Raw genomic sequence first — 71,348 nt, forward strand, 5'->3', positions numbered from 1 at the left:
AAGACCATATGTCATAATAGAAGGGGAATTATATAAACATGGAGTTTGTTCCCCACTTCTCAAATGCTTATCCAGAACGGAAGGTATAGAACTGATGAAGGAGATACATGCAGGATTGTGTGGATCCCACATTGGGTCCAGGCCTCTTCTGGGAAAGGTTTTCCGACAAGGATTCTATTGGCCAAAGGCAGCTTCGGACGCAGCAAATTTGGTTCAAAAGTGCGAAAATTGCCAAAAATGTGCAAGAGATCAGAAGCAACCATCGTCATTGACTCAGCTAATACAACCAACTTGTTCGTTGCAAAGATGAGGTCTGGATCTGCTAGGTCCACTTCCACCAGCGCAGGGCAACTTGAGATATGTCGTGGTGGTGGTAGAATATTTTTCTAAGTGGATCGAAGCGAAGCCTTTGCCTACAATAACTTCGGCTACAGTCCAAAAATTCTTCTGGCAGAATATAGTTTGTCGCTTCGGTGTGCCGAAGGCTATAACTGTGGACAATGGAACACAGTTTGATGCTGAAACTTTCAAAGATTTCTGCGATCAGATCGGCACGAAAATTCATTTTGCATCAGTCAGGCACCCGGAATCAAACGGACTAGTTGAAAGGGCAAATGGTATTATAATGACGGGAATAATGAAGTTAATCTTCAATCAGCCCAGAGGAAAGTGGCCAGATGAGTTGGTTAAAGTGGTGTGGAGCCACAATACAACTATATCAAGGTCAACAGGTTTTACACCATTCAAGTTATTGTTCGGTGACGAAGCTATAACCCCCGAAGAGGCTAAAGCGGGGTCAATAAGAACAGTAGCTTCGGTAGAAGATGAAGCTAATTATTCTGTGGAAAAAGATACTATAGAAGGGACCATACTTCAGGCTGTGGAAAATATCAACAAATATCAAGCCAAAACAATAAAATGGTGTGATAGAAAAGTTTGGTTGAAAAACATTAAGCCAGGACATCTGGTGCTTCGGAGAGTAGCCAACCCTGACACAGTAGGCAAGCTTTAGCTCAAGTGGGAAGAACCCTTTCTGGTAGTATCTTCGTCAAGACCCGGTTCTTACAGATTAAAGGATATGGACGACAACGACATTCCTAGATCTTGGAATGCGGATGAGCTTCGACGATACTATGTGTAACTTGATGTAAACTTTTTGTTTTTTTCCTATGGCACCCTTTTCCTTTTTAAAGGGGGAGAAAGGTTTTTAATGGGGCCATAGCATGTAACTTTCCTTTTCTTATTCAGCTCTACGAGAGCAAAATCCCCCAAAATATATAAAATGTAAAATATGAGCATGCACCATCGAGTGCAGAGAGAAAAAAAAGAGAACAGGGAGAAGCTCGAAAGTCGTCCCTAAGGGGATGCAGAGCACGACGAAGCTACAAAAAGCCGCTCCTAAGGGAGCGCAGCGTAAGTTTTCTGCTCAAAAGTCGTTCCTAAGGGAATGCAGAGCCAAATACCACCGAAATATAAGGCAAAGCGCGAAAAGTCAACGCGAAAAATACCGCCGAAATATAAGGCGAAGCGCGAAAAGTCAACACGAAAAATACCGCCGAAATAGAAGGCGAAGAAGTTCAAAAGACGTTCCTAGGGGGATGCAGAACTTACACCGAAAAATAAGCGGTGAAGCCGAAAAATAAGCGGCAAAGAGACTTCAGTCATTCCTAAGGGAATGAAGGTTATGGATGTGGCTTCGTATGTGTGTGTTTGGGCATTCATTTGCACGTTACATTACATCATACATTGCATAAATATACATTCATTTCGACATCCGTAGGATCATCATCATCATATCATAGAGTACAGACAATTGCTTCAGCTCCAATGATAAGGCTTCGGCAAATATGAAAAAAACAGATTTATGCTTTGTTCTGTACGAAAAGAAGGGAAGGTGTTTTTCGCCTTCGGCTCAAAAGGGACAAGTTTCGTCCACATCAAAGCAGTTCATACATGGATGGAAAGGTAAAATATATTACAAGGTATTGACAAATTTACAAAGCATTGTTTGATTTCTAAATTACAATATTTTTTACAAGGATAATCCAAAAATTTCTCTAGGGCTCTTTTGCAGCAGATTCATCACTTCATCATTACTCATTAAGCTTCGGCTTACTGATTTTCGGCTTCGTCATCCTGTACATAACAAAGCGGTATAAGGAAAGTGCAAATTTCAAGGAGAAGGTAAAGCAGCAGGCACAAGTTTATTACCGGTTTGAGGTGGCTTCGAGCTTCGTCACTAGCCAAGTTTCGTCCACCCTTTGCCCAGATTTGAGTAACGAATCTGTTTCCGATGCTTCGGGCCAGGATAGGGATGTCATCCAAGTCTGCTGGCGACAGGCTGAAGTTTGGTCTGTTTATAATGTTTCCATGTGTACAGCCAGCCTTCATGAAAGCAACAGCTGTGCCTCGAGAAGCTAGCAGAGCACAAAAGTCACCATGTCCAGCTATAACTTCGTCGAGAGCATCAACTTCACCTTTAATATGATCAAATGTGCCCGACAGATCTTCAACCGAAGGTTTAAACTTTTCGGAACTGACTCCAACTAAGTTGAAGACCTTCTTCAGCCGTTGAATGCACCGGGTGCCGAAGCCTAAACATCTTTCTTGAAGATCTTTCAGTGATTTCTGCAAATTTGAACTTTTTTCAACTTCAGCTTCGAGTTTTGTTTTGAAATCTATCTTCTCTTGCTCAAAGCTTTTTGACTTCATGGAAAGTTCACTATTCAATCTGGTGATCTCGGCTTGAGCTTCTGCCAGTGAACCTTCCATTGTTTGAATCACGAAGTCTTTCTTTTCTAGGGCAGCTTCATGATCTTTAATCTTGTTCTCTAAGCCCTCAATTATAACTTCGTTTTTCTTGTCCTTGAGGTCTTGTTGCATCCTCAAGGTTTTGCTTAGTAGTAGGCTCTGACAAAATAACCTTCATCAGAAAACATCTTCATATCAAAACAATAAAAAAAAGTTAAGGGAAGAATTTTACCTTAAAGTTAGAATAAAACAAGTTATCGGCGATATGCTGTCGTCGGTATCTGCTGAGATCGGCTTCGAGCTTTGGGAAACCAACACTTTTTGATAAAGTGCTGACAACTTTCGCCCCAGTCCGGTCTCGAAGGCAACCTAAGCTCTCTTCGTCTATACCACCGAAGAGCAGCGCCCCTGGCTGGTACCCGCAAGATATAGCATAGTCCCTCAGCTCTTCTTTTTCAGCCTTAGACAACTCTTGCCCAATTATGTTTTGAAAGTTGAAATTTCTCTCTTCCGAAGCATCTTCGGCAAGCTCCTTCTCTTTTCCAGGCATCTTCTCCCTTTTTTCAGGCACTGCAGCCAGGGTTTCCTCAGCAGCTGCAGCAGTTTCTTCCCCAGCCATATTCAAAATCATTTCATCAATGTCAGAAAGTGTGTTTTCCAAATTTGTGGCTTCGGCTGCTGCAGCTTCAGAAGTAGAAGTTTCGGCAGGAGCAGCTTCGGCTGCTGCTGTTTTCGGCGCTGAGGCCGACGGTGGTGTTTCTTCAATAGCCTCAATGACAGTAATAATCCTTCGCTTTTTTGGTTCAGCGGGCTTCTCGACAACCGAAGGCTCCTTATTCTTCTGTAAAAGCTTCATCAGTTTCGATCCCAGCGAACTTAGCTTATTAGGTAGAGATTCGGTCATTACCTTTAAAATTTCTTCTGCGTCAGTGGCAGAAGGTGTTGAGGGAATTTCTTCTTCTAAGTCAGCTTTTGGCTTCGGAGCTGTAGCTTTTCTTTTCTTTGAAACGGCCACCTTCGGCTCAGGGCTGGATTTTTTCTTTTTTGCTAAATTTTCATCTTCTTTTATCATTCTGGCAGCTTGTCTTTGCATAACACTGACAACTCTTTTTCGTTTTGGCCCTTCGGCACCTTTGCTTAACCGTTCATAGTTTGGGTATTCAAATTTCAGAGCGTCCATTACTCGGTTCAGCCTTCGTTTTGGTCGGTTGCCGAAGGCTGCCGTCATCAATTGATCTTCTTTCTTCGTATAATTGCCCAAGATTTCATTGCACATAGCTTCAATCATATCCAACCATTCTTGGCAGGGTTCTTTGAAGTGTTTCTTGAACTTAAAATGATAGGGCAGTCGAACAAGTTCATTCTTTTTCTTCTCTCCTTTAAGCTTCGGCATACTCCATTCCTTTAACGTCGAAAATACTCTATTGGCTAAGTATTCCTGAACCAAATCCCTAGTACCAATATGCTCAGACACAACTCTAAATTCGCCCACAGCATCTAGGCATGATGACCCCGGCGTCATGCAGCACTGGGGCCTAGTTAACCCGAAGGTTAGGTCCAGTGGGCTCTGAACTAGCTTCTCCTTTTTCTCATCAACCTTAACATAAAAACATTCAGTTTTCCAACCGGTTGGCCATTTGGTGCGGTAGCTAACCACCGGTGTCTTCATGTCTTTGCGGTAGGCAAAATTATAGCAGCCGAAATTCTCGTGCAGTCCATCTTCTCTAGCCTTCGTCTGATAGTGAAGTTCGTGCACCTGGCAGAAGGCTTCGGCAAGCGGCTCCACTCCTTGGCTTCGAAGAGCCTAGATAAAGACGCTGAGCCTAACGATAGCGTTAGGAGTCAGCTAATGAAGATAAATTTCGAAATTTTCCAAAACATCCGCAATCATTCCATGCAGAGGAAACCTCAATCCTGCTTTAAAGAAACTTCTGAAAACTATCACCTCATCATTTTCTGGCTTCGGAGTGATTTCTTCTCCGCCAAAACGAATCAGCTTCTTCTCAGCTTCCCCGAAGTAGCCTAGCTTTTTCATCATGGGCATATCGGCCTTGGAGACAGTAGACTTTCCAAATTCCAGGTGGCTGGGTTTAGATGGCATGACGGAATAATCTATCTCTTCTTCATCAGCCTCACCTTCTTCAATGTTAGCCTGCTCGGCTTTGGCAGCAGGTGCACCTTCGTTAGAAGCACCCTCTGGCACAACCAGGCCTGATTGTCTCATTACTTCGGAGATTGGGGCAGTCTCGGCAGCTTCAGCCTCTTCCCCGTCGCGTGTGACTCTAGCAGTTGAACGCACCCTGGCCATTTGATGCTGAATTTCTTGCGGTTTTGACAAAGTTGATTACTTTTTGATTTTGTCGAAGCTCCCTCTTATGACGAAGCTAAAAAACAAGACGATGCTCTAATTGAGAATACGAAGAATAAGCTTCGGCTATGGTCAAATTTTTCAGCAGCACAATAGTATGATAGTAATGAATGATGTGGTAACTTCACACCTACCCGTTTGTTTATATAGTGCTGCAGGTGGGAGGGTGAATCGTCAAGCCACCTGCACCCGCCGAACAGTCGCTCACATTCACTGAACGGTGGACAGTAGGGCGCGAGAAGGAGAATCACCAGATCGTGTGTACCCGTCCTATGGTGGGACCACCTCTCACTCGGAATATTTAAATCGTTTCTCGACAACGAGCTCAGGGAAGGTGTTTTTCGGACCTTCGACATTCCGAAGCCTAAAAGAATGTTTCACGGGTCGAGCTCGTTACGAAAAACGATCTGGCACCGTGAAGGGGCTATTGTTGGGGGTCTGCTTCATCGCTGAAGGTCCTGTGAGAAGAAACACCTTCGGAAGGCTAGAATAGGAACAATGCCGAAGCTACCAAACAAGGAGCTTCGTATCGTATTTCCAGATGCACCGACTTAAAGATGAAATGACCAATCGGCCCATGATAACCTGTGTTATGATTGTAATCATTTGTAGAGGACATGAATGTAAATTCACACAGGTTGCGCCCTATGCCTATAAATAGGTGAACAGTACCCTCGTACTGTTCACGCTTTCGCATCTTACTTTTACCTTTGCCTTCTGTCAAGCTCAAGGTACAAATGTAATTTGATATTACTCTCATGTATTCATGATTATTTAATAATAGATATTTATATTATGATGTCATATAATTGTTTATGTTGTTTTCCTATGTTTCATAAGCTTCATCCTCTGTTTATACATGTCATACTTATGAAGGTATGTCCTTCATAACCTTCGTCCGAAGATCGTTATATCCTAAGGGAAATAATGCTTCGAAGGACGAAGGACGTTAACATTTAACATTTTGTGTTATCTTGTTCTTAATTCATAGCATTTGAGAATAAGTCCCCAACAAGGTGCTGCTGGGAGCAAGAGCAAGATCTTAAGCGCGTTGTTACTCTGCCGGAGTGTTGTCAAGAAGACGGTAAGCAGACACGGTGTTGTTGTAACCATCATCAACATAGTGGAAGGTTCTGGGCCTGTTTGGTTTCCTACCTAAGGCGCCACAATCTGCCTAACCTTAGTCGCTCGAATTGAAGAGCTAAGGTTAGGCAGAAAAGTTTGGCACGTTGTGGCGTCTTAGGTAGCAAACCAAACAGCCCCTCTATCTATCACATTGACAGATCTGAGCAAATAAAGGAAGGAGTTGAAATAGACTCTAATCCAAGGTGTGGCTAACTCCAACGAGGAATAAGCAAGCATTTCAGGCTTGGCCGAACCTCGAGACAAATCCCTGTGAATGTGTGCTCTGCTCTGTGATGTGTTCTATCTCTTTTTCTGTATTGATTTTATACTTGCACTTCAATACTTATCTATGGTATAAGTTGTCTTTGAAGTGCAGGGTATTTTGAGATAGGAACTTTATTTCCGTTGCGGTCTACTCGAAGTGTCTTTCATTCCTCTATGATTCAGTCTTCGAGTAAAGTAAGAAACTCTAGTTTTTAAGTGTTATTTTTTATTCGCTTATTCACCCCCCATCCTCTCTATGCAACATCTAGATCATGTTCCCGAGCAAAGGGAACTTTCACTTCCTCGATCTCTTGTTCTTAGTATAAGAGGGTTTTTTTAATATATAAAGGGTGACTTACAGAGATCTAAGGCTGGAACAACCTTTGCAACTCGTGGAAGATGCAACACGCCGGCTAGGAGCAAGCTCCAAGAATTAAATGAGGAATGCTGGCATTGAGAGACTCTAATCCTCAAAGATGAACTGAAGAAGAGTCCGGGTTCTTGATGTTCTAGGTGTTCTTCTCAGAGCCAAGAATGGAGCGAGTGAGAGCACTATTCAAAAGGACAAGGGAGGTATAAGTAACCTTTCTGCCATATCCCTATGTCAGGATACGCAGCAGGTGACTGTTGGAGACACAAGGAATAAACAATTCAAAGCTTCTCCAAGCCTAACGGATATTTTAAAGTCTATCTGTGTCGGGGAAAGTCCGGCAGTGCCACATAGGCCAGAGTGATCAAACATATATGAAATTTAAGCACTGGCTTTTTAGACATAAGTAGAGGTGTTATGTGGAGTTTGAGCATTAGAGGACAAAGTTTGACTAACGAACACACTGATTCTTAATAGTATAGCATCTCTACACTATGAAATCTATACTACCTATTAAGACTCTAAGGGGTAGGCTGCCCCATTCCTGGTTCTGTCATTCCCATTCCGAACTCTTGTGTGTTTTCATTCCCATTCCCATGCGCCCTGTGTGTTTTCATTCCCATTCCCAACTGTGTCCTGACCCGTTCTCATTCCCACGTGCATCCCACGCCTAGCTAAAATTAAATTAAAAAAACACAAATGTGGCCCTAATGGAATTCGAACCCACGACCTCTCAAGTAAATATGCTCGTAGCTACCACTACACCACATGTGTGTTTATGTTAATATTTGTTACAGTAAAAATATCTACTACATCTCTCCCAAAGCCCACCTGCTACCCTTACACAATGTGTATTAGTAGATAATTATCAACGAGATTCCCGAATTATATTTTTGGATGGAGAGAGTAGTATTTAAAGAAGAGCCTTGCATGCAACTTCTTTTGTTTGAATAAGTTTTCAACTTAAATTCCTTTTTTATATGTGTGACATTTATTCTCCGTAATATTTTGTCCATGGATCTGACTTGTGAGTCATTTTTATAAACTAACGCCAAAGATGAATCCATGTTTCTTACTTGGAAACCCCGAACAAACACCACTGACAGGAGGCGCTCGCGTTGGCGTCGCTCATCGACGATGAGAAGAAGCTTGGCAACTGCCAGTTCGACCTCTGGAAGCTGTCCTACTTGGCCGCATGCGTCGCTATGTTCGGCAAGCTCCGGCGCAGCCGTCGCTTGGACGCGGTCCAGAGCGGCTACACCGCTGTCCATATTCAAACGAGGGACCTCATAGTCGTTGCCAACGCCGGCGACTCTCGGGTTGTTCTGGGCACCGCATCCGACGACGGCGCCGTCACGCCATCTAGCTCATCATCCATCTGAAGCTCAACCGGCCACGTAAGTCGCTACTGACCGACCATAAATTCTTGTGCGCTGGGACGTCGGTTGTTGTTGATGTTGTGTGAGTGTCCTCGAACAAGATGTATGTAGAGGAGTAGCACATCTGGAGGTGCAACGGCTAGGTGTACTACCTCGCTGATGAGCCCGGGGTGCACTTCGTTTAGCAGCCCAGCCAAAAGTCATCGGTACTCGCCATGTCACGCACGTTCGACGACTACTATATCAAAAACTGTGGCGTCATCTTAGCGACAGAGGTGACGCAGAGGAGGACCGACAACAATGACCACTTGCCATCGCCGAGGTAGCTTTTGTGCTGGCCTGCCTTTAATTCTCTTCGCAAACGCACACACTTGCCTTTTTATTTAAGCAAACATGTATGGTTGTGCGTGCCTGATGACTGACGATGTACGAGAGAACTTCTACCGATAGGTGTGGCACGTGCTCTCCAATGATGAGACCATGCAAATCATGGTATATATCGAAGTCTGTATGATACTGATGGTTGTAATGTAGTAGTGAAACAGTTAAATTAAAATAACAAAATTTATATATGGCTAGGATCACAAATGAATTATGAAACATTTTCTTATAACAATATAAGACACATTATATATATAAGTTATCATGGTATTGTGTGTTTCCGTTGCAACGCACGGGGCACTCATCTAGTAAGATAAAAGCATACAATAGATTATATTGGGTTTTGGGATGCTTCCTTTGTCATGAGCATTCTCCTTTTTTGCTTTTCGTGTCACAATGCTTGGTAAACAAGATTAATCCTCTAATTGTATAGTTATTATCACCAAAACCCACAATTTGGGCTTGCTTGCAGTTACACATTGCCTTCTGGTTATCGTCTTGTAGGCCTTGTTGAAGATGCCATGTAAATTATACATCGTTTAACTTCTTTAAATATATATAGTTTCTAATTGTGTATCTATACATAATACATATCTAATAGTACCTCTCAAAACTAAATCTCCAAAGAAAACAAAGCTCCAAGTTACAGAGACAGTGCACTCCCTTTAGGCTGGGTGCAACGCGAGTCGGTAGCGACTCCTACCTTATGGTCGACCACAGTGTTTGACTGTCCGAACCGGTTGATACCGTCTACGTTGGAGTCGAACCGGTTGGTATCGATTGGTCAGTATCAACCATTGCATTGGACTAATCGATCGGTGACGACCGACTTTAGTGATCGGTGGCATGTTTTGATTGGTCCACGCGTGCGCCACGACAGTTAACTATTTTTTTACTTTATCAAGTCCAAAAACTCGGAAAAAACTCAATAAAAATTGTGAATCTAATATATAAACTATATTATTTATGAATTATAATATTTATGTTTATGTTTTGTAACTTTATTTTTAAATTATATATTTTATTATTATGCTTGAGTTATATAATTTTTAATTGTTGTTGTGAATTATGCAATTTTCGCTTGATTACATAATTAGATGTATTTGAATTTTATTAAAATTTAGTGTTTAATGTCAACTAAAAGTCTGTAAAATAAAGCTAATCCAGCGATTGAGTAACTATAGACTGATGATAAAAATTATGCACTAGAGCGTTATAGATAAAAAAACTGATAATATGAACTATATAGACCGCCTTTAGCTGATATGGCGATAGGCCTGCCAGCCATATGCCTCACATACCTTTTTTATTCTCTTCTGGTTTCCTTGATCTCCGTCGTTCTTATTTCTCATGCGTCCGTGCGCATGTCTGCTCGGCCATTTCGAGGAGCCTGCTCTCGGCCGCTCCTCGGAGCAGCGGGCGCGGCAACCCTGCCAACCCGCGCGTTCGCAGCAGCTCCGCCTGTGGCCCGCGATGTCAGCGACCGGGGGAGGAATTTGAAAAAACTGGGGCAGTTTGTTTTCATCTTATTCCTCTGTACAACCGTTTTAAAGCGGGTTTTGTTTACCTTATTTTATCTGTTGTACAGGTGTTTGGAACGGATGAAGTACAAAATTAGGCGATTGTCGTGTGTATTCTACGAAAACGAAACAGCTCGATTACATGCCAAAACACAAGATCAGCAACAATCTTAGAGCAGTCTGGTTGCTGTGTCGTTCGGATTATCAGGTCAGGTCTCTATCAACACCTGCGGAGGACCGTGGCTCGTAGCCTCCGCACTGCTCAGACAATATGTAATGGACTTGTGCTCTAAAAACTCATAGGCGATTGTTCGCGTCTGTTTGTGGTCCCAAAGCAGCTATGGCCTCTGGCCGCTTGCCCCCTGCACTCGCTGTAGCTAGCCCCCACCCCACCGCGCTCTCCCGCGCCGGTCTGGCCGCGCGCGTCTTTGCTGCTCTTGTCAAACACGTCTTCAATCCGCTGCCCCCTGCCCTGGTAAAAAAAGAGGAAGAAGGAGACGCTGATGCTAACCGCCGCACTACTCTACTGGTGCGTCTGCTGCGCATGCGCGGGTAAATACGATCGGTATCGAGGGGGGATACTTTGGTCGCTCTCTGCACATATACATATACCATGAACTTGTACAAGACGATCCCACACCCACATACATGAACTGTCATATGCATGATGGTTTACAGAGCAACAGATGCTACCCGGCGTACAAACACGCAAGCAGTTCCAGATCGACGAGGCATGGCACTACTGGCGGGTCACAGCGACTCTGAACCGATCACTCACCACGACTCCGAACCGGACCAACGGCACGCCCGGCCATGGCCCGTGGCCGTGCTCTCAGAAGAAGCCGCGGCGGCGCGGCGGGGGCAGCAAGAGGGCGACGAGCATCAAGGCGGCGACGGCGACGAGGGCCAACGCCACGAGGATGCTCTCGTCGACGGTGAGCAGGCACACCTTCCCCATGGACGGACTCGCAGCCTGGGGAATGGCGGTGCAGAGGGGCCTTCAGCTGCAAGCGGGCAAGCTCAAGAGCGATGCCTGGATGCGCGTCCTTGTCCTTGTTATAGTTGTTGAAGTATCTCCGTCTCTCTGGGTCAACTGCTCTTCGAAAGCACTTCTTTTTTTTTTCCTTTGAAGCGTTGCGATGACATGCACCAAACAAGCGTCAGTCAGTATATTGACTAGTTGGTACAACGGCTGCAAGTAATGTAATGTACACTGGGAGTGGGACGTGAATTGTGAGCTACGAGTCTACGACCACGCAGCAAGTCCTCGGTCTTGTTAGCATAAGCTTCAAGGTTCTGGTTCAATACTTCACAGAATCATGAGTTCGGTGATGGCTGCAGATATGTCAAATAATAGATTGACCCTGAGTATGAACATCCGCACCCTTTTTTTTTAATGAAGTGGACAAATTTTGATAACACTGCCATATGCTTATATGCACGAGCGAGTGTTAAACAAAAGCACAATGTCAATGCACTTTTTGGATGGCACTATGTGGCTCGTTTAATAGTTATACTCCCTCCGTTTCTTTTTAGTTGTCGCTGGATAGTTCAATTTTGCACTATCCAGCGACAACTAAAATGAAACGGAGGGAGTATTTACCAGGCGCCTTCAGAGTTCAAACTAAACTAACAGTTTAATTCAATGATAACCGCATCTCAAGTGTCTGGCTCTTCAAATTTTGATCTAAATCGCACAGCAGATTTCGGACGAAAAATTTGCATGCCACAAACAGCGCGGAGCTATAGGCAGGTCGTTCTCGAGGGCCAATTTCTAAAAATGGTAGCCAAAGCAAACGACAACACCAGCGTATCGGTTTTTTGTACAGTCGCTTTACTGTACAAGTCGTGACAGATACAGTGCACAAGGAAAAATCTTCTCGAGGACTAATAACGACCACATGGATATGGGCGGCCATATGGCCAGTCAAATGAGTCATGACGAAACATGAGGACGAAATCTTCGTCTTACCCTATTGACCATTGGTACGATGCCTTCTGCCAACTAGTAGTGGACACGTAAGCAGAGTAGTATATCTGCACAAATTTGCTGTCAAAGGATGTAGAACTCGCAAACTGAAAAACTGAACAAGAGCAAACAGTAATGATCGATAAAATAGCCAGTTATTTGCACAGAACGTTATCACCATTTGTAAAAAGTAAAAACTACACAATAGTACCAAGATTCATGAGTTATGATTTGTTTGCATACTCTAGTATTCACCTCAATCCATATGTATTGATTATACCCTAATACACCTCAATACATGTAGATTCATGTGAATAATAGAGTATCCAAACAAAGACTTACAATAACTCTTTAACAGCTACTGTACATGAACTTCACATGCATTTATAGATGATTTATTTACACATGATATTGAACTACAGTATTCTCAGAGAAATTACAGGTATTACAGAATTACATGAAACTGGGGTAATTGCCAACCAAAGTCGCGAGGAAACAAAGTGTTCTTTCCTTCTAGCCACCTTCCAAATATGGTTCAAAAGCACCATATACAGCAGCCCCGAACTGGACATAAATGATAGCATAAAACACCCTGGCTGCACATTTACGAGCGAAACTACCACTTAGCAATTGTGGCAACTGAGATCAGTCACTGATATAAAGTACCTGTACTTGATGTCCTGCTCACTTGCTCAGCTCATGTTGCAGCTTCAACCACAGCAAAAACAAGTGCATCCTTGCCTCCTTGGACAAGTTGCAGCTTCAACCACAGCGAGGTAAGCGCTGCAGTTCGGCGCTCAAATAAGAAGCAGCATCAGCAAGAAGGCTATCATTGGAGCCCTTGAAAACTGAAACAAGTGCTTCAACTCGCATCAAAGCTGACACTGATATTGACAGGATCATTCCCTGGGCCAAGTATTGTCTGCATGAGAAGGCTAGGCCGTATAATAAGCGAATCAGACGTAGGGAGCTCTCATGCTTCAGCAAGTCCATGGCAGTGCTTAATTTAGGAAGATTTGTCAACAAGCCCACTGTAGCCTCTCGAGGTGCTGCCTTGGATAACAACACTACACAGTCTGACGCTAAATTACTTATCTGTGGATCTGAATTGCCAACTAGCTCAAGAAAAGTACCCATGTTGCCACCAAAGTCGCATATATCCGTGACACAAGTTTGTTGATCAACAGCAATACTCATGCTGAAGGCACTGTCAACAAGAAGTGCTGGGTTTTCGGAGAGGGCGACACCACTTCTGTTGCTGCCAGTGCCACGAATAATGAAAGCTCTGCAAAACTCCAGGGTTGGTTCAAGAAAATCATCCATGTCTTTTGCAGCGACAAACTCAAGTAGGTTCCCTATCCTTCTAACAACTTGAAGCTGAGAAAGAATATGGGTGTTCATCTCAGGTGCAGATGCCAGGGCAAAGCAAAGCTTGACATTGCTTACATTTGCATTTGACAGATCTCCTAGCAAAAAATCAAAGCATTGGGATACTGTTGCTTTGTGTAGAATATCAGAGACTTTTATATAACCATGTTCCATTAGCATTACTAGCAGTTTTTGAGCAAATATGGGTATGGGATCTTCATCCTCTGCAAAAGAAGGGTACAGTGGCAGAAAATGCCTCTGAGAGATTGATTTCAAATCAGTTAATATTTGTTCGTCAGAAGTTAATGAAGAGTCACTGAAGATCACAATCATGACATCTGAGAGTATCTTCAAACACAGAAATCTAGCATCACCATCTTTATTGCCGTTGTACAAGACAGATAAGCTTGGAATGATACGACTTGTGAATATTGTGTGTTCATCAAGTATAACAGAAGGCTCCTCTGTAGCAGCTTCTAGAACTCGCAACAATGTCATTTGGAAATCATCCCTAGCCTGAAAGTACATGGGCATAAATAATTCCTCAAGGCAAGGATTTTTCAACAAATAGATCATGTAATACAAAACATTGAAAAGGAAAGACAGCACCGAAGTTGCAGTTATATGATGAAGGAAATCTCAACATACTCTCATCAGGACAAAATATCCATAATTACATATAGTTCACAAAAACCATACCTGAAACGGTGCCTCCAAAATCTTAATAAGATTTGCCAACTGAAGCAATACATGGCCTGTCACAACTCTGTGCTTGAAAGATGCACTTCCCAGAAGACGAAGAATGACAGGGAACAGATGAATTGTGCTCTTTGGATGAGCTCGCCCAGCTAAAGCAGTAACAGGTCCATGGCGTTTGCCACACATAATCTGCTGTATATCACTGGAGACAGTTTCAAGGATACCAGGGACCAAAGAAGCAACCAACTGCACAAATGCTTCTGTACATTGATGAATGAAACCCTCCTTCTCTTTTCCAAATCTATCAACAGCTGATATTAATTTTGCATTGCAAAAGAAATGAGGAAGCCACCTTCGACTATTCTTGCAAAGCAGAGCAACAAACAAAAAGGCCTTCCCACGCAGAACATCAGTTCCCTGTTCTATCAGAGAAATGAGCCCAGGGACCAATTGTTTGTCATCTGATAATGAAAGAATATACCGGTTCATGCTTGTCACAGTGTGACTGTTAACTAATGCCGAATTGAGAATATTGAGATTAATCTGCTGTTCACGTCCATTTCCCTTGATAAGTGTGGATGCAATATCCCTGAATGATATCTTTTCCAGAATTAAATGAATGCATGATGGACTGAAGCGGGAGAGGCGGGCCAAACAAGATCCTGCAATGAGCCTTGTACTCTCTTGCTTTCCAGTTGCTTTATAGATGTAGCACAGATGTCCAATCACATCCTGAGATGCAAAACGGGATGTCCATTCAGTTCCTTGGCTACATATATTATCAATTGTCCGTAAGGCATATAGCTGATCTAGATCATCTTCGCCCTTTCGCAAGATAGATGACACCAGTGCAATTACAGCACTAGGAACCTGTACAGTTTAAATCAAGGATTGGCACATCAGAAATTAATGGAAAGAGCTTCAAATGCACATGTACTAAAACTACAGTTGGTAAATACTTATACAGTTGTTTCATAGGAAACTAGCATGTGCGGAGGTATAGATCACTCCATCAATATGCCGTTAAACAGCTGATAATAAATGACCTCACAAAACCAAGAATCATTGCATTCAAAGAAATCAGGTTAGCATTGCAAGAGCAAAATATTAATTGACACCTTTGCATATTATACCAACCTATAGGTATATTAATCATGAACACTGCAAAGAAAATACTACAGAATTAGTTCTTGGCTAAGATGACAACCTAGCTTGTACAGCATAATTAGTTTTAAGCCTCTGTAACAAACAAGAGTTCTGCATAACACCAAAAACTTTACACTTACACATGAGTCAAGAGCACGTCTAGAATACAAACACATTTCTTCTACATCAATGCACTTCGAAATTTCGAATGTACGTGAGCAGTACTGCAGTGTGCTTATGTGAATTAAAGAAAAAAACAACAATTACAAATTTCAAGCTAGGAACCTCACCATAGGGAAAGGCAGCGATGCACCACCAGAACCAGTACTGATTATTTCTAGCACCCAGTACTTTACTAAGGTAATGTATCATCTAACTACACAATAATGATATATAATAGACTTGACTAACTAAATCAACAAAACAATAACATACTACTTATTTTGATTCTGACCTGCCAAGATGTTGCAGGCCTGTTACCCTTCAAAGGAGACTCTTGGGTATTGATTTCCTTGTTATCTTGATCAGACTGGGTAGAAATATAGAATAATAACTCTCCTAGTGTTGCCATACAGAATCGCCTGAGTTTATCATGTTTATCCCTTAACCCATCTGATAGTGCATTAAAAATTCCTGAACTTGCCAGCTCCACATCAAGAGCAGTGGAATAGCGTATCAGCAACCCCATGAGTGAGGCAATTTGGACACGCAAGACTGAAGTTTTTGACAGTCGAAGCATTTTTATTAGTAGCAACATAATTGGTCCATTAGTTATTTTGTTCGCAGCATCTGAGTTCATGCTTAACATCTCCAGGTATCTGATAGTATTTTGTTTTTGTGAAACCTGATAAGTTCCACTTAAACTCTGAAGTATCTGACTGTTGAATGCATTCATCTGTTCCTTTGGTAACTTAGTATAATCACCTGCTGTAAGAGCTTCAAAAGGAAGTGTGGGGATCATGTCCACAGCTTTATCTGCTTTCCTAATAGGCATAACTGGTTTAACTGCAAGATCTGTTGGATGCCAGAATGCTTCAAAGATGTTAGATGGCTCAGAACCAGTTGCAGGACATGGAGTTACCTTTGCACGATGTGCTTTTCGCATGCTACTAGGTGGACTTGCCGCCACATCCAGGTTATCTGAACAAGAATTCTGCTCAGTTTCCACCATGATATCAGGCTTAACTGATCCCTCATCTGTAAGCATGTCAACCTGATTTTCCATATAATTCTCTTCATTAGCGTCAGTGCTTTGAGGATTTTCATTTCCTGCAGATCCAGGATTATCTGATCCATCGGTGTCATCAGGTGCATCACCCTCTGGATTTTCACCAAAATCAAGTTCCATGTCATTATTTTCTATATTAACTTCAGTCTCATTTTCAGTTGTTTCTGTGGGCGGACGCCTGTAGTTCTCCTTATCCCTTTCCCTTTGCAAATTCAATTTAGCAATGCGAGACATTCGGAGGATATTTACCCCTTTGAAACCCACAGCTTTTGGTTTTGCACTATTTTTCTTGCCACTTTGCACATTTTTAACAGGTGTCATGGATGGCTTAGTAGAATTTTCATCCTTCTTCCGAAGGCCAATATTTTCACGATGTTTAGGTGGTGTCAACTGTCTGGAAGGTTTGTCACCATTTCTCTCAGCTAGATATGGTGTAGCAGAAAGTTCAATCATGTTGTCAAAAGCAGGCTGAGGAGGTAAAGGAATCATCAGGATACTTGTTCTCCAGAAGTTGTGTTCACACAATTCAGACCACTGTAATCTTTCTGCCGGATCTTTCATGAGTAAGCAATCAATCAAATTTTGCAAGGACCTTGATGGATTATCAGGTAAAGGTGGTGTAGGATCAGAAATTACAGATTTGACCAACTGCGTAAATTCTCTACCTACAAAAGGGGGCCTTCCTGTATAGCATTCATACAAAACACATCCAAGTGCCCAGAAATCAGAAGCATATGAGTGAACTCCTCCATCTCGAAATAACTCAGGAGCCATATAGCATGGTGTTCCCCTCATGGGTTGTGGCACCTATAAGACAGTAGAAATTAAGGATAGAGATATAGATCAAATGGATATGATAACATTAGGAAAGGAAACTATGTACTAAAAGAAAATGAAAGCTTACATCTCCAGGATTGGTTTTCTCAATGTCTTTTAAGCGCCTTGCTAATCCAAAATCACACAGCTGGTAGAACAAAGTGAAAGAAAAATATCATTGGTTGTGAATTATCATGCCCTGCTTTGATAGTAGAGTGACAAATTTTGCTGTGGATCAGTAATGACCTTCATGCATCCAAATTCATCAAGCAGAATGTTTGATGGCTTCAGATCACAATATACAATTCCTTGAGAATGCAAGAACCTACCCAAATGTTCCCAGTAAATCAAAGTACATCGGTTATTGTGAAAATAAATCATGATAAAAGGTTTCCAAAAGAACTTCACTGAAGTGCTTTGACGAGATCGTAAGCCAGGTCATGTATAGAATTTTCAGGAAGCTTTTTATCCTGCATAGAAGCATAATCAATGGTAAGAAAACAGTACATAAAGGCAAAACAGCAAAAACAGGGTAACAGATAAATAGCATGTGATACAGGTTCTGCATATGTACTCACAAGGTGGTTGTTGCCAACACAGGTACGAGAAAATAATTAGAGCAAGGGGCTGGGGACTCAAGGCAAAAATGTAAATAACTTGAAAGCAACAAACATGCCTTGCAAAACAACCTTGTGTACTTCCTAAGCAGAATATAATTGATCTTGGCATATAGCAAACTTAACTTTCCAGAAAATGCTAGCCAATGTCTATCATGAGGATAACAAGTAACAACAGGTGGCATATAATTGGATGGCCCTTTGCACTTTGCAGTTGGCCACAACAACAACAATGCCAATGAACTATTAAAAAACAATCAGCGCTAGCAAGATAACAAGTAGCCCTAGTAGTCTAGTTTAGAGTAGAAGATTCTGCAATGCTGCAGTGTGCAGAATGGGTTAGTGTTTTCAAGTCGGACGACTTGCTGGTCGTTCCGGCTGATCGACTTGGACGATTAATTGCGATTAATCATGATTAGTCAGACGACTTGGCGATTAATCGTGATTGATCCAAACCGACTTGGACGATTAATCGGACGACTTGAAAACATTGGGTTTTCAGGATTTCATCACTGTTCCATTCTCTCTCTTCTGGACAAAAGAACAATTCACAGCACTTTATTTATTTCAATCCAAAGGGGAAAGCGAAATTAAAGTAGTACACCAATGATGTAACAGCAAAAGATACCAAAAGGCCAGCAATGATCTGATATGCATATGAGGTGCATCTGATGAGAAATTGAGAACATAAAAGCATCTGTTCAATTTTTCTATGCCTTTATTTAATAACATAGAAAGCCACATGTGTAGATGATTGTTCATTTGTTCAATCAATTTCTCAAACCAAAGTGTACTATAATTTTTAGCTCTTAATTTCAACATTTCACATTGATTACTATTATTTTGAAGTAGCCAATTACAACTAGCAAGTGCAAACCAATAATGTTGTATTTTTTTGCATTGATGTATATGGTCAGTACTTGCTAACTTAAACAGACTGGTTACAATTTATCAACCACATAAAGACATGGCATGTACTGTATATCGTTTTAGAGCTAGAGAAAATTGCATGCAGTAACTAAATTGACAAGCAAGAAACCTGTTCAAGCAAGCCCTTCAGGTCTCCACCAACGCAATACTCCAACACTAACCAGAAATGTACGGTTGTCTCATACCTGGGGAAGAAAAGTACAACATAAGTATGCTATGTACTGGGCTGGTCACATACTCTTATAGAGCCATAAAGGAAAAAGGGCATCAACCTATTATGAAACTAGAAATCGTTATCACATTGCAAAATCAGCCAAGCTGAATCTATAGGACAACTCAAACACCCAATAACCTTACCAAGAGTAAAATTTCAGGACATTGGCATGGTCTAAGGAATGGAGCATCCGAACCTGTATAGATAAGTTCAGAAGCAAAATTAGTATGAAAGAACAGAACTAGACAACTAAACAAGTACACGCATGCCAATAGTTGTATAATCATGGTCACAGAAATGAGTTCTCAATCTAAAATCATAACACAGCATCATCATAAGCAAATGCAGACTGTATTATTGTAACATGTCTCCTGTGGGCATCTTATCAGTAATTAGCCACTGGAAATATAAAATCAGCAAGCCTAACTGTCAGAGATTTAAGATTTGGCAGGCCCTGCCAAATATATAGTTCTGCATAGACAGCAACACCTAACCGATCCTTGTAGCTGAATAGGATACATCAAGTCCTGGAGAAAAATTAACAGCCTACGACCACAGAAACCAAAGGTGTAGCGACTCAGTCACGGTGATTCAAGATGCACGCGGGGAAGGAGAGGGCTCACCTCGTTGAGGACCTTGGAGCTCTGCAACTTGTCGACGCTCTTAACAGCGAAGTACTCGATGGTCTTCTTCTTCCGCCCCTTATACACCGTCTTCGCTCCACACAACCACCAGCATCAAATCAAACAACAAACCAGAGAAAAAAACACAAATCGCTCGGGCTGGAACCCAGACCGCCCCGAGTTACCGAGAGGAAAAACACAACGGATCCAGGGCGGAGAGAGGGAAAAGCGGAACTGAAACCATACGGGGCGGGGGAAAGGAAGTGAGGAGAGTTACCGAGTGCTTGCCGCGGCCGATGGCCTCGTAGACATGGAAGTTGTTCATAGTAGAGAAGCAGGAGGCGGAGGCGGGGCTCCCCTCTCGTCGCTGATGAGGTAAGGGTTTGACGTTTGAGACTTGGGATGCCGAGGCCGTGGTAGAAATGGGGGAGGAAGACGGGGAGGGAATGGGGGTGCCTGGTGAGAGAGAGAGAGAGTGGGCGGGATTTTTGAGACGGCCGCTCGCTCGGCTAGTAGGGCCTGTTTGGATGCCAAGTGATCAGGCAACCGAAATCCAACGTCTGAGATTTTTGCCTGGGTCAGGCAACGATTTGAAGCAATGAACCGCCCGTGTCCCGGTGTCCGTGCGTGCGGAGGCGCAGACGCTCTCTTTTTTGAATTTGAAATCCTCTTATCTTCCCTTCTTAACGTTGTTTGGTTGCGCCTTTTTCATTTCGGACCCTGCGTCAATTTATAAGGTGTTGTTTGGTTAGGACTACATGAATGGATACCACCGTGATCTTAATGGAATAGGTAACAAGCACGGATTTGTAGCATATGAAAACCAAACGTAAAATAATATAATTGTCTTTGCACTGTAATTAGATCTCGGAGCAAGACGAACTAAACAGACTTAGGGCCTGTTTGGTTTAGTGTCTAACTTGCCACACTTTGCCTAACTTTTCTGCATAAGGTTAGTTCTTCAATTTGAACGACTAACCTTAGGCAAAGTGTGGCACAGTTAGCCACGAACCAAACAGGCCCTTAAGTTTTAGTTTGTAGTTTGGCAACAAGGCCCCACTAGCTAGATGTGGACATAAAACCTGAGTCCGAAGCCTAAAATCCAAAATACCTGAACCCATACCTGTTTAGCCTGAAGCCCAGTACCCAAATAGTTCCAACGGATATTAAAACAAAAAACCTGAATTTAGCTTGGGCCTAATCAGGTAATAGCGTGTAGATCCCGAATTACTCATTTAACCCGAAATATCATAGCCTCGTGTGCGCACTAGCTATAGTAGCAGGTCGCCAGCCTGCCAGCGTGTTGCGCCTAGTGGCTAGTGGCCCAGTGCCCACACCCTAGTACCCCACGCCAGTACGCCATGCCCCACGGCCTAGCTAACTAGCCAAGTCGTCCACGCCCACTCGCCCGAACAGTGAGACAACAGACAGACGCCCACACCCGAGACCCTAACCCTAGCCAGTGAGCCATTGTGTCGTACCGTCGTGTGCTGCTACCTGTATCGTGTGCTGCTGCAAGCTAGAATGCGTACTGTGCTGCTAGTCCTGCTACTGTGTTGTGTGGTTGTGTACTGTTGGAATGTGTATTGTCGTAGGCCTGTAGTGCTGTGTTGTGTTGTGTTGTGTGAACTGTGGACGACTAGACTAGATGTGTGTGCTCTCTGCTATGTGTGAGTCGAGTGACTGGTGTGAGTGATTGGAACTGGAATTTTGTATATATTGTTCGATGCATGGTTGGTAAAATCGGGTAATTTACTATTACCCGAACCCATTCCCGAAATTACGGGTACTCGAAGGTTTGGATACGGGTTTGGGTTTAGCTGTTTGAAACCCGAAATATAAAAAACCCGAAAAGCCCAACCCGAAATTTCGAGTAAACCTGAATGCCCAGCCAAACAACTAGCCCAGAGAAGGTTTTTCGCACGTGTAATTTTGGTGACTTTTTATTGGCACCTCTACCACATGGATAAGATCACCAATTAGGTAAATTTGTCTCTAAAATATATCGTCGGATAGGAATACATGTGGATAGTGGTGTGGATCGTGTCTAGTGGGTCGGTCTAGGACACGATAGAAAATGAGTTTGTGCTGGCCTAGCATAAGACTTGGGCCGACATGCAGTGTCTGGTATGATTATATTTTAAAATTTAAAATTATTAGTGTATGTATATTTATAACATATATTTTAATATAGCATAAATAAATATGGTATGCACTGGTTAGTAGAGGATAGCTTCCGTTCTCTACCACGGTTTGAGCCCCCTATGTGCCGCCCCATTTTTTTGGCCATTTTCACCATTTATTCGAATGGGACACGATGGGCATGCAGTGCTAAAGAACCAGTCCAAGCGTGTCGTGGTAAAAATGCTAGCTTAGCGTTGAGTCATGAAGGGCGTTTTGCTAATATTGGTGGCATGTCTTTCCACGCTGACAAAATCACTCAATAAGCTTAGTGAAAAAACATATATGATAACTAATCTAATGACATGTATTACAAATCATAAGTATTATATATATGGTCAAATTTAGAAAAGTTTGACTTCTTGATATGTGATATGTGTTTTTTTTTGGTGCTAACGGACCGGCACGGCCATGTCGTGGTAAAAATGCTAGCCTAGCGTTGAGTCATGAATGGTGTTTTGCTAATATTCAGTGGTATGTCTTTGACGAACGTCGACAAAATCACTAAATAAGTTTAATGATATTTATTATAAATCATAAGCATTATATATATGGCCAAATTTGAAAAGCTTGACTTCTTGATGAGTGAGATGTCAGATGTGTATTTATTTTGGGACAGAGAAAGTGTAGTGTAGGTTAGAGTGGTAGAATACCGTTAAATTTATACTACTCTTTAAAGGAATATTGTAGGCGTCCACACAACCACTTGGTGCACGGTTCTGCCCCGCGTGCCCCCGCGCCCGTCTCTCCGAAGCCGCTCGCGTCTCCACCCGAGACCCCGACCCACCCCGCCGCCGCGCTCGCCCTCCCCCGCGACAGCCGCCATGCGCCCTATCTCCGTCGTGCCTGTGCCTCCTCCCCCGCCCGCCTGAGACCCGCCAAGCTCCCTCTACGCGCCTGCCTCCTCCTCAGCCCGGATCCCGCCGCCAGCGCCTGATATGGAGATGAAGGCGTCGGCCTCCGATGAAACCCTAGCCGCCGTCTTGGACCACCTCAAGCCCCACACCGTCGGCACCTTCCTCCCCCCTCGTGCGTGAGACGACGACGAGCAAAAGCCTCCGGCCACACCTTGAGCGACGGCAGCTCCCCCTTTCCGCCCCACCGTCCAGCTCCCCCTCCCCTAGCGCACATGTCCCCACCACGCTCGAATCCTTCAGCTCGCGCGACCGCGACTGTGACCCCTTCACCTCCCTCTGCAACATGCATGGCGAAGAGTTTGGAGTTGTCCTTAGGCTTAGTATTGGATTGAGCGGGTTCGGGTAGCTGCGGGAGAGGCGGACGTGCGGCGCGTCCCCCTGCGGCGTGCCGAAGATCTTGACAACTCGCATGGCCATCTAGGGTTGGGGTTGAGCGGGTTCGAGTAGTTGCTGGAGAGGCGGTCGGGCGACACGTCCCTCTGCAACATGCCGAAGGTCTTGACGGTGAGCATGGCCATCTCGTCGAGCTGGTCCTGCAGCTACGTGATGATGTCAATGGTGAATCCCCACCTCTTTCTCCTTCTCATTCTCTCCTTCTACTTCCTCTGTCCCCTCAGACCTCCGTCTTATAGACTTGCAGAACAGTGACTTTATTGTAGCAGGCTGATTTCATCTACGAATGCACCTGCAGGATTCAACCCACATAGCATGGACCAGGCCAGATCTAAAAAATTTGTGTCAGTACGTGTGTTTCTTAATAAAACCTGGTTTTAATAGCTTATGTCGTCTCTACAAATGCTGGTTCTAGCTTGTGACTGTTTAACGAAGCTGCCATTGTCTTTTGGGTTTCTATGTTTGATAGTGAGTGTGTTGTGCATTTTACTATGGCCATTTCTGTTAAAATTTTTATAAGTGCTCTCATATTATGCCTATTATTTTTGTTATGAGTAATTTCATCAATACACATGAAAATAGTGATGAAGTGGCCAAAAATTTGATGAACAAGGCAAAGGCTAGCCTTCCTAAATGAGTAGCCCGCAAACAGAGAATCTCTATTCTTGTAGAAAAATTGACATGAATTTTAACCCTGCATGAAATATATCACCAAGTATAATCAAGAGGGTCACAAGGGCACATAAGCTACACAAAAATAAGGGGATCCGAGATCCCCTCATGCATCGTACCTATATAAACATCAGAAAACTCTAAGCACAGTTTTGCAAGGATCGGAGCAATTTGAACCTGAACAAGCATGCAGCAGATAAGTTCACATTAGACCACTAATGGATTAATAATATAACTCTAGAAGAAAAGCCTCGAAGGACAATATTCGGGAAAAATACAAGAATATATTGAAGAACAATGTAATTCATGAATCAGGACTCTTGATATTTATGCAGTTAGACAGTATTCTGTTATAAACCCCAAGGTACCATCTGGAACCATAGATATACTCATTCCCAAGAAGTTTAAAGAAGTATGGTTTGGCAGAACGAATAGGTTCATAAAGATGATGCTAAAGCAAAATCATGTTTACTGAGTGTTGCAAGACTGAATTGAAACCCTAGCTACAGTAACGGGTACAAATATGGAACCCTAATGGGCCAGCAAACATAGGGCCCATAATACTCTAAAACCCCCGCAGTCGAAACTCTAGCCACTGCAGATGTTGAGGCTGGACCGAAACTCCGCAAACACGGTCGTCGGAAGTCCCTTGGTGAAGACGTCGGCGAACTGGGAGACGGTCGGGACGTGGAGGACGCGAACATCTCCACAGGCGACCCTCTCACGGACAAAGTGGAGATCGATCTCGACATGCTTCGTGCGCTGGTGTTGGACGGGGTTGGTGGAGAGATAGACGGTGCTGACGTTGTTGCAGAAGACGAGGGTGCTCCGTGCTAGCGGACTGTGGAACTCTTGGAGCAGCTGACGGAGCCAGGTCGCCTCAGCCACGTCGTTTTCCACGGCGCGGTACTCGGCCTCGGCACTGGAGCGGGAGACGACCGGCTGGCGCTTCGATGACCAAGAGACACGGTTGTCCCCTAGGAAGACGACATAGCCCGAGGTGGACCGACGCATGTCTGGACAGCCCGCCCAGTCGCATCGGTGTAGACGCGAAGCTCCGTGGTCGAGGATCGACGGAGAAGGAGCCCGAAGTCGATGGTGCCACGCAAGTACCGCAGGATGCGCTTCATCGCGATGAGGTGCGACTCCCGAGGGTCGTGCATGTGAAGGCACACTTGCTGGACGGCGTAAGCGATCTCAGACCGGGTGAAGATGAGGTACTGCAGGGCCCCAACAAGGCAGCGGTAGCCAGTCGGATCAGCGACAGGGGGCCTGCGGCAGAGACCTTGCCATGCGTGTCCACTGGGGCACGCAGGGCTTGCACTCGGCCATGCCAGCGCGCTCGAGGAGGTCGACAGTGTACTGTCGTTGGTGAAGGAACATGCCCTGGGGCCTGCGCTCGACGGTGACCCCTAGGAAGTGGTGGAGGGCCTCGAGGTCCTTCATCGCAAACTCCTGCTAGAGGCAGGAGATGATGCGACGCAGGAGCCCAGGGGAGGAGGCGGTGAGCATGATATCGTCGACGTAGAGGAGGAGGTACGCAGTATCCGGACCGCGACGGAGGATGAACAGGGACATGTCCTACTTGGCCTCGACGAAACCCTGTGAAAACAAGAAAGTGGCGAAGCGACTGTACCAAGCCCGGGGCCTGCTTGAGGTCGTAGAGGGACTTGTTGAGCTTGCAGACCATGTTGGGGTGAGCAGGGTCGACAAACCCAACGGGTTGAGTGTAGTAGACTGTCTCCGTCAGGGTGCCGTGGAGGAAGGCGTTCTTCACGTCGAGTTGGTGGACCGACCAGTCCCTAGACAGAGCCAGAGCCAGAACAGTCTGGACGGTGGCAGGCTTGACCACCGGACTGAAGGTATCGTCGTAGTCGACCCTGGGGCGCTAGGTGAAGCCCCGGAGCACATAGTGGGTCTTGTACCGCTCCAGGGACCTGTCGCCATTCAACTTCAGCTTGAAGATCCACTTCCCGGTGACCACGTTGGCGCCGTGGGGGAGGCGGCACCAGGTCCTAGGTGTGGCTAGCCTGGAGAGCCTTGTACTCTGCTTCCATGGCACGTCGCCACTGTGGGTCGGCAAGCGCACCACAGACAGTCGTGAACACCGGTGGAAGAGCCAGAGAAGAGGTCACGGAGAGAATCAGGAGATCGGTGCCCGGAGGACACCTGCCGTGCGCCGGGTGACCATCGGGTGGATGTGTCGAGGATCCTCGTGGACGACGACGGGGTGATAGGCTGGGGGCTCGTCGCGAGAGCGAACCGGGGCACCACGTCAACCACGACGATGGTACGTCTGGATGGGATCGGTGTAGCGAGATGACGGGGCAGCGTGCGTCGGTGCGGGAGGCACCGGAGCCGCACAGGGCTATGGGCTGTGGGGGAGATGGTGGGGCCGCGCAAGGCGGCGGAGGGGACGCCGAGGCCGCACGTGGTTGTGCGAGGGAGGGTGGCGCCGGTGGGGCCACGCAGGGCGACTCAGGAGGCGTCGAGGCCGCACGTGGCTGTGCGGAGGAGGGCGTCACAAGTGGGGCCGCATGAGGCGGAGCAGTGGACAGACCTGCAGGGAAGGGGGCACGACTGTGGGGGACACAGAGTCAAGGTCGAGGAACGCGTCGAGCTCGGTGAGAGAAGCAGCGAAAGAGGAGGAAAAGGGGAAATCCGGCTCATCGAAAATGACATGACGAGAGATGAGGACTCTGTGGGAGGTGAGGTCGAGACACTGATACCCCTTATGGTCGGGGGAGTATCCGAGGAAGACACAGCGAGTGGAGCGAAGGGCTAGCTTATGAGGAGCAGTGGAGGCGAGATTAGGGTACCAAGCGCACCCGAAAACACGAAGATAGTTATAGGAGAGGTGGATGCCGAAAAGAGCGAAGTAAGGAGTGGGGTGGGAAACCGCCTTGGTGGGAAGACGGTTGAGGAGGTAGGTGGCAGTGGCGAGGGCCTCAGCCCAGTAGTGAGCAGAAAGGGAAGCCTGAAAGAGTAGAGAGCGCACGACATCGTTCGTCGTGCGAATCATGCGTTCAGCCCTACCGTTTTGAGGAGACGTGTAGGGGCATGACATGCGGAGGTGGATGCTGCGAGAGAGGAAGAAGTCACGGGACCCATTGTTATAGAACTCGTGCCCGTTGTCACACTAGATGCTCCGGATGGTGCGACCGAACTGAGTAGAGACCTAGGCGAAGAAGTGAGACAGGGTGGGAAAAGTGTCCAACTTCTGACGTAAAGTAAAAGTCCACAAATAATGCGAGAAGTCATCGAGAATGAGTAAATAATACTTATAGCCAAAAATGCTGATTACAGGGGATGTCCATACATCACAGTGTATCAGATCAAAAATGCCTGCTGCTCTAGAGGAGGAGGTGTGGAATGGGAGCCTTACATGGCGACCTAACTCACAAGCATGACAGAGGTGCTCAAAAGATCCCCTACAACCAGAAACAGAAGTACTACTGGAGAGCTTGGACATCACATCACGCCCGGGGTGGCCGAGACGACGATGCCAAGTCGCAGAAGAGGCGGCCGCTGCAAGAACATGTGGGGCAGAGGTCGAAGTAGTGGGAGCAGGCAGGCAAAGCGTGTAGAGAGGCCTAGGGCTGTCACACCGAGCGAGAAGGGTCCTGGTGGCAAGATCCTTCATAGAAAGACCAAACGGGTCAAACTCCATGGAAGAAGAGTTGTCAGTAGTGAATTGATGTACGGAAAGAAGATTTTGAATGATGTGGGGGCAACAAGGACGTTGGTTAAACGGAAAGGACCGGGAAGGACCGCATCACCTACTGAGGTGACGGGAAGGGCGGACCCATTTCCAACAATGATGGAAGAGGGAAGAGAGGGGTAGGCGGGGGAGGTGGAAGACAGAATACCTGCGTCCAGGGTGGTGTGGTAGGAGGCGCCGGAATCCGCCACCCAATTAGAGACCGAGGTGGGCGGGGCTAGCGTCATCGTGGAGAAGGAGCTGGCGAGGGACTGCGCGTCCCACCCGGTAGTCCAGGGCCCCCACATGGGATAGGTCGGAGACCCTGGGAGTGGTATAAGACCTTGCTGAGGCTGGGGAGGAGCCGAGGGTGCTGCCGGGGTGCAGTGGCAAAGAAGACCTGCTGAGAGGCGGTGGGGCGAGGGGTCGAGGCACCCGCGGACGGCCCGGGCCACATGTGAATGGTGCCAGTCCACGGGTTGTAGAAGGATGGCCACTGAGAGCCACCTGATGTGCCACCATGGCCGCCCGACGGGCTACCGCCACTTCGTCTGCCCTTATGACCGCGGCCGCGACCGCGGTTGCGAGCCCCCTAAAGCCAGCAGTCTGTCGCGGAGCTCCAAAGGGCAGCAGGGCCGGAGTGCGGTGAGGAGGAACCCCCCGAAGTCAGAGGGGGCAGCCCGATGTGCGCTGTAGAAGGCCGTGGCGGAAGCGGTGGTTGTAGTGGTGGAGAGGCGAAGCTCCTCAAGAAGCAGATCGTTCTTGGCCTCCGCAAAGGTGGGAAACAGCTTCATGCGGGTGAGGATGGGCGCCGCGCGATCGAAGCGAGGACTCAGACCACAGAGGAGATTGAGCACGAGGCTCTCATCGGTCATGGGGCTCCGAGAGTGCGGAGAGTGTCCGCCATCGTCTTCATCTGACGGTAGTACTCGTCCACAGAGAGATCGCCCTGAACAAGATGGTGGAAGGCGGTCTCTAGGTACAGAATCCGAGTATGGCGGTTGCCGAGGAACTGAGCCTCAAGGGCACCCTAGATACGGTGACCAGTATCGTCCGGCACTCGAACGATGTCTTGAAGATCGGCCGTGAGGGTGCCATGGATCCAAGAGAGCACCACTTCATCCATCAGGAGCCAATCCTCCATTGGTGCAGCGACCGTGGGTAGTACGTGGTCGGCGAGGGCGTAGTGGCAGAGGGTTTGCAGGACCTGGTCACACCACCGAGGATATTGAGTGGAGTACGGCGCGAGAATGTCGGTGACAGTTGTCCGGATGCTGGTGAGGGCCACCGCCTGGGCATGAAGAGAGGCGTGAAGGGTCAAGGTTGGGACGAGCGCGAGCTCGAAAGTGTCAGCGCTGTGACGAGCGAACATGGGAGAACCATCTGACACGGCCTTGCCAGCGAGACGACGGTAGGTGTCGGCGTACTGGCGCTCGATGGCGTCGACAACCGCCTATTCCTGCTCAAGGGCACGGGCGGCGTCCTGGGCCCACTGGCGAGTTACCGCAACGGTAGCACGGGTGGCAGCGAGGATGGCTGTAGCATCATCCGAAGGGGAAGGAGCACGTAGTGTAGAGGTGATAGCGGACGTCGTCGTGCCAATGGCGCCACCGGGAAAAACCAGTGGCAACAGCAGGGCATCGTCGTGGCCGAGCACGGTGGTCTGAGACGCGTGGAGAGGAAGAGAGATCGGCGCGGGGCAGACACAGGCAAAGCCGGAGATGGCCGAACCCGGCAGCGGCGCGGGCGAGGGAAGCGCCGGCGGCGCAGGAGCGCGGGAGGGGTGCCAGCGGGGCCGGGGGCGGGCGGACTCGGCGATGGAGGCGTGGCCAACGCGGGCCGAGCGCCGGTGGGGCCAGAGCCGGCCGAGGTCGGCGGCGACGCGGGGTTCCCGGCCATGAGGGCCAGCCCCTCGGGTGGGTTTGGCGCGGCCGGCGCGGGCCGGGCGCCGGATCCAACAGAGGGTGGCGGCGGCGCGGGATTCCCGGCCATGGGGGCCATCCCTAGAGTCGCGCCACGCGCGGGAGTAGGGGGCGCGGCCAACGCAGCCCTATAGGAGAGAGGGAGAGGAGGGAGACGAGTGAAGAGCTCGCCAGAGGAGGGGAGAGGGGGCCAGCCAACCATGGGGGCAGCGACGACTAGGGGAAGGAGAGGGGTGGCGGCGGCGGCTGGGGAACAGGATCTATGGCTCTGGTACCATGTTGCAAGACTGAATTAAAACCCTACCTACAGTAACGGGTACAAATATGGAACCCTAATGGGCCAGCAAACATAAGGCCCATAATACTCTAACACTAAGGACATATGGATTTTTCTACTTTAAAGTTTTAAAAAATAATTTTGGCTGGTATAGACTAAACAGGTTCAATTGCTCAATCTGAAGGCATTCATTCCCAAGAAATTTGGTATGCGTTTCCAAAGGATAGATTTGAGACAAATGACAAATCCATTATGGCAGAAGCATACATCTGAAAGTGTACTGCTGAGATGCTTTGACACAAAAAGTTTTGCTGGCATAAAACCACTCTCCTGAGTATCTAGAAGACAACCCCACTAAGTGTCTAGTTCATCCATATTGGTTGCAGCAAGAGCAATGGCATTTCCACATTTGATCCGCATAAGCAAAAAATATCTATAAGGTAATACATACAAAATTGACTACAATATTTAAAAATAATCATGGTGAGAAAACTTTAAAATATATGTATGCACATTTCCTTATCAGCTGCTGGATCAATGCCAGACTTTACATTCTCACATGCCCCATAAGCTTCCAAGATAAGAATAGTGTTATGGACAACGTTTGGGGCTGATGTTATGTGGTTGCTAGTGTTGAGGGCAGAAATTGTTGAGGGGGCGACAGATGGTTGTAGTGCTACAGTACCCACGTGGCCACAGTACCACGAGTACTGTACGCTGGATGGGGCTGCACGGGTTTGAGAGCGACGGCTAGGGTTAGAGGCGCTAGGGAGGCCAACCATAGGGCTTTGCCCACGGCCGGCAAGAGAGAAGGAATTTCCTTCTAATCTCTTGTTAACCTTCAATTGAGACAATCCTTCTCCTTATATAGAGAGGTTTTTTACCTCTAAGCACTAGATCTAATATCTCTAATTCTAACCTTATACCAAACTAGGCCTATCTTTATCTAACCTACCCGAGGGGCGTGCTACAATACCGACGTCACTGTAGGGGGGCTTGGGCCCTGACACTACACCCCTCCTGAACAAGCAGGTCGTCCTTGAGCTGCAACCTAACGATGACTCTATTAGGCACAAACCTAACTGAAAGTCGCCTAGAGGGGGGGGGGGTGAATAGGGCGAAACTGAAATTTACAAATATAAACACAACTACAAGCCGGGTTAGCGTTAGAAATATAAACGAGTCTGCGAGAGAGGGCGCAAAACAAATCGCAAGCGAATAAGTAAGTGAGACACGCGGATTTGTTTTACCGAGGTTCGGTTCTCGCAAACCTACTCCCCGTTGAGGAGGCCACAAAGGCCGGGTCTCTTTCAACCCTTCCCTCTCTCAAACGGTCCCTCGGACCGAGTGAGCTTTTCTTCTTCTCAATCAAACGGGAACAAAACTTCCCCGCAAGGGCCACCACACAATTGGTGCCTCTTGCCTTGGTTACAATTGAGTTTTGATCACAAGAACAAGTGAGAAAGAAAGAAAGCGATCCAAGCGCAAGAGCTCAAAAGAACACGGCAAATCTCTCTCGCTAGTCACTAAAGGCTTGAGTGGAATTGGAGAGGATTTGATCTCTTTGGTGTGTCTAGAATTGAATGCTAGAGCTCTTGTAGTAGTTGGGAAGTGGAAAACTTGGATGCAATGAATGGTGGGGTGGTTGGGGTATTTATAGCCCCAACCACCAAAAGTGGTCGTTGGGAGGCTGTCTGTTCGATGGCGCACCGGACAGTCCGGTGCACACCGGACATGTCCGGTGCCCCCGCCACGTCATCACTGCCGTTGGATTCTGACAGTTGGAGCTTCTGACTTGTGGGCCCGCCTGGGTGTCCGGTGCACACCGGACATGTACTGTTCCTTGTCCGGTGTGCCAGTATGGGCGCACCTGACTTCTGCGCGCGCTGCGCGCGCATTTAATGCGCCGCAGGTAGCCGTTGGCGCCGACTAGCCGTTGCTCCGGAGTTGCACCGGACAGTCCGGTGCACACCGGACATGTCCGGTGAATTTTAGCGGACTAGCCGTTGGCGTTTCCCGAAGCTGGCGAGTTCCTGAGGCCGCTCTTCCTTGGCGCACCGGACACTGTCCGGTGTACACCGGACAGTCCGGTGAATTATAGCGCGAGTGCCTCTGGAAATTCCCGAAGGTGGCGAGTTCAAGTTGGAGTCCTCTGGTGCACCGGACACTGTCCGGTGGTGCACCGGACACTGTCCGGTGGTGCACCGGACACTGTCCGGTGTACACCGGACAGTCCGGTGCCCCCAGACCAGAGGTGCCTTCGGTTGCCTTTTGCTCCTTTGTTGAATCCAAAACTTGGTCTTTTTATTGACTGAGTGTGAACCTTTTACACCTGTATAATCTATACACTTGGGCAAACTAGTTAGTCCAATTATTTGTGTTGGGCAATTCAACCACCAAAATTATTTAGGAACTAGGTGTAAGCCTAATTCCCTTTCAATCTCCCCCTTTTTGGTGATTGATGCCAACACAAACCAAAGCAAATATAGAAGTGCATAATTGAACTAGTTTGCATAATGTAAGTGCAAAGGTTGCTTGGAATTGAGTCAATATAAATACTTACAAGATATGCATGGATTGTTTCTTTCTTATTTAACATTTTGGACCTCGCTTGCACCACATGTTTTGTTTTTGCAAACTATTTTGTAAATCCTTTTCAAAGTTCTTTTGCAAATAGTCAAAGGTAAATGAATAAGATTTTGCAAAGCATTTTCAAGATTTGAAATTTTCTCCCCCTATTTCAAATGCTTTTCCTTTGACTAAACAAAACTCCCTCTAAATGAGATCCTCCTCTTAGTGTTCAAGAGGGTTTTGATATGTCATTTTTGAAATACTATTTTCTCCCCCTTTTGAACACAATAGGATACCAATTGAAAATATTCTTGGAAACACTAAGTTTTTGAAATTGGTGGTGGTGCGGTCCTTTTGCTTTGGGCTCTTACTTTCTCCCCCTTTGGCATGAATCGCCAAAAACGGAATCATTAGAGCCCTCTAAGTTACATTCTCCCTCTTTGGTCAAAACAAATGAGTGAAGATTATACCAAAGATGGAGTCCTTTTGCTTGGTGCTCATGTTTTCTCCCCTAGAACGGAGAGTTGCTTGGAGCGACGGCGAAGGATGAGTTACGTAGTGGAAGCCTTTGTCTTCGCCGAAGACTCCAATTCCCTTTCAATACACCTATGACTTGGTTTGAAATAGGCTTGAAAACACATTAGTCATAGCATATGAAAGAGATATGATCAAAGGTATACAAATGAGCTATGAGTGCAAGTTAACAAAAGAAATTCCTAGAATCAAGAATATTTAGCTCATGCCTAAGTTTGTTAAAAGATTGTTCATCAAGAGGCTTGGTAAAGATATCGGCTAATTGATCTTTAGTATTAATGTATGAAATCTCGATATCTCCCTTTTGTTGGTGATCCCTAAGAAAATGATACCGAATGGCTATGTGCTTAGTGCGGCTATGCTCGACGGGATTGTCGGCCATTTTGATTGCACTCTCATTATCACATAGCAAGGGGACTTTGGTCAATTTGTAACCGTAGTCCCGCAGGGTTTGCCTCATCCAAAGCAATTGCGCGCAACAATGACCTGCGACAATATACTCGGCTTCGGCGGTGGAAAGAGCGACCGAATTTTGCTTCTTTGAAGCCCAAGACACCAAGGATCTTCCCAAGAACTGGCAAGTCCCTGATGTGCTCTTCCTATTGATTTTACACCCCGCCCAATCGGCATCCGAATAACCAATTAAATCAAATGTGGATCCCCTAGGATACCAAAGCCCAAACTTAGGAGTATAAGCCAAATATCTCAAGATTCGTTTTACAGCCGTAAGGTGAGCTTCCTTAGGGTCGGCTTGGAATCTTGCACACATGCAAACGGAAAGCATAATATCCGGTCGAGATGCACATAAATAGAGTAAAGATCCTATCATCGACCGGTATACCTTTTGATCCACGGACTTACCTCCCGTGTCGAGGTCGAGATGCCCATTGGTTCCCATGGGTGTCTTGATGGGCTTGGCATCCTTCATCCCAAACTTGTTTAGAATGTCTTGAGTGTACTTCGTTTGGCTAATGAAGGTGCCCTCTTGGAGTTGCTTCACTTGAAATCCTAAGAAGTACTTCAACTCTCCCATCATTGACATCTCGAACTTTTGTGTCATGATCCTACTAAACTCTTCACATGTAGATTCGTTAGTAGACCCAAATATAATATCATCAACATAAATTTGGCATACAAACAAATCATTTTCAAGTGTTTTGGTAAAGAGCGTAGGATCGGCCTTTCCGACTTTGAAGCCATTAGCAATAAGAAAATCCCTAAGGCATTCATACCATGCTCTTGGGGCTTGCTTGAGCCCATAAAGCGCCTTAGAGAGCTTATAGACATGATTAGGGTACTCACTGTCTTCAAAGCCGGGAGGTTGCTCAACATAGACCTCTTCCTTGATTGGTCCATTGAGGAAGGCACTTTTCACGTCCATTTGATAGAGCTTAAAGCCATGGTAAGTAGCATAGGCCAATAATATGCGAATTGACTCAAGCCTAGCTACAGGTGCATAGGTTTCACCGAAATCCAAACCTTCGACTTGGGAGTATCCCTTGGCCACAAGTCGAGCTTTGTTCCTTGTCACCACACCATGCTCATCTTGCTTGTTGCGGAAGACCCATTTGGTTCCTACAACATTTTGGTTAGGACGTGGAACTAAATGCCATACCTTATTCCTAGTGAAGTTGTTGAGCTCCTCTTGCATCGCCACTACCCAATCCGAATCTTGGAGTGCTTCCTCTACCCTGTGTGGCTCAATAGAGGAAACAAAAGAGTAATGTTCACAAAAATGTGCAACACGAGATCTAGTAGTTACCCCCTTATGAATGTCGCCGAGGATGGTGTCGACGGGGTGATCTCGTTGAATTGCTTGGTGGACTCTTGGGTGTGGCGGTCTTGGTTCTTGCTCATCCTCCCTGTCTTCCTCATTTGCATCTCCCCCTTGATCAATGCCATCATCTTGAGGTGGCTCATTTTCTTGATCTTCTATTTCATCAATTTGAGCTTCATCCTCATTTTGTGTTGGTGGAGATGCTTGCGTGGAGGAGGATGGTTGATCTTGTGCATTCGGAGGCTCTTCGGATTCCCTAGGACATACATCCCCAATGGACATGTTCCTTAGCGCGATGCATGGAGCCTCTTCATCACCTATCTCATCAAGATCAACTTGCTCTACTTGAGAGCCGTTAGTTTCATCAAACACAACGTCACATGAGACTTCAACTAGTCCAGTGGACTTGTTAAAGACCCTATATGCCCTTGTGTTTGAGTCATAACCAAGTAAAAAGCCTTCTACAGTCTTAGGAGCAAATTTAGATTTTCTACCTCTTTTAATAAGAATAAAGCATTTGCTACCAAAGACTCTAAAATATGAAATGTTGGGCTTTTTACCGGTTAGGAGTTCATATGATGTCTTCTTGAGGATTCGGTGTAGATATAACCGATTGATGGCGTAGCAAGCGGTGTTGACCGCCTCAGCCCAAAACCGATCCGAAGTCTTGTATTCATCAAGCATGGTCCTTGCCATGTCCAATAGAGTTCTATTCTTCCTCTCCACTACACCATTTTGTTGAGGTGTGTAGGGAGAAGAGAACTCATGCTTGATGCCCTCCTCCTCAAGGAAGCCTTCGATTTGAGAGTTCTTGAACTCCGTTCCGTTGTCGCTTCTTATATTCTTGATCCTTAAGGCGAACTCATTTTGAGCCCGTCTTAAGAATCCTTTTAAGGTCTCTTGGGTTTGAGATTTTTCCTGCAAAAAGAATACCCAAGTGAAGCGAGAATAATCATCCACAATAACTAGACAGTACTTACTCCCGCCGATGCTTATGTAAGCGATCGGGCCGAATAGATCCATGTGCAGGAGCTCCAGTGGCCTGTCGGTCGTCATTATGTTCTTATGCGGATGATGAGTGCCAGCTTGCTTTCCTGCTTGGCATGCGCTACAAACCCTGTCTTTCTCAAAATGAACATTTGTTAGTCCTAAAATGTGTTCTCCCTTTAGAAGCTTATGAAGATTCTTCATCCCAACATGTGCTAGTCGGCGATGCCAGAGCCAGCCCATGTTGGTCTTAGCAATTAAGCAAGTGTCGAGTTCAGCTCTATCAAAATCTACCAAGTATAGCTGACCCTCTAACACTCCCTTAAATGCTATTGAATCATCACTTCTTCTAAAGACAGTGACACCTACATTAGTGAATAGACAGTTGTAGCCCATTTGACATAATTGAGATACGGAAAGCAAATTGTAATCTAAAGAATCAACAAGAAAAACATTGGAAATAGAATGGTCAGGAGAAATAGTAATTTTACCCAATCCTTTGACCAAACCTTGATTTCCATCCCCGAATGTGATCGCTCTTTGGGGATCTTGGTTTTTCTCATATGAGGAGAACATCTTTTTCTCCCCAGTCATGTGGTTCGTGCACCCGCTGTCGAGTATCCAACTTGAGCCCCCGGATGCATAAACCTACAAAACAAGTTTAGTTCTTGACTTTAGGTACCCAAATGGTTTTGGGTCCTTTGGCATTAGACACAAGAACTTTGGGTACCCAAACACAAGTCTTTGAACCCTTGTGCTTGCCCCCAACATATTTGGCAACTACTTTGCCGGATTTGTTAGTCAACACATAAGATGCATCAAAGGTTTTAAATGAAATGCTTTGTTCATTTGATGCACTAGGAATTTTCTTCTTAGGCAACTTAGCACGGGTTGGTTGCCTAGAGCTAGATGTCTCACTCTTATACATAAAAGCATGGTTAGAACCAGAGTGAGACTTCCTAGAATGAATTTTCCTAATTTTGTCCTCGGGATAACCGGCAGGGTATAAAATGTAACCCTCGTTATCCTGAGGCATGGGAGCCTTGCCCTTAACAAAGTTGGACAATCTTTTAGGAGGGGCAATAATTTTGACATTGTCTCCCCTTTGGAAGCCAATGCCATCCTTGATGCCCGGGCGTCTCCCATTATAAAGCATGCTACGAGCAAATTTAAATTTCTCATTTTCTAAGTTGTGCTTGGCAATTTTAGCATCTAGTTTTGCTATATGATCATTTTGTTGTTTAATTAAAGCCATATGATCATGAATAGCATTAACATCAACATCTCTACATCTAGTACAAATAGTGACATGCTCAATGGTAGATGTAGATGGTTTGCAAGAATTAAGTTCAACAATCTTAGCATGAAGAATATCATTTTTATCTCTAAGATCGGAAATTGTAACTTTGCAAACATCAAAATCTTTAGCCTTAGCAATTAAATTTTCATTTTCTACTCTAAGGCTAGCAAGAGAAATGTTCAATTCTTCAATCCTAGCAAGCAAATCATCATTATTATCTCTAGGATTGGAAGCTGAAACAATGCAAACATGTGAATCAACCTTAGCATTTAAACTAGCATTTTCATTCCTAAGGTTGTCAATCATCTCACGGCAAGTGCTTAGCTCACTAGATAATTTTTCACATTTTTTCTACTTCTAGAGCATAAGCATTTTTAACCTTAACATGCTTCTTATTTTCTTTAATAAGGAAGTCCTCTTGGGTGTCCAAGAGATCATCCTTTTCATGGATGGCACTAATCAATTCATTAAGTTTTTCCTTTTGTTGCATGTTGAGGTTGGCAAAAAGGGTACGCAAATTATCCTCCTCATCACTAGCATTATCATCACTAGAAGTTTCATATTTAGTGGAGGATCTTGATTTTACCTTCTTCCTTTTGCCGTCCTTTGCCATGAGACACTTGTGGCCGACGTTGGGGAAGAGAAGTCCCTTGGTGACGGCGATGTTGGCGGCGTCCTCGTCGTCGGAGGAGTCGCTAGAGCTTTCGTCGGAGTCCCACTCCCGACAAACATGGGCATCGCCGCCCTTCTTCTTGTAGTACCTCTTCTTCTCCTTTCTTCTCCCCTTCTTGTCGTCGCCTCGGTCACTGTCACTTGATATAGGACATTTAGCAATAAAATGACCGGGCTTACCACATTTGTAGCAAACCTTCTTGGAGCGGGACTTGTAGTCTTTCCCTCTCCTTTGCTTGAGGATTTGGCGGAAGCTCTTAATGACGAGCGCCATTTCCTCATTGTCGAGCTTGGAGGCGTCTATTGGTTGTCGACTTGGTGTAGACTCCTCCTTCTTTTCCTCCGTCGCCTTGAATGCGACGGGTTGAGCTTCGGATGTGGAGGGATCATCAAGCTCGTTGATCTTCCTCGAGCCTTCGATCATGCACTCAAAACTTACAAAATGCCCGATTACTTCCTCGGGGGTCATTTTAGTATATCTAGGATTACCACGAATTAATTGAACTTGAGTAGGGTTAAGGAAAATAAGAGATCTTAGAATAACCTTAACCATTTCATGGTCATCCCACTTTACGCTCCCGAGGTTGCGCACTTGGTTCACCAAGGTCTTGAGCCGGTTGTACATGTGTTGTGGCTCCTCCCCTTTGCGAAGCCGGAACCGACTGAGCTCCCCCTCGATCGTTTCCCGCTTGGTGATCTTGGTGAGCTCGTCTCCCTCGTGCGCGGTTTTGAGCACATCCCAAACCTCCTTGGCACTCTTCAACCCTTGCACTTTGTTATACTCCTCTCTACTTAGTGAGGCGAGGAGTATTGTTGTCGCTTGAGAGTTGAAGTGCTCGATTTGGGCCACCTCATCCTCGTCATAGTCTTTATCCCCTACCGACGGTACCTGTGCACCAAACTCAACAACATCCCATATACTTTTGTGGAGTGAGGTTAGATGAAATCGCATTGAATCACTCCACCTAGCATAATCTTCACCATCAAAAGTTGGTGGTTTGCCTAATGGGACGGAAAGTAGAGGTGCATGTTTAGAAATGCGAGAATAGTGTAAGGGGATCTTACTAAACTTCTTACGCTCTTGGCGTTTAGAAGTTACGGAGGGCGCATCGGAGTCGGAGGTCGATGTTGATGAAGTGTCGATCTCGTAGTAGACCACTTTTCTCATCCTCTTTTGCTTGTCCCCACTCCGATGCGGTTTGTGGGAAGAAGATTTTTCCTTCTTCTCTTTGTGGTGAGAAGAAGATTTCTTCTCCTTCCCTTTGTTGGAGGAGCTCTTCTTCTTCTCCCTCCTTTTGGTGCGGGACTCTTCCGATGAAGTGCTCCCATGGCTTGTAGTGGGCTTTTCGCCGGTCTCCATCTCCTTCTTGGCGTGATCTCCCGACATCACTTCGAGCGGTTAGGCTCTAATGAAGCACCGGGCTTTGATACCAATTGAAAGTCGCCTAGAGGGGGGGGGGGGTGAATAGGGCGAAACTGAAATTTACAAATATAAACACAACTACAAGCCGGGTTAGCGTTAGAAATATAAACGAGTCCGCGAGAGAGGGCGCAAAACAAATCGCAAGCGAATAAGTAAGTGAGACACGCGGATTTGTTTTACCGAGGTTCGGTTCTCGCAAACCTACTCCCCGTTGAGGAGGCCACAAAGGCCGGGTCTCTTTCAACCCTTCCCTCTCTCAAACGGTCCCTCGGACCGAGTGAGCTTTTCTTCTTCTCAATCAAACGGGAACAAAACTTCCCCGCAAGGGCCACCACACAATTGGTGCCTCTTGCCTTGGTTACAATTGAGTTTTGATCACAAGAACAAGTGAGAAAGAAAGAAAGCGATCCAAGCGCAAGAGCTCAAAAGAACACGACAAATCTCTCTCGCTAGTCACTAAAGGCTTGAGTGGAATTGGAGAGGATTTGATCTCTTTGGTGTGTCTAGAATTGAATGCTAGAGCTCTTGTAGTAGTTGGGAAGTGGAAAACTTGGATGCAATGAATGGTGGGGTGGTTGGGGTATTTATAGCCCCAACCACCAAAAGTGGCCGTTGGGAGGCTGTCTGTTCGATGGCGCACCGGACAGTCCGGTGCACACCGGACATGTCCGGTGCCCCCGCCACGTCATCACTGCCGTTGGATTCTGACCGTTGGAGCTTCTGACTTGTGGGCCCGCCTGGGTGTCCGGTGCACACCGGACATGTACTGTTCCTTGTCCGGTGTGCCAGTATGGGCGCGCCTGACTTCTGCGTGCGCTGCGCGCGCATTTAATGCGCCGCAGGTAGCCGTTGGCGCCGACTAGCCGTTGCTCCGGAGTTGCACCGGACAGTCCGGTGCACACCGGACATGTCCGGTGAATTTTAGCGGACTAGCCGTTGGCGTTTCCCGAAGCTGGCGAGTTCCTGAGGCCGCTCTTCCTTGGCGCACCGGACACTGTTCGGTGTACACCGGACAGTCCGGTGAATTATAGCGCGAGTGCCTCTGGAAATTCCCGAAGGTGGCGAGTTCAAGTTGGAGTCCTCTGGTGCACCGGACAGTCTGGTGCCCCCAGACCAGAGGTGCCTTCGGTTGCCTTTTGCTCCTTTGTTGAATCCAAAACTTGGTCTTTTTATTGACTGAGTGTGAACCTTTTACACCTGTATAATCTATACACTTGGGCAAACTAGTTAGTCCAATTATTTGTGTTGGGCAATTCAACCACCAAAATTATTTAGGAACTAGGTGTAAGCCTAATTCCCTTTCACTAACACCTAAAATAAGCATTTTACATCTTGGCTTATTTTATTATTCCGAATCTGAAATAGAATATGATTCTTTATTTTTTTGATCCCTTAAAATGAGACAGACACCTTCCGCGCACTGGACCTACACCTGGATCCCATGGACGCCATCTGGACACAAAAGGGGAGAACATGGAAGGCCACCTGGAATGGGTCGCAACAATGACCAGCGGAGGCGCCCTCGTGGCGGACAATAGCAGAATGTGGTGGCGCTAAGCAGTGCACCCTCACCGATGATAAGGAGGGGAGTGCCTTCCCTACCACCGTTGTTGTAGAGTTGGAGTTTGTTGCCCATGGGACATGCTCGCACTTGGAGACAGCGGGCCAACATAGTTGCTGATGGTCGTCCGACTCGGTGAGGTCGCGCCCCCGTGTGTCGAGGTCAACCACCACCAAGGCTGCCCCAAGCGTCTGTCGGTGCACCTCCTGCAGCTGCCGGCGCACTAGGATGTCACGCGCCGCAGCCTGTAGCCACACCACCGCAGACACCTTGCAGGCACTCACACGCACAATCGCCTTCATCTCCACGAGCTGTTGTAAGGTTGCTAGGACAACTGGGCACCGCTACTTGAAGATGGGGCGTTGTCCTTGCTAAAACGCTAGGAGGCAGCGTGCCGCCGCCTGTAGCTACGTCGTCCATGCTCGGATGCCATCTACACCCCCGTAGAAGACGCCATCGCAATGCTACTATGGCGGCACAGGCATGGGGCGGTGAAGAAGTGGTGGAAAGCAGCCCTGGACTGCTGCTCTCCTCGACTCTCAGGAGACTGCTGGCCAGTTATGGCGGTGGCTAGTTGATCCGCTACAGAAAAGGGTCGGGCACCAAACTCGCAGGCGGGACATGCAGCGTAGAGAAGACCTCCGAAATGACTGGAACCAACGCCAGAAGGGCCGGGATGCCCCCGAACCATGGTAGACCATACTGTAGCAGGGGCGTCGTAGAGGGCGAAAGTTGTCTCGCAACGGCTACCAGGGGCAGGGAGGGTGCGCGGTGGGGATGGCCCCATAGCCAGGAAGGTCGTAGGGGTAATCTTGCGCAGTGTAGGGGAAGATGTGGACGACGACGAAGGATCGAACACGGATGAGGCCGATGCAAAATGGACCTTGATTTCCTACAATCGGGTGGTCAATGCCAATAGGTGGTTGTTGATCAACATTAGGGAGTCATGCGCCTGCCGCTGGAACGCCATGAAGGAGTCCTGCAACACGGGCGCAGCGGGCGACGTGCTGGTGGCGGCTGCTGCCACGGAGGTCACCGGGATGGGGCCCTTCACCGGGGGAACAGAAGGCTGGGGAGGGTTGTCTGACATCCTAGGATCAGTGGGGTCTCTGATACCAGATTGTTATGGACAACGTTTGGGGTTGATGTTATGTGGTTGCTAGTGTTGAGTGCAAAAATTGTTGAGGGGCAGTAGATGGCTGTGGTGCAACAGTACCCGCAATGCTACAGTTTCACGGGTACTGTTCGTTGGATGGGGTTGCGAGGGTTTGAGGGTGACAGCTAGGGTTAGAGGCGCTGGGGAGGCCGGCCACAGCCCACAGAACTTTGCCCACGACCGACAAGATAAGGGATTTCCTTCTAATCACTTGCTTACCTTCAATTGATACAATCCTTCTCCTTATATAGAGAGGGTTACTTGACCTCTAAGAACTAGATCTAATCTTATCTCTTATTCTAATCCTATCCCAAACTAGCCTTATCTTTACCTAACTTACCCGAGGGGCGTGCTACAGTACCGACATCACTGTAGCGGCCCTCTTGGGCCCTGACACATAGGTACATTTTTATGTAAAAAATGTATGAACTTGACCGTTACTGCATCAGAATTATATCATAGAACCTATTATGTCATTGGGAAAATAAAAAAGATAGTGTAGTTTCATAATACTGAACAAACGTAAATGCACCAAACTACAAAACATACCAATGGTAATGGTAGTGTTTTGTGATGCAGTAATTGAGTAATACCTTCTGGCAACAGTGCCATCTGGGAAAAATAGAGAGAGAGAAAGGTAACTCGTAAAAAGAGTGCACTTTGCTAGAATAAGCACATGCAATCACAAGCCAATTTACATTCAAGAAGTTTAATACTTGAAGTCCAGATTACCTCATTTCGATCACCAGTGTAATTATTTCCCATGAGTTGAATAAGATAATCTTCAAATTCTTCATCAGGAGCCTATGCTAATGCAAAGCAGAGATAAATTGATACTAGGAACTGACATTTTGTCAATTTAAAATTTTAAATAATGAAAAAACATTTGATATAAAACAACTCATAGTTACGCAATTGAGAGGATCCTACATTTCATAATGCAGATACAACATGGTTTTCTTGTGATAGTAGTGCAGCCCTATAGGTCAACGCACAAGTGATCTAACGTTTCCTTGCTAGTATTGATTCGAGTTGGCTCCCACACGTCATCCACATTCTTTGAGCAAGTCCTAGCAAGAGAAACAATCTTTTGGACTTGAGTTTAATTTTAATGCTAACCCCGACCTTTAGTGTGTGTTTAAGTTTGTAAATTTCAGGTTTCTCCTATTCACCCCCTCTAGGCAACTTTCAATTGGTATCGAAGCCAGTGCTTCATTAAGAGCCTAACCAACTTGAAGTGATGTCTGGAGATCACGCCAAGAGGGAGATCATGACCGGTGAAAAGCCCACAGGCTCAGGGAGGACTCTCTCAAGGGAGGCTGGCAACAAGTATAAGGAGGAATCTTCTTCCTCCATCAAGTCACATCGGAGAGGTGACAAGAAGAAGAAGATGAAGAAAGTGGTCTACTACGAGACCGACTCTTCGTCACCCCCACGTCCGACACCGAGTCATCCACTACTTCTAAGCGCCACGAGCGCAAGAAGTATAGTAAGATGCCCCTACGCTATCCTCGTATTTCAAAACACGCTCCATTACTTTCCGTACCCCTAGGAAAACCACCATATTTTGATGGTGAATATAATTCCATGTGGAGTTATAAAATGAGGCACCATCTAACCTCACTCCACAAAAGTATCTGGGATAGTGTTGAGTTTGGAGCGCAGGCACCAAAGGTGGGAGATGATGACTATGACTCGGATGAGGCCACCCAAATTAGGCACTTCAACTCACAATCAACTTCTATACTCCTCGCCTCTTTATGTCGAGAGCAGTATAATAAGGTGCAAGGGTTGAAGAACGCCAAAGAGATTTGGGACGTCCTCAAAACGGCGCACGAAGGGGACAAGGTGACCAAGATCACCAAGCGCGAAATGATCGAGGGAGAACTCAGTCGATTCGTCCTCACAAAGGGGAAGACCCGCAAGCCATATACAACCGGCTCAAGACATTGGTGAACCAAGTGCGCAACCTCGGGAGCACAAAATGGGATGACCATGAAATGGTCAAGGTTATTCTAAGATCCCTTGTTTTTCGTAATCCTACTCAAGTTCAATTAATACGTGGGTATCCTAGATACAAGCTAATTGTCAACTTATGATCAAAGACTCCAAACACATTGTCAACTTGGAGTAAGGCGCCACCTCTACACCCAAGGTGCAACCCGTCGCATTCAAAGCGACAGAAGAAAAGAAGGAGGAGTCTACACCAAGTAGGATTCCAATCGATGCCTCCAAGCTCGACAATGAGGAGATGACGCTCATCATCAAGAGCTTCCGCCAAATCCTCAAGCAAAGGAGGGGGAAGGATTACAAGCACCGCTCCAAGAGGGTGTGCTACCGGTGTGGTAAGTCCGGTCATTTCATAGCTAAATGTCCAAATTCTAGTGAAAGTGACAGGGATGAAGACAAGAAAGGGGAAGAGGAAGGAGAAGAAGAGATACTACAAGAAGAAGGGCGGTGATGCGCACATGTGCCAGGAATGGGACTCCTACGAGAGCTCCACCGACTCCTCATCCGACGAGGACGCCGCCAACATCATCGTCAACAAGGGCCTCCTCTTCCCCAACGTCGGCCACAAATGTCTCATGGCAATGGATGGAAAGAAGAAGAAGGTGCATTCTAGAAGTACCCCCAAATATACTACATCTAGTGATGAGGGTAGTTCTAGCGATAATGAATATGATTTACTTTCTCTTTTTTCCAACCTTAAGATGGAACAAAAAAATTAAATGAATTGATTGAGACCATTAACGAGAAGGATGATCTCTTGGAATGCCAAGAGGACCTACTCGTTAAGGAAAATAAAAAATTTTGTTAAGTTGAAAATTGCTTATGCTCTAGAAGTAGAAAAATATGAAAACTTGTCTAAAGAGCTTAGTATGTGCAATGATTCAATTTCTAGTCTTAGAATTGAGAATGATAATTTAAATGTTAAGATTGAGGAATTGAGTATTTGCAAAGCATCTACATCTACTGTTGAAAATGTTACCATTTGTACTAGATGTAAAGAAATTAATGATGAAGCTATTGATGATCACCTTGCTATAATTAAACAACAAAATGATCACATAGTGTCGGCGTTTCGGACCCGCGAGGACCGTCAACCGACCAGTGAATTTGTCGTTGCGTGTCCCTGCCCAGATGGGTTGATGCAAGATGGAACACAAGAGGGGAATGAGGCTTATTTTATCTTGCACCGGGGTGCTCGTAGTAGGGGTTACAAGCGTCGCGAGAGAGCGAGAGGGAGAGAGGGAGAGAGTTCGGCCCTGAGGTGAGCTGTCTGAGTTTGCCTCCACTGCGTCTCTCCTACTCTGCCTGCCTCCACTCGTCTGCGTTGTGCGTCCGTGCCTTTGTACGTTCGTACGTGCCTTAGGAAGGCCCTGGACATCCCCTTTTATAGATACAAGGAGATGTCCAACTGTACAATGGGGGTGTAGCTATGTGCTAACGTGGCTGGCGCGGAAGTGCCTTGAGCCCTGTACATGATGTACTAACGTGGCCATCGGAGAAGTGCCTTGAGCCCTGTAAAAGCATAGCTGGCGGTGCGGCATGGATCCTGCTGACGTTTCCTTGCTTCCGTAGGGGGTTGAGAGCAACCAACGTCATGGGCGCACGCGGGGAACCATCATTACCTGTTACCAGAGTAATCTAGACGGGACACCGGTCTTGTTCCTTTATAGGACGAGGCAGCTAGCTAGGGGTAGGGTAATGATGTATCCCCTGTAGCGTAGTCGGTCCGAGGCCGAGGTCGGGTGAGGATGCGACTCCTCCCGAGGCTGAGGCCGAGGCCTGAGGTCGGGCAAGGCAGAGACCTTCAACCGAGGCCGAGGCTGAGGCTGAGGCCTGGGGTCGGGCGAGGCAGAGCTTCTTGTTGCGCCCGAGGCTGAACTCGGGGGAGGTCGTGACTTGCTGTTGTCAGTTTTCCCCTGGTGGTTGGCACAGTAGTCGGAATGGGGTGAATAGCGTTGTTCTCCTGTCAGAACGGTCAGTAAAGGGGCAAAGTGACTGCGGTCACTTCGACCTTGCCGACTGAGGCACGCGTGTCAGGATAAGATGTCAGGCGATCCCCGCATTAAATGTGCATGCGATACAGTCGGTTGGTGAGACGATTTGGCCGAGACCGCTGCACGACAAAGCTTGCCCGCGCTGGACTTCGGGCGAGCCGAGGGTGCGCCCACTGCCTGAGGAGGCCCTCGGGCGAGGCGTGAATCCGTCCGGGACTTTTGTTCTTGCCCGAGGCTGGGCTCGGGCGTGACGAGATCGCGTCCCTGAGGTTTCAACTTTGAACCGCGTTTACCGGTCTACACGGTCTGCTCTGAAGATGTTTTGCAGCCAGGTTAAGGAGCATTGGGGGTACCCCTAATTACGGTACCCGACAGTAGCCCCCGAGCCTCGAAGGGAGTGTAGGTACTCGCTTGGAGGTTCTGCCGGATTTTTTGCAAGGGGACCAACCCTTCTCGGTTATATTTTGTTCCGATGGGTGCGCGCGAGCGCACCCGTCGGGTGTAGCCCCGAGGCCTCGGAGGAGTGGTTTGACTCCTCTGAGGTCTTAATTCTTTTTGTGATGCCTCAGTCAGCCTTGTTGTTCCCTCATGCGGCATGGCCGCAGCCCGGGTGCACGGTCAGGCTCCGAGTTTTTAAGCTGGTTTGTTGATGTGGTCAACAGTTTGGTCGTAGCCTGGCGCGAGAGCAGCCCTCGAGCCTCTGCACGGAGCGAGAGGACGATCAAGGACCGTCTCGAATTTTATCGTACGCCCCTTCGTCGCCTCTCCGCAAGGAGGAAGGGGGAAAGCGCCATGTTACCCTCGGAGGGCACCGAACATGGTGTTTCCAGTGAGTTGCTAGCGGGTGATCCGAGTGGACGCCCGAGCCCCGTTCGATAAGGGTCGGCTAGTGGCCCAGAGGCACGCTCCAAAAGTACCTGCAGGTGATTTGCTAGACCCGGACCCATTCGATAGGGTCCAAGGGCTCGGTGCCTCCCTCCGGTGGGGTTCCATTACAAATCGTTCCCGCTGGTCTCAGAAATGTTCTAGGGTACCTCGGGAGTGTAGCCTGAGCCTCGGCCATGTAACAGACGTACCCATGGTCATCCCTGACTCTGCGTGCTCTGGGCGGCTGTCGAACCTGTAACACCCGGTTTTAAGGGAACAAAGCCGGGTGCATCTCATACATGCGCCAAAGAAGACAACATATATAATCACAGAGTGTATAGAGATAAATGTCACAATAATCAGAGTACTTATTACATAGCGGAAGTCTTACAAAATAAAAGATAAATATAGCAGGATCTAAAATCCATCCTTGGCGCTAGAAAGTCAACTGGGAGACACCACCTAGATCGAATCGAACTCCTTGATATGATGCTCCACTTGAACCACCTGTTCTTCTCCTGTGGGGGGTGTGAGACAGCAAGGGTGAGCTCACAAAGTTCATCGCTCAACAAGTTGTGGGGAATAATGTGGCATGAACTCACCAAAGGTGGGAGCTCATGAAGTGTAAGGCTTATCAAAGAAAATGGTTAAAGCTGAGCATTGCTTTTAATGTTGGTCAAACTTTTATTAGCAATTACTAGATGTAAGTAAATACCAAACCATAATAAATAATAGAACAAAATTAATAAATAATCCCATGCAAATGCATATGACAAATTGAATTTAGGTTCCATAAATTAATCATGTGAGGGTCCGAGCCGCTCATGACCGTGAGCACGGCTAGTATACTAGTTTTACACTCTGCAGAGGTTGCGCATCTTTACCCACAAGCCGCGTTACCCATCTGCCAAGGGGTCATGAATCCCATACACCTCTACCAAGGAAGCGAGGCAGGGTAACACTACGAGGCCTTTACAAAGTTCCACTAGCTTCAGAAATCCCGCTACAGTTTATAGGAAGCTCCAGTGCAGGAATCCCTCGCCTGACCGCCATCGCAGCAAAATCAACACAAGGACCTCCCTACACTGACCACTCCCCTACTGCCCTTGCCCCTTTCGGGTAAGGAAGACCTCCACTAGCTTTCCTAGTTAATCAGCCAAGAGCGTCCCATTAAACCCTTGTGGTAGCACTGTTTTCCCGGGTGGTCGCTCCATGTTCCAATTAACATAATGATCTTATCATGAACATAAATAACGTAACAGAATAATTGGAACATGGATATAATGAAATATTAATCCCAAAACCAATAAAGCAATAGCAAAACTACCCAAGTGATTCAGGGGTAAACAAGGTAAAAGGGTAAACAGACTAGGGTGACCTATTGGGTCCCATCAAAATTAAACCTATGCATTGAATAGTGATAATAAAGAACATTATTGGGTAAACAAAAGTGATCAAGGGCACAACTTGCCTGGCACTTGAGATTCCAGTTACCAGGGTGATTCTTCAGATCCTCGAAACCTCGCGCTAGACGTAGCAATACGAACAAACATGGTATGAACAAAATTAACATCACACCAATCATAATAATAAAACTGCGTAATAATGATCTACGCGTTTTTACGAGACTAACGCAACTTGGACGGATCAAATTGGATTTAAAACGAAGAAGTTATGAATTTCCTAAGGTTTCATGTATTTGATACAAGATTAATTAAGAAATACATTTTTAAAGTGGCTGTCATAACAAATCAGTGGCAATAGGTGATAAACAATATTATTACAAAATTATAGAAATTAGAATGGATCCATTTGGAATTAAAATGAATTAGATATAAAATTTCCAAGTTTCTAGAATTATTTTTGTGATAAAAAAATTAGTTTCTAATATTACTTCTCTGTTTTTACTGTTTTTGGATTGTGCGTCAAAATTCAGGAAATGCAGGGGCCCTGGCGCAATTTGCACTAAGACACAGGCAACCACAGGACGGACTACGGGTTGGTTTCCTAATTTTAGGAGGGCTCTTATGCAAAGTCGTCGGCCGAAGGGGTATCGGTGGAGATGAGCCGTTGGATCCGATTTGGATGGCTCAGATTAGATCCGACGCCCCTCAACCCCGCGAGTAACCCTGGCCATCGGATCCCCGATGGATGATTCAGATTTAGTAATGACCAGATCGAATAGCTCCCGCCAGATCTGAATCGAATGCCGCAGATTGACTCGGTCGAATCAGTATCTAGGGTATAATCTCGACCATAGAATATCAGATCGATGGCCACAGCGTTATCTTCTTCCCTCCCCCGAGCTGGGCGACGGCGCCATGCCCCAACCACAGCTGCGCAGATCCGAGCACCCAAGTTTCCCCTGCCAAGCACGAGACTATGATCCAAAACGTGCTACGTGGTGTGGAGGTCAGGGCGAACATGTGAATGGTGGGTTTAGCGTTGGAGGTGCTGGGATTTGGGCAGGGCTCACGGTGTTATGCAGCACCGCGGCGGTGCCCAGGCTCCGGCCACAAATTGCTAGCCCCAGGCGCACTACGATCTACCGCACTCGATGCTAAATCACGTAGAGGTGAAGGTAAGGGCTGTGAGGGGATTCTCACCGGAGGATAGCAGTGCGGTGACCCAGACCCCCGTGACGGTGCGCTCCGCCCAAACTCCAACTTCCGACGAGTCCTCAAGGTCACAGTCGCCACCTCGTGCCTCCATGAGCATTCCGGGAGGTTCGTGACGATGGGAAGCCACCACAGGAGCACAATGGCGCGATGACACAACTGAATCGCGCGACGAAGCTCGAGCGACACCGACGATGTCCGGGGTCTTGCAACGACGATTCCCCCCTCCTGCGCACGGTTATGTCTATGGTAGTCGAACCTACGAGGAGGGCAGAGAAGGGGGAAACCAGCTGCCTAGCTTATAGATTCCACGGGGTTGGGCCGGACTCCCTAGCGATCCGCGGCAAGGAGCGGAGATGGTTGAGAAGGTCCGGAGTCGCCGGCGGAAGACCCGGTTCGCGCGCCCCGTTGGTGAGGATAGAGCCGACGATAGGGGCCCACAGTCAGCGGCTAACAGAGGGGCTGCGTTGTCGGTGCACACGGTGGTGTGGGCGCGCGCGCGCCGCGTGTGACTGCCAGGCGGGACCCGCGTGGCAGTGGGTGCATGTGAGACCGGCCCACCCGACAGCGCCGGTGGAGGCATTCCTGGGCCGAGGAGAGGGAAAGGGGAAGTGGGCCGCAGTGGAGGAATCGGCCCAGCAGTCGTTTTCCCATTTTTCCTTCCTTTTTCTTTTACTTTCCCTATTCTTTTCTCTTTAAATTTCAAATTTAAATCCCAATTTGAATTTATATGTGTGACTTTCATACCTAGATCAACTGTACAATACCTATATGAACCTCATTGAATTAATTATTATATTTATTTTATATGTACAGTATCTTTCTTATTTTTTCTCTATTTTCTAGAATTTCTTTTAGATGTTAAATTCCACTTTGGACTTTTATATATTTCTTTTCACATGATTTTTTTATGTTATGTCACAAAAATGCACACCACATAAAACCCCAGCATGATGCACAATTTATTTGAGTGTCTCTTGCTAATTATTTATTTGTGTAAGTAATGTGTTCACATGAATGATAAATAAAGATGACACACTCATATATATAAAGGAATATAATTCCTCCCTTTTAGGTTTTTTTACAAAGTGGGTATTACAAATCCTACCCCCCTTAAAAAGAATCTCGTCCTCGAGATTTAGGAAGGACTAGGGAAAAGATGGAGAAAATTTATTCGAAGATCTTCTTCTCTTTCCCATGTGGCTTTATCTTCTTCATGATGACTCCATTGCACTTTGCACATCTCTATCACCTTCTTCCTTGTAATTCTAGTCAAAGTGTCAAGAATCTTGATAGGATATTCCGTGTAAGTCAAGTCACCCTGACACTGAGCTCTTCCATTGGTAACTGATCCTCAGGGACACGGAGACATTTCTTAAGTTGAGACACATGAAATACATTATGCACATCAGATAGATTATCAGGTAGCTCGAGTTAATAGGCCATCTCTCCAACTTGCCTAAAAACTCAGAATGGTCCAATATAGTGAGGGGACAATTTGCCCTTGACTTTAAATCTCTTCATTCCACGAAGTGGTGACACCTTGAGGTACACATGATCACCTTCCTCAAACTCCAGTGGTCTTCTTCTATTATCAGCGTAGCTCTTTTGCTTGGTCTGAGCTACCCTCAAATTCACTCGAATCATACGGACCTTTTTTTTGCCTCTTGAATAAGCTCAGGTCCAAAGAACTGACTTCCCCTAGTCTGATCCAATATAGAGGAGTCCTGCACTTCCTGCCAAATAGAGCCTCGAATGGTGACATCTTCAGACTGGCCTGGTAACTATTATTATATGAGAACTCAGCATAAGGTAGACTCTTGTCCCACTACTACCATGCTGAAGGGCACAAGCTCCCAACATGACCTCCAATACTTGATTAGTCCTTTCAATTTGTCCATCAGTCTGACGATGGTAGGCCATACTAAAATTCAACTTCGTATCCATATTCTCATAAAAACTTTTCCAAAATCTGGAGGTAGATTGTGATCCTCTATCCAAAATGATCCACTTCGGTATACTATGTAGAGACACAATCCGAGCCATATATACTCTACCAATTGAGAACCTTTATAAGTAGTCTTGACCGAAATCAAATGAGCCACTTTGGTCAGTCTATCCACAATAACCCATATAGAATCCTATCCTTTTGAGGTGCGAGGCAATCCAGTAATAAAGTCCATACTAATCTCTTTCCACTACCAGTCGGGTATCTTTAATGGGTATAATAGTCCAGCTGGTCTTTGGTGTTCGGCCTTAACATTTCTGACACACCTCGCACATAGCCACACGTGTAGCCACATCTCTCTTCAATCCATACCACCAACACATCTGCTTCAAATCCTGATACATCTTAGTGCCACCAGGATGAATAGAATAATCCAAGTCATGGGCCTCCTTCAGTATGGTCTCACGAAGGCTATCAATCTCAGGAACACATATCCGATCCTTGAACCATACGGTGCCTTGCTCATCTTCCGTGAATTCCGGACCTCATCCTTCAGTAATCAGATCCTTAATCTCTTGTATTTTAGCACCACCAACCTGTCCTTTGTGGATTTCTTGCTCCAAGGTAGGTTCCACATCAATAGTAACTCCTTCAGTGTGAGCAACTATCCCCAGGTTAAGTCTCCTGAAATCCTCAACAATCTCATCGGGTAGCTGGGCAACAACAGCTGAATGAACATGCTCCTTTTGACTCAAGGCATCTACAACCAAATTTGCCTTGCCCGGGTGATAGTGAATCTCCAAATCATAATCCTTAATAAGCTCCAACCAACGGCGTTGCCTAAGGTTGAGATCCTTCTGTGTGAATATATGTTTCAAACTCTTATGATCCGTATACACTTGACACTTGTTTCCCATAATATAATGTCTCCAAATCATAAGCGCATGCACAACGGCTGCCAGTTCCAAGTCATGAGTGGGATAGTTCAATTCATGTTTCCGCAACTGGCGAGACACGTAGGCGATCACATGTCCTTCTTGCATGAGCACACATTCTAAGCCTTGGCCACATGCATCACAATAAATATCAAATCCCTTCTGTAGATCTGGCATAAACAACACTGGGGTGACATCAATCTCAACTTCAGTTGGTTAAAACTATCTTAGTACTTCTCGTCCCAGTTAAACTCTCTTCCCTTCTCCAGAAGCGAGGTCATGGCTTAGCAATCTTAGAAAATCCTTCAACAAATCTTCGATAATATCCTGCAAGTTCCAAGAAACTCCGAACCTCAGTAACTATAGTGGGTATGCTCCACACCACTATCTCCTTGACTTTAGCAGGATCCACTGGTATTCCTCCATTAGAAATGATATGTCCAAGGAATGGCACCTCGTCAATCCAAAACTCAGATTTGCTGTACTTGACGTAGAGTTGATTGTCTCGTAGTTTCTATAGCACCAATCTCAGATGATCAAATAAATCTTCAATGTAGGGTGATGGATACTTGTTCTTCACGATAACATCATTAAGTGATCTATAATCCACACACATCCTTCTTTTGTACAAACAGAACCGGCGCTCCCCAAGGTGAGGAACTCGGACAAATGTACTCAGCCTCTTGTAACTCCGTTAATTGTTTCTTAAGTTCCTTTAACTCTTCTACAGACATCATGTATGACCGTTTGGGAGTAGGAGTAGTCCCAGGTAAGAGATCAATGACAAACTAAACTTCCCTATTTGGTGGCATCCCTGGTAACTCCTCTAGAAATACATCCGGAAAATCCCTAACTGCACGGATGTTGTCACCCAAAAACTTCTCATCTACTAAGAATGCCGCTAGTATGATGGTGGTAGTTACTGCAACTTCAAATCTTTCTCCTTTGGAACTGGTGAGTTCTTTGGTTCCTTTAGCACAGTGTATAAACTGCCTTTGCCTTTCTTAAACACGACATACCAAGGATCAAGTCTATACTGCTCTCTTCTAACAGTATAGGGGTAGCCCATCTGGGTTAGAAATACAGGGTAAGAAAGGAAGAATTGTAGACAAGGTGAGTAATTATGAGGAATGTTACTGCGGGGGATTCATTAGCTAAGTAGATTAGTGTGTTATCCACTAAAGCTAAACATTACCTTATGGTGGTACATGCTAAGATGCCCGTCTATACTATTTCAATCAATCAAAGAAGCAAATCAGACATCTATCATCAGAACAATCAAACAACATTTTTAAATATAGAAAATAGTTTTGGTTTGGTCTTAGGCCTACTATCTCTTAAAAATGTCATAAGGGTAGGGATTCCAAGGTGCGAAATCCGTCTTGTCTTAGAATAGAGGAGATAAGAGTAATCAGAGTATGATAGCAAAAGGTGAGACAGGATCAAGACAAGATGAGTATAGAAAGAATCAGAGTAGATAAGTAGGTAAGGGTTTGTCCATTTCTATCTAGGTTTCGTCCTACAGTCAACATTTCCTCTGATACCACTTCTGTAACACCTGGTTTTAAGGGAACAAAGCCAGGTGCATCTCATACATGCGCCAAAGAAGACAACATATATAATCACAAAGTGTATAGAGATAAATGTCACAATAATCAGAGTACTTATTACATAGCGGAAGTCTTACAAAATAAAAGATAAATATAGCAGGATCTAAAATCCATCCTTGGCGCTAGAAAGTCAACTGGGAGACGCCACCTAGATCGAATCGAACTCCTTGATATGATGCTCCACTTGAACCACCTGTTCTTCTCCTGTGGGGGGTGTGAGACAGCAAGGGTGAGCTCACAAAGTTCATCGCTCAACAAGTTGTGGGGAATAATGTGGCATGAACTCACCAAAGGTGGGAGCTCATGAAGTGTAAGGCTTATCAAAGAAAATGGTTAAAGCTGAGCATTGCTTTTAATGTTGGTCAAACTTTTATTAGCAATTACTAGATGTAAGTAAATACCAAACCATAATAAATAATAGAACAAAATTAATAAATAATCCCATGCAAATGCATATGACAAATTGAATTTAGGTTCCATAAATTAATCATGTGAGGGTCCGAGCCACTCATGACCGTGAGCACGGCTAGTATACTAGTTTTACACTCTGCAGAGGTTGCGCATCTTTACCCACAAGCCGCGTTACCCATCTGCCAAGGGGTCATGAATCCCATACACCTCTACCAAGGAAGCGAGGCAGGGTAACACTACGAGGCCTTTACAAAGTTCCACTAGCTTCAGAAATCCAGCTACAGTTTATAGGAAGCTCCAGTGCAGGAATCCCTCGCCTGACCGCCATCGCAGCAAAATCAACACAAGGACCTCCCTACACTGACCACTCCCCTACTGCCCTTGCCCCTTTCGGGTAAGGAAGACCTCCACTAGCTTTCCTAGTTAATCAGCCAAGGGCGTCCCATTAAACCCTTGTGGTAGCACTGTTTTCCCGGGTGGTCGCTCCATGTTCCAATTAACATAATGATCTTATCATGAACATAAATAACGTAACAGAATAATTGGAACATGGATATAATGAAATATTAATCCCAAAACCAATAAAGCAATAGCAAAACTACCCAAGTGATTCAGGGGTAAACAAGGTAAAAGGGTAAACAGACTAGGGTGACCTATTGGGTCCCATCAAAATTAAACCTATGCATTGAATAGTGATAATAAAGAACATTATTGGGTAAACAAAAGTGATCAAGGGCACAACTTGCCTGGCACTTGAGATTCCAGTTACCAGGGTGATTCTTCAGATCCTCGAAACCTCGCGCTAGACGTAGCAATACGAACAAACATGGTATGGACAAAATTAACATCACACCAATCATAATAATAAAACTGCGTAATAATGATCTACACATTTTTACGAGACTAACGCAACTTGGACGGATCAAATCAGATTTAAAACGAAGAAGTTGTGAATTTCCTAAGGTTTCATGTATTTGATACAAGATTAATTAAGAAATACATTTTTAAAGTGGCTTTCATAACAAATCAGTGGCAATAGGTGATAAACAATATTATTACAAAATTATAGAAATTAGAATGGATCCATTTGGAATTAAAATGAATTAGATATAAAATTTCGAAGTTTCTAGAATTATTTTTGTGATAAAAAATCAGTTTCTAATATTACTTCTCTGTTTTTACTGTTTTTGGATTGTGCGTCAAAATTCAGGAAATGCAGGGGCCCTGGCGCAATTTGCACTAAGACACAGGCAACCACAGGACAGACTGCGGGTTGGTTTCCTAATTTTAGGAGGGCTCTTATGCAAAGTCGTCGGCCGAAGGGGTATCGGTGGAGATGAGCCGTTGGATCCGATTTGAATGGCTCAGATTAGATCCGACGCCCCTCAACCCCGCGAGTAACCCTGGCCATCGGATCCCCGATGGATGATTCAGATTTAGTAATGACCAGATCGAATAGCTCCCGCCAGATCTGAATCGAACACCGCAGATTGACTCGGTCGAATCAGTATCTAGGGTATAATCTCGACCGTAGAATATCAGATCGATGGCCACAGCGTTATCTTCTTCCCTCCCCCGAGCTGGGCGACGACGCCATGCCCCAACCACTGCTGCGCAGATCCGAGCACCCAAGTTTCCCCTGCCAAGCACGAGACTATGATCCAAAACGTGCTACGTGGTGTGGAGGTCAGGGCGAACATGTGAATGGTGGGTTTAGCGTTGGAGGTGCTGGGATTTGGGCAGGGCTCACGGTGTTATGCAGCACTGCGGCGGCGCCCAGGCTCCGGCCACAAATTGCTAGCCCCAGGCGCACTACGATCTACCGCACTCGATGCTAAATCACGTAGAGGTGAAGGTAAGGGCTGTGAGGGGATTCTCACCAAAGGATAGCAGTGCGGTGACCCAGACCCCCGTGACGGTGCGCTCCTCCCAAACTCCAACTTCCGACGAGTCCTCAAGGTCACAGTCGCCACCTCGTGCCTCCATGAGCATTCCGGGAGGTTCGTGACGATGGGAAGCCACCACAGGAGCACAATGGCGCGATGACACAAACGAATCACACGACGAAGCTCGAGCGACACCGGCGATGTCCGGGGTCTTGCAACGACGATTCCCCCCCTCCTGCGCACGGTTATGTCTATGGTAGTCGAACCTACGAGGAGGGCAGAGAAGGAGGAAACCAGCTGCCTAGCTTATAGATTCCACGGGGTTGGGCCGGACTCCCTAGCGATCCGCGGCAAGGAGCGGAGGTGGTTGAGAAGGTCCGGAGTCGCTGGCGGAAGACCCGGTTCGCGCGCCCCGTTGGTGAGGATAGAGCCGACGATAGGGGCCCACAGTCAGCGGCTAACAGAGGGGCTGCGTTGTCGGTGCACACGGTGGTGTGGGCGCGCGCGCGCGCCGCGTGTGACTGCCAGGCGGGACCCGCGTGGCAGTGGGTGCATGTGAGACCGGCCCACCCGACAGCGTCGGTGGAGGCATTCCTGGGCCGAGGAGAGGGAAAGGGGAAGTGGGCCGCAGTGGAGGAATCGGCCCAACAGTCGTTTTCCCATTTTTCCTTCCTTTTTCTTTTACTTTCCCTATTCTTTTCTCTTTAAATTTCAAATTTAAATCCCAATTTGAATTTATATGTGTGACTTTCATACCTAGATCAATTGTACAATACCTATATGAACCTCATTGAATTAATTATTATATTTATTTTATATGTACAATATCTTTCTTATTTTTTTTCTCTATTTTCTAGAATTTCTTTTAGATGTTAAATTCCACTTTGGACTTTTATATATTTCTTTTCACATGATTTTTTTAATGTTATGTCACAAAAATGCACACCACATAAAACCCCAGCATGATGCACAATTTATTTGAGTGTCTCTTGCTAATTATTTATTTGTGTAAGTAATGTGTTCACATGAATGATAAATAGAGATGACACACTCATATATATAAAGGAATATAATTCCTCCCTTTTAGGTTTTTTTTACAAAGTGGGTATTACAGAACACTTCCGAGGGGCCAGCCTTCGAACCCCTGATCAGTAAAGGGCTCGGAGCCCGAGTGCTCTGGGGCGGTTGCCGACCCCCGGGGGGCGCAACCTTCGAACCCCTGATCAATAGGAGGGCTCATGGCCCGTTTTATTCACTGAGAAGGATCCTTTTTGAAATATCCCCTTTCCCGGTCCCTGTGGGAAGAGAGAGAGAGAGGAAAAGGATATAAATTTAAATAATGTGGCACACCTTTTTTGACGCGGTCATCATGACAGAGACGAAACGGCGCCCGCTTCGCCTGCCGGAGGTGTCGCTTGTCCTACCAGGGAGTTAATGCGATGGGACGGGCGATTCGTAGGGCGTCTGTTGCGCGTGCGCGAGTCGTTCGAGGAATGGAACACGAGCGTGTCGTCTTTTATGCTGTGGGAGAGGGCTCCCCTGCCATTTCAGGAGAGGATGCGAGCCTGTAGGTGATTGGACAGCTGCTTTCGCATGTCTGTTGCTGCAATTACTGCCGGCCCGCCTCTGGTCATATCAACCGTCGTGCCTATCCCCGCGGCTGACTGACCCGTGATCGTTGCACATAGTTGGCACTGTTGGGTCACGCGCAGGGCTGCCTTGAGTCGCTGCGCTGGTTCTGCAGTTGAGAAGACGCGACATTGGCGCAAGTGGCGGTGTGGTTTCCTTGCACGTAGTAACCGGCACGCTGGTTACATGATAGGTGGGCCCGGGCCTCCATGCTGGACCGTCGGATGCGACAAAGCCAAAAGGGTGCACAACCATGGTGCGGTTGCATGCTTCCTGCGTGGCGGTCCGCCCTTTCGACCACTGGTTTCGGCGAGGATGAGGGAATGCTTATAACCGCGGGGCGGTTACATGCTTCGCGTGCGGCGGTTTGCCTTCTTCGCGTTTCGGGTCAGCTCGCATGACGTGTGGGATCCAGCCCCCGTGTCGTAGGGTGAGAACCCTGGAGCACGTCAGTGGAGACTTTGCCCGTGACGCTTGGGGGCGCGAGTGAGGAGATCTGCCTTTAAAAAGGGATTGACCCCCCGGGCGGTAGCCATGCCTTCACACTCCTCGCATTCATCGCGTCTTTCCACCTTTCGAGCCCCCAGATGGGGTGCACCTATGTTGCCTTCTTTTTACTGCTGTTTGAGGAGCGCGACCTCGTGGGGGTTGGTGCTCTTCAGTCATCGCTCGGCTTCAAGGATTTTCATCATGCAGCCCGGCTGCAGTCCCCCACCGGCAGTCACCCAGGATGATGACCGCAGGCCTCGTGGTGGGGAAGAGCGAGCCGGGCCGTGGCCTCCCACCTACCCTCAGCTTCAAGGATGTTCATCATCCGTGTTGGGGAGGAGGGTGCACCGAGTTGGGTCCTGCCTCCGCGTGGGCAGCGGCCCGCTCCTTCCCTCAGTGATCGGGGGAGAAGGGCCTTCGCCGTCCGTGGCGCTGTCAGCTGCCGCGTGTCTGGCTCCCCGGCCTGAGCGGCTCTGGTGCTGCTTCCGGTGCCGCCTCCTACCGCTGGGCAGAGCGTGGCTGCCCGTCCGCCGCACGGGTGTCGGTCGCGCCGTGCACGGGCCGGCCACGTCTAGGTCCTCCTTGCGCCGTCGGCTGCACCGGGGGTCGCACAACATGTCGTACGCCGCGAGGGCGGCACTCGTGTTCTGGGACAGCCTCGGCGAGGACGGGAGTGAGGACTTGTCGGTGCGCATTGGGGCAGCCGCCGTTCGCCGGTGTGGCGTTGGCGCGCAGGTAGCCGTTGTTGTCGGTGCTGAGGTGGTGGTCGCCATAGGTGAGGCTTCCCCTTGCAGAAGCGGTTGCCTCGGTCGACGAGACCGTCAGCGCCACCTGCGCTCCGGACCTCCGGCTCTTTGGCTTTAATGGCTGGTTCTCGTCCCTCGTAAGGGAACGTGAGCGAGGGCCTTTTCACAGTAGCGTTTGCCCTGAGGCAATCGCTGCTGCTGTCTAGCCGCCCGAGGCGGAGGTCGATGTCGCTGCTGGTGCAGTGGTTGCCGGCGAGCCGCCTGGAGTTTGTTATCCCACATGCCTTCTGGTGTGGAGGTTGTTCATTCCCGCGGGAATGGAGCCGGAGTCCCGTTTGTAATGGTACTTTCTTAAGAGCAAGATGTAATAGCTTTAAGTACTAAGACATCTGCCGCAGGCCGGGAAAACCGCCGAGGGCGCTGCTGACACGTAGGCCTAGGTAGCATAGTTATCCCAAGTTTGTGTGTTTATTCTTTGTGGCGGCTGAGGCCTGAACATTTGGGTATAAAGTCGTGCTTCTTTCCTCTTGTTTCGAGCATTAGGACTTGTTCGTCGGTAGCAGAATCATTTATCCGAGCGTGAGCTACCTTTCGCAGAAGGTGATGAGTGAGGTATCCGTATCCCGGAGGCGTAGGAGTCCCTCAGCTCGATCGACCTTGTCGTTCAAGGTCTCTCTTGCTCGTCATTAGGATTCCATTATCGACGCAGTCGAAAGGCACGAAAGTCGTTTTGGCGAAAAACTTTTCCGAGGAAAATTTTGACGCAGAGGGGGTTCCTTTCCCTTCTAGACCCGAGGCGACCGCTTGGGCCGGGACCCCTATGGAGGGCCTGGTCGTGGCCGTCGGGTCTGGCCGGTCCGCCCAAGCCATGACCTCACAGCAGCGTGCCCGAGCCGAAGGTCTGTTTTGCCCGCTTTGTGACTTTGTTTTTTGTCTCCATTCTTCACCTTGTGTCTGAAGAATTTTGTCCGGCTGTCTGCAGAGTTCGAGACGGCTCTTAACGAGTCCGTCAAGAACTGCAAGGCGCTTGCCGAGGCGGCTGAGCAGAAGGAGGCCGAGCGCGTGGCCATGTCCGAGGCTATCTCGGCTTTCTGCCGGGCCTTTGGTCTCGACGACGTCCCCTCGGGTAGCTCCCCCCAGAGTCACCTGCGGGCCTTAGGCGGCCATGTGCGCAGCAGACTCCGCGGGGTGCTGCACCACGGCGTTAGGCGGGCCTTCGCCGTGCTCGCTTCCCACTACGACGTGGATCTAGAGCGGGTCAGCGAGGGGTACTGCTTACCCGACGAAGAGGAGGCTGCCTTAGCCGAGGTCCAGAGGCTTGACGCGGTCGTCGAGGGCCCAAGCGCGGCGCTGGCTTCCTCCTTTGAGGTGGAGATCCTTCCGCCTGTGTCGCCGTCTGAGGCCGGGCCAGATCCTGCCGATGGTGGAAACGACGCCGAGGGTGCTGCTCCTCCCCCTGCCGATGTCTGATCCTACAGGAACAGTTTGTTCTAAGTCTGCGTATGTTTTTTGCGGCCGCTGAGGCCTAAACATTTTTATTATCGAATTATAAAGCTGTGTTTTCTTTCTTCTTGTTTCGTGCGTTAGGACTTGTTCGTAGGTAGCAGAATCACTTATCCGAGCATGAGTTACTTTTCACAGAAGGTGATGAGTGAGGTATCCGTATCCCGGAGGCGTAGGAGTCCCTCGGCTCGATCGGCCTTGCCGTTTAAGGTTCCTCTCGTCGTTTTTAGGATTCTGTTATCGATGTAGTCGAAAAGCACGAAAGTCATTTTCTTCCCTCTCGTTTCGTGCGTTAGGACTTGTTCGTCGGTAGCAGAACCACTTAACCGAGCGTGAGTTACTTTTTGCGGAAAGTGATGAGTGAGGTATCCGTATCCCGGAGGCGTAGGAGTCCCTCGGCTCGGTCGACCTTGCCGTTTAAGTTTCCTCTTGTCGTTTTTAGGATTCTGTTATCGATATGAGTCGAAAAGCACGAAAGTCGTTTTGGTAGAAAACTTTTCCAAGGAAAATTTTGACGCAGAGGGGGTTCCCCCCCTTCTAGCCCCCGAGGGAGGGTCGGGCTTTGCCGAGGCAAGGTTGATCCTTCCTTGATGGTTAGACTTTATTTATGCATGTAAAGAAAGCGAGATACATGAACGACTTGAAACATTTTAAGGATAAAAGCGACGTAGCTGTTCGATGTTCCAAGCGTTGCTGTAGACCTCGCCTTGATCGTTGGCCAGCTTGTATGTCCCGAGCTTCAAAATCTTGGCGATGATGAACGACCCTTCCAAGGGAGGAGTAAGCTTGTGGCGCCCTCGGGCGTCTTGTCGCAGCCGAAGTACCAAGTCTCCCACTTGGAAGTCTCGGGGTCGAACCCTTCGGGCGTGGTAGCGTCGCAGAGACTGCTGATACCGCGTCGAGTGTAGTAAGGCCACGTCCCGAGCCTCTTCCAGCTGGTCCAATGAATCCTCTCGGCTAGTCTGGTTGCTTTGGTCGTCGTAAGCCTTTGTCCTCGGGGAACCGTATTCCAAGTCCGTGGGTAAGATGGCCTTGGCCCCATATAGACTAGGAAAAACGGCGAGAAGCCCGTGGCCCGGCTCGCCGTCGTCCTCAGACTCCAAACCACCGAGGGTAGTTCTTTTATCCACCACTTGCCAAACTTATTGAGGTCGTTGTAGATCCTCGGTTTTAGTCCCTGCAAAATCATGCCGTTGGCGCGCTCCACCTGCCCATTTGTCATTGGGTGAGCTACGACGGCTTAGTCCACACGGATGTGGTGGTCTTCACAGAAGTCTAGGAACTTTTTCCTAGTGAACTACGTGCCATTGTCGGTGATGATGGAGTTTGGGACCCAAAGCAATGGATGATATTCGTGAAGAACGCCACCGCCTGCTCGGACCCGATGCTGGTTAAGGGTCGGACCTCGATCCACTTGGAGAATTTGTCGATGGCGACCAGCAGGAGCGTGAAGCGCCCGAGTGCCTTCTATAAGGGACCGACGAGGTCCAGACCCCATACGGCAAACGACCAAGTGATAGGTATTGTCTGCAGGGCTTGAGCGGGCAGGTGCGTTTGTCTCGCCTAGAATTGACACCTTCGGCAGGAGCGTACAATCCTAGTGGCGTCGGCCACTGCGTTCGGCCAGTAGGAACCTTGTCGGAAAGCATTTCCCACAAGGGATCGAGGTGCTGCATGGTGACCGCAAGCCCCCGAGTGTATTTCTTGTAACAGCTCTTGTCCTTGGGCGACAGATATGCATCGTTGGAGAATGCCCGAGGGGCTGCGATGGTACAACTCTTTTTCATCACCCAGTAAAACAAACGACTTGGCGCGCCGAGCCAGTCGCCGAGCTTCGGCCTTGTCGAGGGGCAGCTCTCCTCAGAGGAGATATTCCAGGTACGGGGTCTGCCAGTTTTGGTTTGGTGCAACCCCGTTCTGTTCTCCCTCAACGCGCAGGGCCTCACCCTTAGCGGCCGAGGGTACCTCGGGCTGGGCCGAGGTCTCCTCAGGTTCGGGCGCGTCGTCGAGTTTGACGGATGGTTGGTATATGTCCCTGGAGAAGATGTCCGGGGGAACCATCGTTCGCCCTGAGGCTATTTTCGCCAGCTCATCCGCGGTCTCGTTGTACCGTCGAGCAACATGGTTGAGCTCCAGCCCATAGAACTTGTCTTCCAAGCGCCGAACTTCGTCGCAGTAGGCCTCCATTTTCCGATCGCGGCAGTGAGAGTTCTTCATGACTTGGTCAATAACAAGCTGCGAGTCACCACGAGCGTCGAGGCGCCGAACCCCTAGCTCGACGGCGATGCGCAACCCATTAACCAAAGCCTTGTACTCGGCCACGTTGTTTGACGCCGGAAAATGGAAGCGCAGTACGTAGCGTACATGTTTCCCGAGGGGTGAGATGAAGAGAAAGCCAGCACTTGCTCCTGTTTTCATAAGCGACCCATCGAAGTACATGGTCCAAAGTTCGGGCTGTATTGGAGCTGTCGACAATTGGGTGTCAACCCATTCAGCTAGGAAGTCTGCCAAGACTTGAGATTTTATGGCCTTCCGAGGAGCGAATGAAAGTGTTTCGCCCATGAGTTCCACTGCCCATTTTGCTATCCTACCCGAGGCCTCTCGACACTGGATGATCTCTCCCCGGGGATGATCTCTCCCCGGGGGAAGGATGACACCACATTCACCGGATGAGACTCGAAGTAGTGTCGCAACTTTCGTCGTGTTAGAATTACTGCGTGCAGTAGCTTCTGGATTTGTGGGTAGCGGATCTTGGTCTCGGATAGCACCTCGCTGATGAAGTAGACCGGCCTCTGGATGAGCAGTGCATGCCCCTCTTCTCGTCTCTCGACTACGATCGCGGCGCTGACCACCTGAGTGGTTGCGGCTATGTAGATCAAGAGGGCTTCTCCCGTAGCGGGGGCACCAAGATGGGTGCATTAGTAAGGAGTGCCTTTAAGTTTCCGAGAGCTTCTTCGGCCTCGGGGGTCCAAGTGAAGCGCTCGGCCTTCCTTAAGAGGTGGTACAAGGGAAATCCTTTCTCGCCGAGGCGCGAGATGAAGCGGCTCAGAGCCGCAAGGCATCCCATGACCCTTTGTACTCCTTTTAAATCTTTGATGGGTCCCATGTTGGTGATGGCCGTGATTTTCTCCGGGTTGGCCTCGATGCCTCGTTCGGAGACGATGAACCCTAGGAGCATGCCTCGGGGAACTCCGAAGACACACTTCTCGGGGTTGAGTTTTACGCTCTTCGCTTTTAGACACCTGAATGTCACTTCAAGGTCAGAGATGAGGTCGGAGGCTTTACTTGTTTTGACAACGATGTCATCGACATAAGCCTCGACCGTTCGGCCGATGTGCTCTCCGAACACATGGTTAATGCACCTTTGGTAGGTTGCACCTGCATTCCTCAAGCCAAATGGCATAGTAGTATAACAATACATGCCAAAAGGTGTGATGAAAGAAGTCGCGAGCTGGTCGGATTCTTTCATCTTGATTTGGTGATTGCCTGAATAGGCGTCGAGGAAAGACAGGGTTTCGCACCCAGCAGTGGAGTCCATAATTTGATCGATGCGAGGCAGAGGGTAGAGAACCTTTGGACATGCTTTGTTTAAACTAGTGTAGTCTACGCACATCCTCCATTTCCCGCCTTTTTTCTTTACAAGCACAGGGTTAGCTAACCATTCTGGATGGAATACCTCTTTGATGAACCCTGCAGCCATTAGCTTGTGGACCTCCTCGCCTATGGCTCTGCGCTTTTCTTCATCAAAACGGCGCAGATGCTGCTTCACGGGTCGGGCACCGGCTCGGATGTCCAGCGAGTGCTCGGCGACATCCCTCGGTATCCCGGGCATGTCCGAGGGACTTCACACAAAAATTTCGGCGTTTGCGCGGAGAAAGTCGACGAGCACTGCTTCCTATTTGGGGTCGAGCTCGGAGGCGATCCTGACTTTCTTGCCGGCGTCGTTGCTGGGGTCGAGAGGGACAGTCTTAACCGCCTCGGCCGGTTCGAAGTTGCCGGCGTGGCGCTTCGCATCAGGCGCCTCCTTGGAGAGGCTATCCAGGTCGGCGATGAGGGCTTCGGACTCGGCAAGGGCCTCGGCGTACTCCACGCATTCCACATCGCACTCGTAAGCGTGGCGGTATGAGGATCCGACGGTGATGGTTCCGTTGGGGCCCGACATCTTGAGCTTGAGGTACGTGTAGTTGGGGACGGCCATGAACTTGGCGTAGCACGGTCTTCCCAACACCGCGTGGTAGGTCCCTCGGAACCCAACCACCTCGAAAGTGAGGGTTTCCTTTCGGAAATTGGAGGGAGTTCCGAAGCAAACGGGCAAGTCAAGTTGCACAAGGGGCTAGACGCGCTTACTGGGGACGATCCCGTGAAATGGTGCTGCACCGGCCCGGATCGTGGACAGATCGACCCCCAGGAGCCTTAGGGTCTCGGTGCAGATGATGTTGAGGTTGCTGCCTCCGTCCATGAGGACCTTGGTGAGCCTAGCGTTGCCGATGACAGGGTCAACGACGAGCGGGTACCTTCCTGGGCTCGGTACGCAGTCGGGGTGGTCGCTTTGGTCAAAGGTAATGGGCTTGTCGGACCAGTCTAGGTAGACTGGCGCCGCTACCTTCGCCGAGCAGACCTCCCGGCGCTCCTGCTTGCGATGCCGAGCCGAGGCATTCGCCACCTGTCCGTTGTATATCATGAAGCAGTTGTGGACCTCCGGGAACTCCTCTTCCTTGTCGCCCCCTTCTTGTTGTTGCCTTGGTCCTTGCCACCTTCTGCCGAGGGTCCAGCCTTGTTGAAGTAGCGCCGGAGCATGTCGCACTCTTCAAGGGTGTGCTTGACGGGACCCTTGTGATAGGGGCACGACTCCTTGAGCATCTTGTCGAACGCGTTGGCCCCTCCGGGAGGCTTCCGAGGGTTCCTGTGCTCGGCAGCGGCGACGAGATACGCGTCAACGGCGTCTCGCTTTGCTTGCGCCTTCTTCTTGGCCTTCTTCTTCGTGCCACGCTGGACGGACGCCTTGGGGCGTCTTCCTTCTGTCTTCCCTAAGGCTGCTTGTCCTTCCGGAAGATGGCTTCGACTTCCTCCTGACCAGAGGCGAACTTGGTGGCGATGTTCATCAATTCGCTCGCCTTGGTGGGAGTCTTGTGTCCCAGTTTGCTCACTAGGTCTCGACAAGTGGTGCCGGCGAGGAATGCCCCGATGACGTCCGAGTCGGTGATGTTGGGCAACTCGGTGCGCTGCTTGGAAAACCGCCGGATGTACTCTTGCAGGGATTCCCCTGGCTGCTGGTGACAGCTTCGGAGATCCCTGAGTTCCCAGGGTGCACGTACGTACCCTAGAAATTTCCAGCGAAAGCCTTGACCAGGTCGTCCCAGTCGGAGATCTACGCAGGAGGCAGATGCTCCAGCCAGGCCCGGACAGCGTCGGAGAGGAAAAGGGGGAGGTTGCGGAGGATGAGGTTGTCGTCGTCCATCCCTCCCAACTGGCATGCCAGCCGGTAATCCGCAAGCCACAACTCCGGCCTTGTCTCCCCTGAGTACTTGGTGATGGTAGTCGGGGCTCGGAACCGGGCCGGGAATGGCGCTCGTCGTATGGCCCGGCTGAAGACTCGCGGACCTGGTGGCTCAGGCGAGGGACTCCGGTCCTCCTCATTGTCGTAGCGTCCCCCGCGCCTGGGGTGGTAGCCTCGGCGCACCCTTTCCTCGAGTCGGGCTCGACGGTCGCGGCGGTGTTGCTCGTCGCCGAGGCGATCTAGGGCTGCAGGCGTCCCGTCCCGTGTGTGCTCGGTGTGGACCGAGGCCTCCCTCATGCGTCAGGAGGGCGTTGCGCGATGCTCCGAGGGGTCTCCTCGCCTCCGGGAGGCAGAGCTCTCGGCTCGTTGGACAGCGGCGTCTTCCAGGAGGCCCTTGAGCTCGCCCTGGATACGCCGCCCTTCGGTGGTGGACGGCTCCGGCATCGTTCGAAGTAGCATCGCCGCTGCAGCCAGGTTCTGGCCGGCCCCGCTGAAGGCCGGGGGCAGCCCTGCTCTGGCATCGTCAACGATACGGCGCTGGATGTCCCGGGCCCGATGACGCACTCCTCCGGCGAGTGCCCGGCCTGCCCACTCCTGCTCGATGTTTTGTCGGAGCTGCACAAGTCGCCCTGCTTCTTCGTCGAGCTTGGCCTGCATCTCGCGGAGTTACTCAAGCTGTGTGTCCTGACCCCCCGCAGGGACTTGGACCACAGCTAGCTCCTGCGGGATCTCAACGCGAGACGTAGGCACAGGGGCGTCGTCATCTTCCGACATGCCGAGGTGGTTGTCTTCTTCGTGATCCCCCTGATCGATGTGGAAACACTCGCGACTTGGGCCATAACCCTTGTCGTCAAGGTTGTGGTCATCGTCGGAGCAGCCAGAGAGGCAGTAGTCACATGCGGACATGAAGTCTCGCACGGCACTAGGATCACGAAGTCCGGAGAAATCCCAACCGAAGTCGGGGTCGTCTTCTTCCTCGGAACCTGCAGGTCCGGAGGTTGAGACGGTCGTCAGTCGGTCCCAAGTTGACCACATATGGTACCCTGGTAGGTCAGGATATGCCTTTGCAAAAGCGCTCACCGAAGCGGGGGTCGCTTGGTGGATCGAAGCTGAATCTAAAGGGAACAGGGTGGAAAATGGATGGTACCTCTTGGTTGATGGACGATGGTGAAGTCGCATCGGGGACGGAATGCATCGTTATCTCAGGTACGAGGCTAACGCCCAACAAGTCCTTCGTGAGGGTGCTGGCGTCGTCAGCCCGCTTGGGGTTGGCACGTTGCTGGGAAGCGACATCCGTCGTTGTCTATTGGAACTTGCTACCAGGTGCAAGGGGATCCAACGGGGGTGAGAGTTGACGTAAACAGGGTTCTCGCACGAGATGGCAAAAGCTCTGTTCATCTAGCCTCTCAAGGGCACTGTGCGGGGGTATTTATAGGTATCTGAGTGCCCAGCGTCCAGTGTTAAGGACGCATGTGCCCTCAGACACCTAGGTTATCCCCGGAATATTCCCATAAAGCGGGGTTACAGACTATAATTACAGGGATGCCTTTACAAATTAGGCCCGTAACGCGCAACGGCCACGCAGGGCCTGTTACAATGGGCCGGATCACACGTGGGCCTCCATGCTGGATGAGGTCGCAAAGTGGGACGACCTCGTCACAGGTCTTCGTCCGATGTCGTATGGGGCAAAGGGTGTCCCTGCCCGTTGTCTTGTCTCCGTTGGACCAACGACTACGGCGAAGGCATCGAGCGAAGGGTGGCGTCTTCGCCTTCGCCCCAACATTGTCTCAGGTGCGAGGACAACACCCGACATGTCCCCCGCAGGGGTGCCGACGTCGTCGACTCGCTCTGGTTCGACAGCTGATGAGGTGCCACCTCCTGCCTGGCCACGGTTGCCCCGTCTCCTCCTCCTCCGGCGAGGAGGGTGGCGGGGCAAACCCGGGTGTTCCTCTTCTGCCGCGGGGAGACGCCGTCGTCGAGTTCGCCTCCACCGGGCGAGCCGACGATCGTCGTTGTTGTCGTACTGCGAGGGGAGGAGTACCATGTCGTAGCTGCCGTCGCGGGACATGAACTCGAGACTCTCGAAGCGGAGCACCGTCCCGGGCTGGAGAGGCTGCTGAAAGCTACCCATCTGGAACTTCAATGGGAGAGTGTTTGTCAACACGCAGCAGGCCCCTACCTGGCGCGCCAACTGTCGGTGTTTTGGACCCGCGAGGACCGTCAACCGACCAGTGAATTTGTCGCTGCGTGTCCCTGCCCAGATGGGTTGATGCAAGATGGAACACAAGAGGGGAATGAGGCTTATGTTATCTTGCACCGGGGTGCTCGTAGTAGGGGTTACAAGCGTCGCGAGAGAGCGAGAGAGAGAGAGAGAGGGAGAGAGTTCGGCCCTGAGGTGAGCTGTCTGAGTTTGCCTCCACCGCGTCTCTCCTACTCTACCTGCCTCCGCTCGTCTGCGTTGTGCGTCTGTACAATGGGGGTGTAGCTATGTGCTAACGTGGCTGGCGCGGAAGTGCCTTGAGCCCTATACATGATGTACTAACGTGGCCATCGGAGAAGTGCCTTGAGCCCTGTAGAAGCATAGCTGGCGGTGCGGCATGGATCCTGCTGATGTTTCCTTGCTTCCGTAGGGGGTTGAGAGCAACCAACGTCATGGGCGCACGCGGGGAACCATCATTATCTATTACCGGAGTAATCTAGATGGGACACCGGTCTTGTTCCTTCATAGCCTGAGGCAGCTAGCTAGGGGTAGGGTAATGATGTATCCCCTGTAGCGTAGTCGGTCCGAGGTCGAGGTCGGGCGAGGCGGAGACTTCTCATGAGGCCGAGGCTGAGCTCGGGCGAGAATACGACTCCTCCCGAGGCTGAGGCTGAGGCCGAGGCCTGAGGTTGGGCGAGGCGGAGACCTTCTCCCGAGGCCGAGGCCTGGGGTCGGGCGAGGCGGAGCTTCTTGTTGCGCCCGAGGCTGAACTCGGGGGAGGTCGTGACTTGCTATTGTCAGTTTTCCCCTGGTGGTTGGCACAGTAGTCAGAACGGGGTGAATAGCGCTGTTCTCCTGTCAGAACGGTCAGTAAAAAGGCGAAGTGACTGCGGTCACTTCAACCTTGCCGACTGAGGCACGCGTGTCAGGATAAGGTGTTAGGCGATCCCCGCATTAAATGCGCATGCAATACGGTCGGTTGGTGAGGCGATTTGGCCGAGACCGCTGCACAACAAAGCTTGCCCGCGCTGGACTTCAGGCGAGCCGAGGGTGCACCCACTGCCTGAGGAGGCCCTCGGGCGAGGCGTGAATCCGTCCGGGACTTTTGTTCTTGCCCGAGGATGGGCTCGAGCGTGACAAGATCGCGTCCCTGAGGTTTCAACTTTGAACCGCGTTTACCGGTCTACACGGTCTGCTCTGAAGATGTTTTGCAGCCAGGTTAAGGAGCATTGGGGGTACCCCTAATTACGGTACCCGACACATAGCTACATTAAATGCCAAAATTGCAGAGCATGAACTTGAAAATGAAAAGTTTAAATTTGCTAGAAGCATGCTCTATAATGGGAGACACCCTGGCATTAAGGATGGCATTGGGTTCCAGCAAGGGAGCCAAAGCAATGTCAAGCTTAATGCCCCTAAGAAATTGTCTAATTTTGTTAAGGGTAAGGCTCCCATGGTTCAGGATAGAGAGGGTTACATTTTATATCCTGCAAACTATCCTGAGCATAAAATTAGGAAAATTCATGCTAGGAAACCTCATTCTGTCTCTCATCATGCATTTATGTATAAAAATGAGGCTTCTAGTTCTAGGCATACTACTAATGTTAAAATGCCTAAGAAGAAAATTCCTAATTCATCAAATGAACATAATATTTCATTTAAAACTTTTGATGCTTCCTACGTGCTCACTAACAAATCAGGCAAAAATAGTTGCCAAATATGTTGGGAGCAAACACAAGAGTCCAAAGACTTGTGTTTGGGTACCCAAGGTGCTTGTTTCTAATATGAAAAGACCCAAGACCGTTTGGGTACCTAAGAACAAGGACTAAACTTGTTTTGTAGGTTTATGTATCTGGTGGACCAAGTTGGACAATCGATAGCGGGTGCACAAACCACATGACAGGGGAGAAAAGGATGTTCTACTCATATGAGAAAAATGAAGATCCCCAAAGAGCTATCATATTCGGGGATGGAAATCAAGGTTTGGTTAAAGGTTTGGGTAAAATTGCTATATCTCCTGACCATTCCATTTCCAATGTTTTCTTGTAGAATCTTTAGACTACAATTTGCTTTCTGTTTCTCAATTATGCAAAATGGGCTACAACTGTCTATTTACTGATGTAGGTGTTACTGTCTTTAGAAGAAGTGATGATTCAATAGCATTTAAGAGAGTGTTAGATGGTCAGCTATATTTAGTTGATTTTAATGATAACAAAGCTGAACTAGACACTTGCTTAATTGCTAAGACTAACATGGGTTGGCTCTGGCATCGCCGACTTGCCCATGTTGGAATGAAGAATCTTCATAAGCTTCTAAAGGGAGAGCACATTTTAGGACTAACAAATGTTCATTTTGAGAAAGACAGGATTTGTAGCGCATGTCAAGCAGAAAAGCAGGTTGGAGTCCATCATCCACACAAGAACGTAATGACGACTGACATGCCACTCGAGCTACTCCACATGGATCTATTCGACCCGATCTCTTACATAAGCATCGGTGGGAGTAAGTATTGTCTTGTTATTGTGGATGATTATTCTCGCTTCACTTGGGTATTCTTTTTACAGGAAAAATCTCAAACGCAAGTGACATTAAAGAGATTCTTGAGACGGGCTCAAAATGAGTTCGGATTGAGAATCAAAAAGATTAGAAGCGACAATGGAATGAAGTTCAAGAATTCACAAATCGAAGGATTTCTTGAGGAGGAGGGCATCAAGCATGAGTTCTCTTCTCCCTACACACCTCAACAAAATGGTGTAGTGGAGAGGAAGAATAGAACTCTACTGGACATGGCAAGAACCGTGCTTGATGAGTATAAGACACCGGACTGGTTTTGGGCGGAGGCGATTAACACCGTCTACTACTCCATCAACCGGTTATATCTTCACCGAATCCTCAAGAAGACATCGTATGAACTCCTCACTGGTAAAAGCCCAATGTTTCATATTTTAGGGTATTTGGGAGCAAATGTTTTATTCTTATTCAAAGAGGTAGAAGTTCTAAATTTGCTCCTAAAGCAGTAGAAGGTTTTTTTAATAGGTTATGACTCAAACACAAGGGCATATAGAGTCTTCAACAAGTACACTGGTTTAGTTGAAGTTTCTCATGACATTGTGTTTGATGAGACTAGTGGCTCCCAAGTGGAGCAAGTTGATCTTGATGAATTAGATGATGAAGAGGCTCCATGCGTCGCACTA

The 71,348-nt window shown here is 48.0% G+C and overlaps 2 protein-coding genes and 1 long non-coding RNA gene across 4 annotated transcripts; 2 read left to right on the plus strand and 1 right to left on the minus strand.

The window, feature by feature from the left end:
• Window positions 1-10,424: 10,424 nt before the first annotated feature.
• On the plus strand, window positions 10,425-11,565 carry LOC103649960 (uncharacterized). Of its 2 annotated transcripts, none has more exons than XM_008675654.3 (2): window positions 10,425-10,687; window positions 10,837-11,565. In XM_008675654.3, exon 2 carries the CDS (start codon window positions 10,845-10,847, stop codon window positions 11,286-11,288), a length of 444 nt encoding a protein of 147 aa, XP_008673876.1. In that variant the 5' UTR covers window positions 10,425-10,687; window positions 10,837-10,844; the 3' UTR covers window positions 11,289-11,565. The 2 variants fall into 2 exon arrangements, with proteins under 2 accessions (XP_008673876.1, XP_008673875.1); XM_008675653.4 differs by having other exon boundaries at window positions 10,426-10,710.
• Window positions 11,566-12,490: 925 nt separating this feature from the next.
• LOC100304334 (uncharacterized) lies at window positions 12,491-20,249 on the minus strand. Its single transcript, NM_001356615.1, has 10 exons — window positions 20,046-20,249; window positions 19,769-19,858; window positions 19,289-19,341; window positions 19,041-19,116; window positions 17,793-17,854; window positions 17,631-17,709; window positions 17,473-17,532; window positions 15,795-17,375; window positions 14,195-15,064; window positions 12,491-14,011 (listed from the first exon to the last, which is right to left on the minus strand). The coding sequence occupies exons 1-10, from the start codon at window positions 20,091-20,093 to the stop codon at window positions 12,890-12,892; spliced, it is 4,041 nt and encodes a 1,346-aa protein (NP_001343544.1). The 5' UTR covers window positions 20,094-20,249; the 3' UTR covers window positions 12,491-12,889.
• A 2,454-nt stretch (window positions 20,250-22,703) lies between these two features.
• LOC111591126 (uncharacterized) lies at window positions 22,704-23,716 on the plus strand. The gene is made up of 2 exons (XR_002750274.1): window positions 22,704-23,424; window positions 23,499-23,716. It is a non-coding gene; the product is annotated as an uncharacterized lncRNA (long non-coding RNA).
• The last annotated feature ends 47,632 nt before the right edge of the window (window positions 23,717-71,348 follow it).

This window comes from Zea mays, chromosome 3 (assembly GCF_902167145.1).
Source record: "Zea mays cultivar B73 chromosome 3, Zm-B73-REFERENCE-NAM-5.0, whole genome shotgun sequence".
Taxonomy (NCBI): Eukaryota; Viridiplantae; Streptophyta; class Magnoliopsida; order Poales; family Poaceae; genus Zea; species Zea mays.

What these genes read in the sequence shown, in the direction of transcription:
- LOC100304334 (NM_001356615.1), bottom strand. Translation starts at nt 20,093, where the DNA reads ATGAACAACTTCCATGTCTACGAGGCCATCGGCCGCGGCAAGCACTCG. An exon ending in GCTCCAAGGTCCTCAACGAG is followed by an intron (nt 19,342 to 19,768) that starts GTGAGCCCTCTC and finishes TTATCTATACAG; the next exon opens with GTTCGGATGCTCCATTCCTT. An exon ending in TGAAGGGCTTGCTTGAACAG is followed by an intron (nt 17,855 to 19,040) that starts GTTTCTTGCTTG and finishes GCTTCTATGCAG; the next exon opens with GATAAAAAGCTTCCTGAAAA.
- LOC103649960 (XM_008675653.4), top strand. Translation starts at nt 10,662, where the DNA reads ATGCTAACCGCCGCACTACTCTACTGGTGCGTCTGCTGCGCATGCGCG. An exon ending in CGTCTGCTGCGCATGCGCGG is followed by an intron (nt 10,711 to 10,836) that starts GTAAATACGATC and finishes GATGGTTTACAG; the next exon opens with AGCAACAGATGCTACCCGGC.